General features: G+C 37.0%; 2 protein-coding genes across 3 annotated transcripts; one reads left to right on the top strand and one right to left on the bottom strand.

Annotated features, from left to right (window-relative positions):
- The first annotated feature begins 5423 nt into the window (after nt 1-5423).
- Nucleotides 5424-8170, top strand: marcksl1a (MARCKS-like 1a). The gene is made up of 2 exons (XM_056760749.1): nt 5424-5669; nt 6812-8170. The coding sequence occupies exons 1-2, from the start codon at nt 5598-5600 to the stop codon at nt 7388-7390; spliced, it is 651 nt and encodes a 216-aa protein (XP_056616727.1). The 5' UTR covers nt 5424-5597; the 3' UTR covers nt 7391-8170.
- Nucleotides 8171-9755: 1585 nt separating this feature from the next.
- On the bottom strand, nt 9756-22052 carry LOC130432272 (E3 ubiquitin/ISG15 ligase TRIM25-like). Of its 2 annotated transcripts, XM_056761580.1 has the most exons (10): nt 21716-22052; nt 21260-21460; nt 21008-21160; nt 13390-13994; nt 12764-12859; nt 12212-12445; nt 11966-12122; nt 11699-11726; nt 11488-11520; nt 9756-10050 (listed from the first exon to the last, which is right to left on the bottom strand). In XM_056761580.1, exons 4-8 carry the CDS (start codon nt 13942-13944, stop codon nt 11719-11721), a joined length of 1050 nt encoding a protein of 349 aa, XP_056617558.1. In that variant the 5' UTR covers nt 13945-13994; nt 21008-21160; nt 21260-21460; nt 21716-22052; the 3' UTR covers nt 9756-10050; nt 11488-11520; nt 11699-11718. The 2 variants fall into 2 exon arrangements, with proteins under 2 accessions (XP_056617558.1, XP_056617557.1); XM_056761579.1 differs by lacking the exons at nt 9756-10050; nt 11488-11520; nt 11699-11726; ... (1 more) ...; nt 21260-21460; nt 21716-22052 and adding an exon at nt 15208-15659 and having other exon boundaries at nt 11777-12122.
- Between the last annotated feature and the right edge of the window lie 38896 nt (nt 22053-60948).

Here is a 60948-nt window from a genome sequence, read left to right as displayed (position 1 = left end):
GCTTGAGACCCCCAATGCGTGCGTGTGTTACCCTGTTAAAACTCAGGATGTCTTTTGACTTCCTGCTTTGAAACTTTTTTAGTCATAAACACAAACACAACCAGATGCGTCTCAGCCGGACACACACACATTCACACACGTTACATAACTTTAGTTGTCATACATCCTTTTCTTTTTTTGCTCTGCATGCAGTCTGTGTTTTTACAGTCTGTCTTAAAAATGATATTGTTTATTTATAAATATCATACAGCCACAGAAAGAAATTAAGAAGCCATCCAAATGTTCAAGTTATTAGCATTTCTAGATGCATTGTGTTCGTTTCAGTCTGGTGTCTGTTGAATTTAAACAAAATCAAACCTCAGGAGTGACATAAAGTCTTCCAATGTGAAGGACTGACACCATGACAAGACACACTTGTTTATCTTTTTTTAATTTCATGTATAAATATGAGTGTTGCATTGCTTAAAAGTCAATCTGAACTTGTTTTCTTTTCAGCACTTGAGGTCTGAAAAAATACAGGGCATCTTTTCTGTCATTTTCACATGTTTCTCCGGTTTTCATTTTCTGCAAATAAATGCAAATAGATACAATATTTTTTAGTGGTGGGCATAGATTAATTTTTTTAATCTAGATTAATCTAGATTAATTCCAAGATTAATCTAGATTAATCTAGATTAAAATGGCTCATTTGAATTCTGCCGAAGGCATTCAGAATATGTGTGCTACCCAAATAATGACTAAAAGTAAGTCTTTGAGAACGGGTTTCTCAAGCCAGGTGGCGCATTAGACCAGGGGCTCATCTCCGGTTTCCAAAATGCATCACAAACTGCTTGAGAAAGCTGTTCTACTATGATAATTTGTGATGAAAATTAAATTATGTTCAATAAGATGTACTTGTGTTACTTCCGAAATAGCTAAGGGATGATTTCCGTTTAGGTGGTACTTGAGACTGGAAGAGCTCCTACAGTACATTTACATTTAGTCATTTAGCAGATGCTTTTATCCAAAGCAACTTACAAAGAGTGAGGGAGCAACAAGCGATATGTCATACAGGACCCATAATACATTTGATCTCAATACAAAGTTACTGGTTTCAACTAAAGCTAGACCACTACCTGTTGAGAGAAAGTGTTTTTTTTAAACCAATTCCGCATTGCACAAGGTGCAAACAACCTTAGTCTTGTCGATGTTTCTATTGGGAAGCTTCTTAAAAATTTATATTCCCTGAAGCAAACCCGGCGGCTTCATAGCTGCATCCATGTTAGCACGTCACGTTTGATGTGGTAATTTCACAGTAACGTTATGTTGTGTTCAGACCAAACGCGAATGGCGTGTCAAGCGCGAGTGATTTATATGTTAATGCAAAGAGCCAATAGACCTACTTGCGGCGCGAATCGCGCGAATTAAGCCCTGGTTATGAGATGATGAGGCGGCTTCTGCTTCCGCGAATGACGAAAAAATCTTGTTCTCGCCCCGTACAGTGCAGTTAAGCTGGTATACATCCGCGCTAAAATATCAAGGTGAAAGTCATCATAGCTTGCGTAGTATAGACCCAGCTGCCAACCCAACTTTGAGAATAGATTAACGGCGACATTTTTTTTATCGCGCGATAATAGTCTCACTGCGTTAACGGCGTTAACGCCGTTAACGGCCCACCACTAATATTTTTATTTGAAATTTGGTAGAAAATTTGTTAGTACTTCACTAAATGAAACAAAAATGACCATTTTACCTAAACACATATCCATAAAAAGTAACTTACAGAAAAACTAAAAATAGTATTGAAATGATCTCAAATGGAAATATTGTTTAAATGAGTGCTGAGAAAAGCTCCTAATTCAAACATCATTTATTATTACACTTTGAGGAAACCTATCCATTTAGCTTCAGAGGACTGAGAAGTATGTTTTAATAATACATTTTATGATTTGCATAATAAGCTTCAGTACAAGTAAGTCCATAGTAATGTAAGAACCGTAAAATCTTAGAACTCTGAAGAAAGGCATCCTTCCAGGCTCAGCAAAAAAAGCATGATGTGAACAGAAGAGCCAGTCAGTACAGTGAAATGACTAAAACAGGATTGTAGACGCTTTCAGCGAGAGAGAGAGAGAGAGAGAGAGAGAGAGAGAGAGGGGTTATTGAGGGCGGGGGATGTTGGGGGGTGGATGAAAAATGGGTCACGTCGTCGTACATGCTAACAGAAAGCCAGCGCTATGGCAACCTGACAGCAGCAGAAGATCCGTGAGCAGATGAAACTGGAACAGAATGCTAATGAGTCTGGAGACGAGAGAATTTCTCTCTCGCTCTTCTGATGACTACACAGATGTCATTGTGATCGTCTGAAAGAGACAGACATGTTATAAATCGCTAAATAAGAACATTTTTAAAGCAACTGTGTAGTCGCTTCAGTGGGGATTTATTTTCCGAACAAAACAAACACACACTGAATTCACCCGCAGTTATGCGCTTTTCACATTTGGCTTAAAAGATGTAGAAAACTCTCTGATATGAGTGTGAAATGAATGTTTTCATTTTCATAAATAGTACGTTATTAAAATATTGCAAATCTGTATTGCTTAAAGGCTTTAATCTGAAAAGCAGCCGTTTTGTGTTGTCTACTCTACGCACACACGTACAGCTATGTTTCATGTACAGCTGCAGATAAGTATCATACAGAATCTCTCTAAAGTATAAATGCTTATTTGTTTCTATCATTACACTATTGACCCAATAATATCAATGAAATGTTTTTTTAAATACTAGCATGAATTAATTACATTTATTTTTATTTCTAGGTTTTATATAAAGAAAAGATCCAGGATGATGTATCCCTCTGTACATAACATAAAAATGAGAGTAAAGCAAGTAAAGGTGTGAGAAATGTGTGTGTGTGCGAGAGAGATAGATAGATTGAGAGAGAGAGAGAGAAAGAGAGAGAGAGAGAGAGAGAGACAGAGAGAGAGAGAGAGAGAGAGAGAGAGACAGAGAGCTGATCATTAAACTGCACTTGGCACACTGACCCACTACTGCAGCTCCCCTCTCTCTCTGTTTCTCTGTCTCTCTCTCTCTCTCTCTCTCTCTCTCTCTCAGTCTCTCAATTTCAATATAAGTGTACTTTATTGACCGGACAAAATTTATATTTGCAGCTGGGCTGCGTACAAAAAGAAAGACAATTATATAAATAAATTAGAATAAAATAAAGAGTGTGATGTATAGTGCAACTTATTCTGAGTTGTGTTGAGATGACAGTGTGGTGCTGTGGCAGCCATATTTGTCTGTGTCTGCCCGTCTCTATGGTGAGTTAATATCCACTGAGTCTGTATCTTGTCAATGTGGCTTTTAGTTTTTTATCTTTCACTGTGTACAGATAGTCTGCCCTACTGGATTCTCTCTTTAGGGTCAAATAACATTGCATTTTACTTTGTTGTTTTGTTGGAGTGTCCCAATGAGTGATATTGTTTCATTTATGTTGTAATTTGGTTGAGTCTGATTTTGGCAGTATTGCTGTGGTTGAGAGCGTCAGTATTTTCTCACTTCTCTCTCTCTCTCTCTCTCTCTCTCTCTCTCTCTCACTCTTCTGTGCATTCAGCCATTTAAATCCAATACCATTTAACAACACTTTTGACCTTTGACTTTTATTTGGGAGGTCCTCTCTAAGCTGACCCCTTTAACTTTGTAGAATTATTTAAATTTATGACATTTACACCCTTGCATATGCTTCATACAAAGTGCATTCAAGTTTAAAAAATCAGGTTTTCCGTTCCCTGGGAATTGAAACTAATGCTCTACCAAATGAGCGACACCAAACACCATTTTTCGCTTTTTCTGTGGAAACGTATTTTATCTTGTGCATAGCTTCAATGTAATTCTGCCTGGATTTTGTTGACATTGTAATGTAGGTGTTTTCCTCATCTCTTCTGAGGAACGCTGAGCTCTTTCTGAAGGATTTTGTTCCTCTCCCTGCTCTTTTACCCCATCCACCCACGAGGTTGTGGTGTCACAGTTGGGGGTGAATTATCCATGGGCCCTGGGGCTCATTTCCCTGCGTGAAGACCATCGTGTGGTGAATGACAACAGAGATCTTTGGGTGGCGAAACACATTCCACACATACCGAGGGGGGGGGGGGCTGGGGGTTTGGACTAGATGTCATCTTTATCTCATTGGGCGGGGCATTAGAAATGTGTGTAGTTTGGCTCATATGCTGATAAATTAAACCAATACTGCCGAACAAAAATAGGATAATTATTGTTGAAGCACTTAAGTCTTATATGTGTCTCAAATGTTTCTCCTGAGAAAAAAAGAGTAAACGATCTTACAGATATCTCCATTAGAGGTTCAAAAGAGATCTCAACAATGTCAGCTCAGATTTGTCAAGTCAACAATCAAACGTCAATATTATTTAATATCTCAGTATAAACTCATTTGAACTCATGTTCATGAACATTTCTCATCCAATTGATTCAAAATCCACATTATTTGTCTTCTCCAATCCACATTCATTTTACACATCCATTCTTTTCAGTGATTTCAACAATTACAGTCTTATTTAATTCTGTTCTTTATTCTCTTAAGCAACTTTTAGAGAAATGTGTGAGATTAAGTTAATCCTAAAATGAAACAACTGAGAACTCCATCAATTCTCCTGAGCTACGAAAGCTTTCTGCATCTAGGTGTCAGATTCAAGTTTTTTATTTATCAATTGATTTTAAATTTGATGTTATTAAATGAGTTTAAAAAACAGAGTGTAATGGCTCAAAGTAAAACAAAAGAACTTTTCCCACATGCACTAAAGGATACATAAAATCCATTGTTTAAACGTATTGATGTTTCTGATGTGGTTCACCCAACAAAAATGATGTCACTTCCTGGAAGGTGATGTCATTTGGGAACCTGTTAGTTCAAGACATGTTACAAAACTCTAGCAACGTAGAAACGTGATACGGAGGCCAGGAAAACCTTTCAATTTCCACTTAAATCATATTCTCAAGAAAGCATGTTTTGTTTGAACCATTTTGAAAGAAGAACTAACATTGAATATTTTGTTGAAGAAGTTTCTCAGGGGACATGGAAAAAAGCCACAAAGTATTAAAATGACATAAAATTCTCCGCTCTGTGATCTTACACCCTTTTCATCTTCGAGCTCGGCCGTTTATGAGGAATTCAACAGTTCCTCAACATATACATCCATTAAGACGTCTATGAAATGTAGCGCAGGAAAAATCAAAACTCAATGAAATGGATAACAATAATAAACTCACAACCCCAGCCTTAAAGCTGTAGAGCTGAAGATACATTATAACTGAGTGTGTAGCGCTATGGCTGAATGGGGGAGATGAAATCCAGCCCTCTGGTGCAGATTGGGCGGCTTAGCTCATGGGTGGAGTCAAGCTCACAAATACTCACACTTGTAGCTGTGAAACTCTTAGTTTGCTCACCCCGCAGAGGCGTGTGGATTTACTGCCTGAAAGCAGCCTTTATTTCTGCCTGCTAAGCATTTTGAGGGAAAACAGACCAGGAATCATCACATTTTCTGAGGAACTCTCAGGTTTTTCTGCAGTTCTTCTCATTTTGATCTCTTCGAAGACACACAGGAATAATGGGTGCTCAGTTGTCTAAAGGTGAAGCTACGGTGGACGGAAACGCCGTGGCTGAGAAAGCCAATGGTCAGGTGAGGATCCATTTAGATGTGCCCTCTGGCTGGCAAGATCTTTCTACTCTGATCAACCACCCTTTAATAATCAGGTTTATCTCACTATTCATTGACAAGTCTTTTGTTGGCAGTTTTACTGCTTTTGCATTTGGTTCCATTCATTTCTAAAGGATTGGGCTTTGTCTAATTTTCTGGGTTCGGGGTAAAATAATAGATTTGTATATAAGGCAAAGTACTCCATGAGAACATTTATTCTCAAGTCGTTTTAGATGGTTTAGGTAGTTGCCACAATGACTGTGGTTGTGAGTTGGCGCTGAAACTGGCAGTAACACGATTGGGGAACAAAAGGTTTCAAAGCTGCATGCAAATGATGCACCGCGCTTCTGCTGATCTGCAAACAAAGCAATGCATGCATGTGTATGTGTGTGTGTGTGTGTGTGTGTGTGTTTGAATGCCCATTCCTTTGGTGCTTCATTAATAACCATTCTGAAAAAAAAAAAACTCTAAACCATATGTGCACTAACCCCTCCCAAATCTCACCATTTTCATTTTAAAGCACAAAATAATGTATTTTACATCATTTGTTTTAGAAGACTATGTCACAATTGGCCGTGAATCAAAACTGGTGTCTGGATTTTATGAGATGACCCGCTTGTATGGTTCTCTAAATGCTGAAAAGGGAAGCGTGATTTTGGAGGAAGAGTTGCTTTTAAATGCCGTTGTGAGATCGATGTCCCGTTTTCCTTTGTTCATGTGGTTTTCTATGCTACGCGTTCTAGTTGGTGGATCCACAGCGCCCCCTTGTGCATGCATTAAGTACTCGCTTCATCCTTTAGTTTAATGCAAATTCGCCGTTTGGACGTTTAGTATATTTACAATTATTATATCTATGAATCAGGAAATTTCACTTTTATTCCAGTCATCCGGGCGATGCCTATTTATCATAACGTTTGGTTGCATGTTGCATAATGGTGTAAAATATGTGGACATTAATATTATTAATTCAGTTTAGCTATACGTTGGCTAACAGGCTGTATTAGGTGTCGTCTATTAATTGTAGTTTTTTATTCTGTCCGTGAATGTGTCATTTTACATTTTTAGGTCTGTGTTGATCCATTTTATGTTTTATTGAAAGCTTACCTACTTTCTTTTATGTTTAGGAAAACGGCCATGTAAAGATCAACGGCGATGTTTCCGGCAAGCCGGAGGGAGACGAAGTGGCAGCGGACGGCAACGGTACCGCGGAGGTTGTCAAGGAGACGGAGGCGGGAGATGCCATCGAAGCGGCGCCCGCCACTGATGGAGACGCCGCCAAACCCGAAGGCGAAGAGGCCAAAGAAACCAAAAAGAAGAAGAGGTTCTCCCTGAAGAACTCCTTCAAATTCAAGGGCATTTCCCTGAAGAAGAACAAGAAACGTGAGGAGGGAGCCGAGAACGCTGCCACGCCCGTTGCCGAAGAGAAAGCAGAAGACAAGCCCGAGGAGAACGGCGAGGCTGCCACAGAAACCAAAGAGGAGCCAGCTGAGAATACCGAGACCAATGAGACGCCAGCACCCGAGGCAGAGGCGGAGCCAAAGGCAGAAGACCCCGCCCAGGAGGCGGAAGCCGCGCCCACAGAGGAGACCCCTAAATCTGAGGAGCCCCCTAAACCTGAGGAGCCCACAAAATCTGAGGAGACCCCTGACACCGCCGAGACCACGCCCACCACTGCTTCAGACCCCGAGCCGGCCACGGAGTGACCACGCTTTTGAGTGGCAACCGGACTGTTTTTCTTTTTCGTTTTGTCTTTTTGAGATTGAAATATATAAATATATATATAAAATATATATAAATATATGAGACTTGAGCCACAGTGGTAAAGTTCCAGCAATACTACCGTGAAACAGAGTTCTTTAAATGCACCACATTTGCTGATACCTAGTTCATGACTTGTCTGGTTTTGTTCCTGACCCGTGTCGGAGAGGAGAGCTCTGTGGTGTCGCTCTGTAAGAACTGGGATGGAAATGTTCTGTGTGTGGATTACAACAACCAATGGACTTTCGGCAGAAAAGCAACGTTTGGAAGAGTGTGGCTGGCTCTTCGCAGTTTTCAGTCTTTTTTCGTTTAAACGTTATCTGATTTTCAGGGCTGATGAGTGAAATTGAGACAAATCGTCATTTCAAGATTTGGTGAAATGACAATGTGAAGCCTCTAAAAGGGGTTTTGTTTTCTTTTCTTACATAGCTCTACATTCCAATTTTGTTAGCCCTGAAAACTGTCAGGAGTGGATAGCTTTTAGTCTTTTAGTCAGTTTATAATGATGTTTTTACAGTTTTAATCGGATCAGAGAGGTCGGTCGCATACATGTACACATCTCAACGTCTACGACAAAGGGGAATTAAACCACTGCTTTTTTCAAATATATATTTTTGTTCGGTTCTGTCTCTGTACATACATTTTCTGACTCTTTATTTTGCTAACATTTCCAGATGTTATTAAAAAGATGTTGTAATTTTAGGCCAAATAAATGTTTGACCCTCTCTTTGGTTTCATGACTGCAGCCCTGTTTTTTTTCTGGGATCTACGGATTAAGTATTTCAATCAATAATTTAACACGGTAATTATCATCCTTTAGACATCGTTTGACATAATATAACACTGGTTGTCATTGCTGATGTTCTATTATCTTTAAGCTTCAAGATCTCTAAAATTCAGATAAAAATAACAAATGGTCCAGTTTGATGAATCGGAGGAATCTGATCATGCAGTTCTGTGATGAAAAACACAGCCAAGAACCTCATGTCCTGTGCATTATGTTGACACAAAACTGTGTCTCATCTTCCCTGCCCTGTCCAATAAAAATCATAAAAGGATTGGACAGCAGTATTATTGATAGGTTTCAAGGGTTCACTTATGTAATAAGTGCACTGTAAGTCGCTTTGGATAAAAGCGTCTGCCAAATGACTAAATGTAAATGTAAGGGTTGCATTTCCTCATGAACGGATTTAAAAAGGTACTATATTCAGGAATAAAACAAACAGATCATGAAAGCAATTTCATGATGATCAGCAATTCACAGTTAAACTTTTGGCTGCTACTGTAGTTTTGTTCGGTTGTCGACAACAAATTTTGTTACCGTCTGCACCTAAATGAAGACACAAAATTTCAGATTCCTACATTTACATTTAGGCATTTAGCAGACGCTTTTATCCAAAGCGACTTATAGGTGGGACCTAGACCTAAAGGAGGAAGAATGAGGCATAGGTGCAGGTAAGACAATGTGATGTGGATTCATGTTGAAAAACACTTATTTTAATAGCAAATTGCGTCACTTTATTTACTAAATTTGACAAATCTAAACAAAACACACAACGATATATGTATTACCGTATAGTTCTGCTACAACAAAAAAAAACACATTAAACTATGTTTCGGTGCAACCAAATGTGTAATTATAAATTAAAAAATCGTAGTGTTTAGTGTGAATTGTTTTGACCAGGTTTAAAAACAAGAACCCAGGTTTAAAAGCAGTAATAATAATGTAATCGTAATGCAAAGTCAAGTACTTACATTTCAAATTACATAGTGTGGCGAACAGCGCCATCTGCTGGACCAGATAAGTCAACCTACTAGAGACCACCGCATAGGCATACTAAATACCCACACTCGGGGTCACTTGTATACTTTTGTGACGTATTTCCTGTATTTGGCACAAGCGTTGAAGTGTGTCCGATTGGGTAAGGTAACATTTGACATGTAAATTCCCTTAAATAAAAATTGTGATGTTTCTAATTAAGTTGCAAACGTTTTACAAAATACACATCTGGACCTGTAGTGTAGTCGAGGCAATGCGCTCAAACCTACACGAGTGTACTTTTTTCCCATAGCGCTGAATATCTATTAGCGTATACCCACTTGTTTTGCTGCTTATAACGCCTCAAAACTGTTTTTGTGTTTGCTTTCCCTTAAACTTAAACATATTTTTTTTAATTTTGTTTCTAAAAACGTGATTCTTTCATTCAGTAGGTGGATTTCTTAAAGAAATACACGATATTTCCCGCGGCCCCGCCTCCGACAACCGCGTCATCATCAGCGTTGATTCCATTTCCTGGTTTGGGAATTCCCTGTTTTACTACAGATCTTTATTTATTATTAAATACACATTTTTACAATCTTCTAAGCTGCCACTTTCACACTAACAAAAACCTTAACCAAATATGCCTATGTCGATCTTATCCTGCAATTCCAATGTATCATTAATATTAAAATTTACTAGCTACAGGGACTAGTAAGTTACTGTTTTATCATTAATATGTGATAACTCTCTATTCATTTAATATACATTTTGGGCACACCAACACTGGGCAATCCAGTCCTTCATATAGATCAGTGGTTGAAGCAGTCTTTTAAATCTGGGCACCTTAAAAACAGAGAAAGAACAAATAAGTTTATTAAAATATGGTTAAAAAGTATGTTTTGATTAGCTTATTCAAGCTCCTTATTAAACAGTAAGTTTTTCTTCTGGTGATCTCTGGAATTCATTCAAGCTGGAAGCTATACGATATACTCACATGTGAGTGTTTCTGTAGTTTAATTCAATGCATGTCGCTTTTAGATAAAACGTCAAATGTATAACTCGTGTTACTCATATGGTCTGCACAGTCTAGGTCATTAGGTGGAGATAATTAGTTGAGCTGCAGATATTAGAATTTGTAACTACAGGTAAGCAATTGAGTAAAGCGTGTTTCTGTAGCTCAATTGGTAAAGGATTGCAATGGAAGCACAAATGTAGGGCCCTATGATTTCCGTGGAAAACGAGGAAAAAATCTCAGAGATTTCAGTGATGGATGTTTGTTTTATAAACTTTGGATATAACGCTGGATTTAGAAATGGTTTGAAACTGATAGATGGCACAGTCCTGGTGCTAAAAGATCCCGGACATCTACTGATCGCGGTAAGTCAAGCTAAGTCATATATCTGTGTTTTGTTGACAATGGGCGTGAACGTGCATTATGTAAAAAAACAGCGAAGGGACTAATGTGATGATGTGTTGCTTGCTCGTGCTGTATTTCCATCCCACTCTCCCCACTACTCCCACCTCTAGCAACTCGTCTTTTCCAGAAATAATCGTACAGCTGTACCTCTCTTTTATAAATTACATCAAACTAAATAGTAAATACTGATAGAAGATACAACCTATGCTTTGCAATAATACTGTATAGGTACTAAAGATGAATATAAGATTGGCAGAAAGTGATACGCGATCTTTAAATTCTGTTATTTGGAGTTGGGAATAGGCTTGTGATGAAGGATTTTGTTTCAAAGATCTGCCAACCCTGCAAGATGATTGTGTATGATTATTAAAACATATTTATTGTGTAACATAACTGTAAGTGTAGTCAGTGGACCATTCGACGGTGGCGGACGCGTCCATGTGCCTTGGCCCTTGAATGGGGCATCTAGTTATTTATATCTATGCTACTGTCAAACAACCTTTGCGGCGACCCGTCAAAATAAAAGTCTGCTTAACTTGTTGAATAAGTTATAAACTCTCCATTTTCCATCCCCCTTACTTTTTTATAATAAGTATTATATTTTACTTCATTTAATGGAAGTTTATCTGCTAGTAAAGTTATAATAATATATATATATAAATATAGTTAAATTTAAGTAGAATTTTGGGAAAAAATAAAACCGATATTACAGGGCCCTACAAAGGTCTTGTGTTTTATGAATACTGACTGAAATACTGGTCAAATGCATACTTGCTTAAATGCACAGTATATTGCTTTGGACAAAAGCATCTGCATGGTTTTTCTAAATGTAATCTTTTCCTGATACAAAACAGAATACTTACAGCTGGATTACTGAGTGGTTTCAGCATCAGCAACTATAAAGGCAATATTCAAGACACATTATTTTGTTGTTGTAAATATTTTAGTATTTCATGAGAATATAAATGTATAGCTTGAATGAACTTTAAATTTCTTTGGAAACATTTCTGCCAAATAGGTCAGATGGTTGAATAATGATTTTCATGTATTTCTGATACAAAATAGAGTACTTACAGATTAATGGCGAAGTGGCTTTACAATTCTGGACATCAAAAAAATAGAAAAGCAATATTCAATAGAAACATTATTTTGGCATGCAAATATTTTAGTATTTCATGAGAATTCATTGAATAAATATTACCCAAGTGTTGAATGAAATTGTACAGCTCAAATTGAAACATCTTTTCATGCGCTTTTTATATGCACTTTATTATGGTAGGATCTGCATATACGCAGCATACTTGGTACAAAAGTCTCAATTGTTCTTGTGTAATATTTCACCTGTCTGTGATATCATGTCCTTATGCTTTACACATGCTTCTTCCAGTTGCGTTTTTAGCTCCGAAACTGATTTCCTTACATTTTCAAATGTCACGACTTTTCTAACATCCTTAGATGGGCTTGTGTGCAAAGACAGTCCAGAAGTGAAAGAGTTATTCTGATATTGGGATGACAAACACAATTTATTAAAAACCATCAAGCTCTGTCAGTATAATGCCCCCTCTGGATTATTGTCATTTTTTGTACCTGGAAGAAATAATTGTAATCCTCTGTCTGTAGAAGAGGCTCCAATTGATCATCTTCCTCCTGCATTTGATGGATCTCTGTATTTAGCGTCTGTATGTGCTTCTTAGCCTGAGCCACTTCTTGCTTCATGCGAGTTGTGACCATTGCTCGTACCACAGCTTGTCTTTCCTTGATTGTGTTGATCATCTCTGTAAAAATTTTGTCAGTTTCCTTGACTGTTTCTAATGCAAAGAACTGTTAGAAGACAAACAGGGAATTTTAAAATCATAGTCACTATAACTGATTATGATGATCATGACTATAATCATCATGTAGTCATCTCTGTCAAGGTTTGATTTTCAGTCATTTCGGTGCAGAAACGCATGTCTTGCATGTGCGTTTGCAACTGTCAATACGTCCAGTGCTCAGTTTTGACTGCAGTTTGGAATTCAGATCCTTATACTGTCAATAAAACATGTGAAATTTCTAGGAAATTGATCAATGTAGTAAATAGATCAATTTGATTTCAGTTTGACAAATCAGTCTATAATGACAGGTGTCAGTTCCACTGACCTTATGTTGGTTCATAGCTATCCCGAACTCCTCCATTTTCTTCCGTCTGTTCGTCATGTTATCTTTGATATTCCTCCGTCTTATTTTGAGCTCTTTCTGTAGATGAATGTGCAAAACAAACTCAAACAAACTTGTTTACAAACGGGTCCTCACAGTGATTCCATAGACAGAGGACCCATTTTGGGTTACCCAAAAACTATTTACACAAAGAAAGGTAAGAACTATTTCTTTGTGCTTTTGGCTAATCTAAAGAACCCTTTCCCATTCATGCATTTTACTTTCCCACTACAGAGAACCTTTTGGGAAAGGCTCTTATGATGTTAAAGCTTCTTAATTAGAATATATTCATGCCAAAATTGGTTCTTCTATGCCATAGTGAAGTAGGACTGCACAATATATCGAAGTTATCGAAATACCGCAAAAATGCATTTTGCTATAGTGTGCAATAAATGAATCGTTATATTTTTTTGGGTAGGTGTTGCACATTATATGATAATCATGCACTATACTCTATATGTTGCATAAGTTCCTGTTATGCACAGCAATCAAAAGCAACATACATTAAGAAAAAAGAATTCTCTTTTTAAAAATAGGAATAAGCAACTTGCACACATTCAGAATGTTACCTGTCTTTCTACCATTTCAGTAGCAGCTGATATTGTTCTATGCCCCCTGTGCTTTTCTCCGGTACAAAGCACACAGATGCACTTCCGGTCATCTTGACAATAAATCTCCAGAGCTCTGTGATGTTGAGAGCAGATCTGCTGCTGTAAACCAGGTTCCACCAGCTTGTGTTTCTTGAATGTTTCAGACGCATAATGAGGCTTGACGTGAATTTGACAGTAAGAAGCCAAACACACCAAACAAGACTTGATGGCTTTTCGTTTTCGTACCCTGCAAACATCACACCCCTCATCTCCAGGCCCAGCTATTGGGGCATTTTTCACTCCCTTGACAATATCAGCCAGTACTGTACTTTTGTTAAGAGTTGGTCTTTGATTAAAGGTTTGCCTGCAGTTGGGGCAGCTGCAAACTCCGCTCTGAATTTCCCGATCCCAGACCTTCTTAATACAGTTCATACAGAAACTGTGCCCACAAGATGTGGTGACTGGGTCATGAAGTATATCCAGACAGATTGGACAGTTTAAAGGATTTTGAGCATCAAACAATGATTCCTCCATTTTGATCCGTGCAGTTCAGACTTCTGGTTTGGCCAAACTTTTCTTTTGGTCTGGTTTGAAACAAAGAATAATGAAACAATACAGTACACTCTTAAAAATAAGGTGCTTAATGATGTCATCCCTTATAAAAAGAAGTTTATTCAAGTGTGCTATAAGTATACTTCTTTTAAACTTTAAAATAGTAAAGTATATTTCAGTCTACTAAGTATATTTGGCCTCCACTTGTTCTTAATCTTTTGACTTCTAAGTACACTTGGCATGTACTTGTGTCTTCTCTTTTCCTTGAGTAGCCTTTTAAATACATTTTTCTCAAAGTCAGTGGTGCTCTTCTTATTATTCTGTTTTTTCTGGACAAAACTTTGGTGCATAACTTGTCCCGCACCGCACTGTATGTCGTAGACCCATAAATGTGGTGTAGAATTGAGCGGCTTATTGAGGAGTGGTGTACATTTTTAAGAGATCGTGCATATGATGGCGGTGAAGCTATGAAGCCATGCCCCAGCAATTATTAAGAGCATCCCAGAAACCACCTTAAAACATCAGTAAAATTAAGTAAAGTCAAACTAATTAACTAATAGTTTTCTGGGTGTAAACTTAAAAGTGTACTTTGATGAATGACAACTGTGCTACAAGACTACAAAAACTAGCAAACTACCTGTTCACCTAAAGATAACCTATACAAGTACACTTGCAGTATAAAAACTACTTAACTAGTTTACTGGTAGTAAACTTCAAATTGTCCTTTCATTTACTAAACATAAAGTATTGAACTAGTAAACTATAAGAATACTAACAAGTTTACATGGGGTACAGTTGTAGTACAAATGAATTAATTGTAAACTTGTTGTGTACTCTAAACTTTACTACTGTTACACTTTAAGTACACTTAAAAGGATACTTTTATAATAATAATAATTTGGTCCCAAGCGGTACTCACTTTCAAGCATACTACTTGTCCATCGATATTAGTATACTTAATACATACAGTGTACTTAAAAATATACTTCAACTTAAGTACACTTGAAAAAATAAACTTCAAGTAAACTTCTTTATGATAAGAGATAGAATAACGTTTTGTCTAGATGGTTCCATAAAGGTGCTTCAACGTCTAAAGAACATTTCTGTTCAAAATGGTTCTTGAATGGCATTGCTCAGAGTGTATACTTCGTTTGAGAAAAAGCAACTAGTTCCATATGAATCTGAAGTCCCTCAAACCCCTAGATACCGGTTAAGTTTATAATTCTTGTAAAAGAACATACTCACATTTACAGTAGAGAGAAGGGAGGTCCACTTTCAGTTTTGTTTTAACAAAACAAGTTGACGGTGGGTCATGCGTCAGAGTTTCAGCAATGCATCAACATTTCTTTAAACAAGGAAGAGGGTTTGTTGGTAGGATCATAGCCTTTGAAAAACAGAGTTGTGACACTTGCACGTCCATTTGAGGAATGAAACGTGGATGTAGCTCTATAGTTCCAAACATTAGATTGAAGCCCTGTTTCACTGTTTCCTAAACACCTTTGCAGGTAAGTTGATAAAAAAACATATTTTGTGTAAAGTTTATCCTGTCTGACTAGCGCACGTATTATGTCCAAAGGCTGAAAGCGGTCTTTGTGGCTGTTTAAACACATGCGCGCCTAAACAGGGCTGTACAGTGCGACATATAACTTTATGTATTTACCAATGTAGCCTGCATGCGATACAGTTTGGCAGGTGCATTAAACAGAGCCGCTTGTTTGTTTGAAGTACGTTTGTCGTTGTGCTTGTTTCTGTGTAACGTTATGGCGCACCGCTATTTACTAAGTTTTACTCTATTTTCTGGCTGTATTGAGACCTTATAGATGCGGACTTGTGGACGCCGAATCCTGTTATTTACACATGCCATCTGGCTGTTCTGAGTGATGAACAGCACAGTTTAACGTGCTACACGTGTGATTCTCATGAATTAAGAAATGAGGACATGAACACATGAACGTCATCTCCCGAGTTGCTCGGAGAGCTTATTTCAGCAAATAAATAATATATTAAAAATATAAATAAAATATAAAATAAGCGTCTTCAGACGACCTGCCAAAACAAATGCCGGTTAACTGCAGTTTTATGTGGACAAATGTATTACTATTTAATTAAAAAAATAAAACAACAGAACTGTTAAAAATGAAAACTTATTTAGAAAAAGTGCTAGATCAAAGTGTGTCGCAACTCTGTTTTTCAACGGCTCTGGGTAGGATGATTGTTGCGTGTACACCATTGTGTCATTGTTTACAGATACTAATAATACCATAAGATAGTGATATGATATGTAATGTTTTCTGTCCTCCAGGTTTTATGTCCTCCGTGCTGTTAAAGATCTATAACTATGATTTGTTTCCACACAGCTTCTGGTGCGTCAGTGTCTTCATGCACACTTCATATTTTCAATGTGACAAGTCTCCCTCACTTTCACAGTTTTTCTATACAATAACTGTGACACATTTCTAATTTAGGCCACTTTTGCACACCTTTTAACTCGGCGAGCACAACAGTAGTAACTGTGGATCATTCGTTTGTTCTGGCGCAAAATTCATTTTCACTCATATTCTTTTGTCTTCCGAAGAAGAAATACAGGTTTTCAATGGCACGAGTGTGGATGAGCTTGGGATCACATCCGAATTGTCCACTAGATGGCAACAGAGTCCAGATATTAAAGTGTGTCTCCATCATTTCTTGTCTAGCTCTTCTGTATTAAACAGACCACTGCACTGCACATGACCTCTTTCATGAATGCAAATCACCAGTAAATGACACATTTAATGCCTGTCTCTAGCTCCCACAACTCTGAGTTGCCAGATTTTTGCACTAAATCAGACCCATAAAGTGGAGCGCATCTGGTAGATCAGACTTCAAGTTTGCACAGTAGCACATATTCTATTTGTTCTTCTTTATTATTATTGAACAAGAAACCTAACTAATATGTTTCTGTGTGATAGACCTGGCAACATGGCCCTTTCTTTTAGAAGCTTTGAAATGAATGAGCTGGTCCAGCGATCGTGTGGAATCCTGATCCGATTCATCCATATCAAAACAGACTGGTGCCGGTGGGACATGGCGCCGTTTTCAGTCTATCAGCGTGCAGATCTATCACGACACCTTCTGTCCTGTGCTTTATCTATGAATCAGTGCGAGCTTGAACGGGTGATCTTCAACAACATGAAAGCTGTATTACGCACATTGATTCACAACACTGAGCAACTTTATGAAAGCCCATATTTTCTCATGCTCTGTTAATCTGAAGTCATTCAAAGGCTGTAAGTATAAACCTTTCGGAGGTGTAAGTGTAAAATTGCCTATTCAAAATGCTATATATTTTCATAAATGACGGAGAAGCTCGGGAATGAAAATCTAGATGGCGCAGTCCTAAAGTCTAAACCAATCTGACATAATAACTTTACTACACCTCGCGGCTGATTGGTTCCTTCCTTATCAGCAGCCAAAGAGCTTGATGCTCTATGTTTAAATGTTAGCTAGTGATTGTTAGCAGTGTTTCAGAATCCCTCCTCCTTCCCCAGCTCCACCTGTATAGATCTGCTACAAGGTGATCACATATGAAGAAACCCGGCATAGCTTACATGTCATGTCTTCATTGTTTTTGAAGTATTATTTTAAATTATATTCATCTTTAAAAAGAATTAAGATGGTTTTCTTTCTTTTTTATTTTTATAAAAAATATTGATATTAGGAAAATGTTTTTACCGGGTAAAATGTTTTCTATTAGTTATTTATTTTTATTTCTATTTTATTTGGTAAATAAATGTATTATAATTGTAGTTGAAGTGTCTGAGCTTCACCAGAGCACTAAAAGTCTTAATAAAAAAACACAAAGTATTTAAATATAAAGTTACCTTGTTTTTATTTTCAGATTCAGCATACGGTTAAAGTATGCATACTACACAGACTGTAGTAAGTTTTACCACACTATGAGAATAGTCAGAAAAACTGTATTGCGTAGCATCTCTAGGAAAAGAAAGCCATTCGCACAGCTGCTTTAAGTAACTTAAACCCTTCATTTAAGATTAACTATTAAAAATGTGATTCATTGTGACTCAGTGTTGTTTCAGATGTGGACATCCGCCAGAAGCAGTGAATGGGAGCAGTCATTACCAAACACTCGTAAAAACCACCTCAATGTAAATCAACTATGGGCCCCATTTCGGGAAAAAAAAGAACGTCTACTTGCTTTTTTATTTAGAAGGCTGTATAAATTCCCAGCCGACTATATAAGTGCCAGGGTGGGCTGTGTATGTGTGTGTGCATGCTTGTTTTGATACAGTAAAACCTTTAAAATTACAATTATCAAGATGGTCCTCATTAGTCAAAATAGTTTCATAAATCGGCCAAACAATGTTTTAAATAAAATCTTTAAAAAAATGCCAAAAGGTGTCTTTATGAGTATATAGTCATTTGAGTCATTAACTAAGGGTGCATTTCTAAATAAATAAATCAGATAAGTGGTGCTTGCCTGTCCAAACCTCATTTTGTGATGCCAGAGTGTTGCTAAGGGGGTTGCTAAGGTGTTCTAGGCAGCATCGACTTGATGTTTGTCATAACATTGCTTGAAATGAAAACAAACTTTCTAAGATGTCTTTAATACAGGAGACTTCAGAAAAAATTAGCTTCTTAATTTCATTAATGTCTTATAAATGAGATATCTTATCTGTCATTTTTATTTCTTAAGCAGTCATTCGTTGCAGTTCTGGGGTTTTTGTAGCATGTTTTCTCTTCCATCAGGGTGAAATCAATCATCCTCTAAGTACTTTGAGGAGTCAAAGCAAGCCTCTCCAACAAGCTGTCGATAAGAGATATGAGTCATGTCTGTTTCATAAACATCATGAGGTGAAGTTGAATATTCAAGGTTAGGAGTTTGTTCACATAATTGCGGTGAATAATGAAAGTGAGCGTGTGCATCACCTTCTGTCCAAAGTTTGTCATCAAGGTCAAATTAGTTTCATGCCTGAAGCAATAAAACAGCCCTCATCTGTCAGGCTTCTTCATCACGCCACATATATTTCATAAAGAAACCGTGGCCTTCGAAATGCACACGGGTCAGATTTCAGACCTTTTGAAGGTTTTTACAGGCAGTGAATCAGAAGATCAGGCAGATTAATTTAGTGTGTTTTGGAAAATGGTAAGCATGCAGTCAAATATTACCGGGACCACTTCTGTTTTTACACGGGCCTGTGTGCCGCTGTGAATTTCACATGAATGTTTTGAGTTCTGAAATCTCAAACAACCACTAAAGCAATATCAGATTTTGTGTTTTCATTGACCTCACCCGATGTTGGCAGGACAAGCTATTTTAATCATAGAATCCATCAAATACACAATCTTTGTTCTCTTCATGAATGTGGTCTTAAGAATGATTTTATATGATTGCTATAGCTTTACCTAATGAAACTTCTATCATTTCAGTATGTGAACTTCAAACCCAAAACGTCTATTATAGCATAATAAAGTATTACTCTACATAATAACTTATTTTGGTCTGTCATGTACACTCTTAAAAATAAAAGTTCTTAAAAGGTTCTTTACACTGATGCTATGGAAGAACCTTTTTATGGTTCCACAAAGAACCCTTCTGTCAAAAGTTCCACATCTTTTATTGTCTAAAGGACCTTTTTTAACCCCAAATAACTTTGTGTGAGACAGAAAGGTTCTTGGGATGTCAAAGGTTCTTTATGGAACCAAAAAAGATTCTTCTCTGGCATTGTGAAGCATCTTTATTTTTAAGAGTTACAATATATTTTGACAACGTTTATTAATCCTTGCTAATGGCTATTGTTTATATTAGTTCATTGTTCATTAACTAATGTTAACAGATGCAACTTTTGATTTAAAATGTATTATTAAAAATTTATATTAATAAAAATTATATGAAAATAAATGATAACTTTTTTATAGTACTATGTTTACCATTTACTTCTGTTGAAAATTATTGTTTCGTTTTTCATATTTTTAACATTGTGTATCAAATAATCACTCAAATTGTAGTAATAAAAATCATCTTGGTACTTATATAACTATAACTTGTAAATAAAAAAACAACAACTTTTGCTTCGTATACTGTGGTAGGCTAGATGAGACCAGTTTCACTGCACTTATGCTTTTTCCTTATGTTAGATGTGTCTTGATCGAATAAAACGTACACTGACATATCTTAAAATATATAAGTGTGATTGTTTTGTCAAGTTGAACATCGGTAATGTTTTTCTCAGTAGTTGCTCAGCAGTGCCACACTGTGGCGGTAGATGTTCATTACACAACTCAAGCATATGAACCAAGAAGGGTGTTTTCAAATAGATCTGTTTGTTTAGAAAAGCCCGGACAATCTTAGCATTATTCTCATCACTTCCTGCACTATAGCAGGATGATATAAAGATATATAACATTTCTCATACTTTATAATAACACTGTTGATTTAGGAGCAGATTTAAGAAAGCACAACTTCATGACTTTACAAATCAACTGATGTATTAAACACGGTGTCTTTTAACCTCTCAAGGCCTAAGTATTTAGACTTCACCCACACCAGACTAAAAGCTTCTTTATCAGCATCTAGAACAGAGGCGCTGGGCAGCTGATAACCTCAATATATCAGAGAGATCCTGACACATGCACACAGCAGGGATGAGCGCTCTTTATGAAGATCACATACCGACTCAATATGCTACATTAAGAAATGCAAATGTCTTAAGAGAACTTGTGACATTCACACTTTGAAAACCAGAAATCTGAATTTGAAACACAGTATGGCATGCTTTTATGTTGGACATATCTACTTGTTTGTATGTAGGCTTATAAGATGGACATGTGTCATTTCAATCATAAGAAACTTGTGTGCTTTATACTATACATTTGAAACATATATATGTCAGTGTTTGGCACGTGAATAGCCTCAAATTTACCAGCCGTTGACCGAAAGCCACAAAACTCCAGGTCTGTTTTCCTAAGGATATTGAAGGGAGGTGGAAAAGATTGCGAGAACATGATATGGGCTTCAAGTTCCTGGCAATTTTGTAGCATTGTTCACCTGGTTATTAGGGAGGACCGTCTGCTTTTCCTGGAATCCCATTTAAGCTCCTTTTTGTGCCAGTTCAGATGACTTCAGAACGTCCTTCACAGAGACCTGACCTGACTGTTAGCTACCAGCAAACCAGCGTTAGGCTTGCCCTGACAAATCTTACTGGAACATTTCAATATGGTTTAAAAAAAAGACACAAATAGAAAATATGAGTATGTAAAAATATTTACATTTAAAGTATATGCAATTGAAATAACTTACCAGAATATTTCCAATATTTAAGTATTCAGTATCTGAATCACAGAAGCCATATTAGATTCAAAAAGTGTAAAACACAATTGCCCTGTTACGGACCCGACTGCTTTAGAATTGGTCTCTCTTGTGAATCATTAAAATGATTACAACTTTTTCAGACTCGTACAGCTAATGTATCATCATCGGCGTTGTGAATCTGAAGGGCAGCTGAGAAAATCCAGAATAAAGAGATGTTAGGAATGTTAGGAATCTCAGGAATTTGAAGAAAAGATACAGAAAAATATCCAAGTGTTCAGATAGCAATACAAATAACATGTGTGAGAGTATCAACTGTACATCTTGTCCAAATATTTATTTGAGTTTAGTAAAAAACAGTTTCCAATATAAAACAGTCACGTGGAAATAATTGTCAGTGGTTAAAATAAAAACATTTTTGAGGAAGATGATAGGATCTGGTCTCACCTGAAGCACGTGTAGTTATAGCTGAATGGAGACCGGGCAGGGACAGGAGGCGGTCCTCAAGGTAATGCAAGCCAGGTGCTGACATGACAGATAGCACATTTCAGTGCTGGGAAAAGAGGACTAATGTAATGAGAAGCAGTCCCAGATTCCCTCACAGCTGGCCTGACTTACACATGTGAGGAACCATGTCAAAAACTTACGGCCACCTTTGCACACACAATGGAAAATCCACTTTATTTTGAAACCGAAGACCAGTGGTGTCTTAAAGGAGCAGTTTAGCCCAAAATATAACGTCTGTCATTATTTATTTACCCTCATGTCTGTCCAAGCCTGTATGACTTTCTTTCCAGTGCGACAGATAATGATCGTTTGCTGACTATGTGCAATAGTTAAAAAGAACCTTGAATATGTACATATTGTTCCTTTTGCTCAACGGATAGAATATACACAAAGATTCTGTTTAAGGTTCAGGGATCACATACTGATAAAGTATCAAGGTTGAATGCACTGCAAGTTGCTTTGGATGAAAGGATGTTTCTCAAAATATCATTTTGTTTGTTTTGTTTACCAGTTTCTGGGTATTTTCTGGTTCTCTGTTGATCGTTAATTAAAGGAAAATTGTCACAAAGCTAGTATTTGTATTACTATATTAATATTTACTATATATTATTATTTTTTCATGAAATATTCCACTGTTTGGTCTGACCTGAAACTATATTTATTTTGGTTTTTGTTTCATACCAATTTTGTAATTTCATCAGTTGCCATCAGTTCACTATACACTGACTCAAACATGCGAGTGTGTGCACATGTTCAAAGTAAAACTTCAGTATTCATAAATAAAAGTTTGGTCATTTATCGTCCAATTACCAACAAATGTAATGGCAAACTTATAAAAATATGTTTGGCTAGACAGGTGCCACCATGAACAGGTTTTGTGTTTCATGCCTTCATTCTCACAATTCATTAACCAAACTAAACAAATATATCCCAGACTACATTTGCAATAAGGATAAATGTAGTTTGTGCTCCCAAACCCATTATTATAATGACCACATTACTTTACAGCGTCTCTGAATTGTTTTACAGTCCCCAAAAAAATTAAACTTGACGTCTGTCATATGCATTCACAAGGTCACATGTGCCCTGGCCTGCACTCTTTGTTCTTAAAACAGCAACAATTGCCGTCTATAAACGCTGCTTCTCCCTCATACACCAGCTGCTGTTGTGTATATTTGTGGTTGTGCGGTACATTTGGCCTCCCTCCTTTATAATAGACAACGATGGAATAAAACATCATGTGGGATATGTAGTTAAACATCACCACATGTATCAGAATCAACATTTATTTCCAGTCTCAAGACCAAACCATAAATCACATAATATAAGAGTGTCATACAAGTGTTTGATCGAGATATTGAGAAGATGATCAAATCAGTTAAAGGTGCAGTTTGTAACCTTTCTGCAGGAATATATCCAATAGGCTAGTGTTATATATTTTGTTCAGTTGAGAACTCACAATACCTCAAATGTTTCCAACTATTTGTAAATCTTGTGACAGGACCGCGTGTGGCGTCAATGGCATAATTTCCGCGTTTCCAAAGACATTAGAAGGAAAGGAGACTGGAGGCTGTCATATGATTGGCCGAGGTGAGTCATGTGATTCATGTTCTCCGTTACGGCTTTCTCCAGCTCTTGCATCTACTTAATAACACATTCATTGTATGAATTCATTGTATTAAAATAAAATCATGTCATCAAACGCAAAATTTATCAAACTGTATTACTTTAAATTAACCGTGGTGGAATAATTATCAGTGGTGGAGTTGAAGACGGCAGTTTCCATTATTCCACGCTCCTTCACGTGTTTTGAGTGTGCGCCCTCTAGCGGCGGATACTACAAACTACATCTTTAAAGCATCATTGTTTTGTCGTGTTACATGGATTTTTGATGAAGTGCAAATCATGCACCTGAAATTTTATCTGTGCATTTTATTATTTTGCATACTTCATGCACGCTCAAAGAAATTATAAACACCCAGAAATAATAAATAAATGAAATTATCTGTATATTGTGAGGTATTGTTGTTGTAATCAACATTGGAAGTAAATAAATGCATATAGCTGTGTATTACAATGTGGCATGTTTTTTTAATTATTATATCCAGACTAAGTTTGTTTATTTACCACAGGCAAAACAATGAAAGTGTGTTTATTGTTTTGAGGGATACAACAAAAAAGGTTGGCAAAGGGTGCTTTATATCTTTTAAATCTGTATCATTGAGGTACTGCAACAACGTGAATTGTTTGTTTATAGGACTAAAACGAAAATAAATCCTTTTGCTGTGTTTCTTGAACTATTCCATTTTTTAATTACCTCTCTTATTTCTCCTTTCGACATTTTTAATCTTCCATCTCAGGTTCCTGTTTTCCTGATCAGGAAGTTGGCGTGTCTTAAACTGACAGTCTCATTATTCCCTCATTATTCCGGCATACCTCCATAAGACCTCCAGCGGAGAATCTACAGGCTCTGTGTGACCTCGGCCCGCCCTACATCCACCCTGCGGGAGAAAACAAATGAAGCTGGGATGCTCAGTGACACGGCCAGCGCTTGGGCGAGGTGAGCTGCTTCAGGTTGAGACCGAATTCAAGTGTCAAGATTCCAAACATTCAAATCTGAACATGTTTAGACATCAATTAATGCTCAACGTGGGCCAAAAGGCGGTCGAGCGCATTAAAGGATTAAGTGTCTGTGGTAATTATGAGAACGTCGTCCTTGTAAATTGTTTTCGTTTCCAAATCCCGCCGGCACAGCTGGGTTCACGGTATTGAGATCCAAGGACATAAAGTCAAAGATTAAACGTTTGGTTTGACATCATAATGCATGGTAGTGTATTGAGATTCTGTTTCTATAATATTATACCTCTCAAACGTTTAAGAATCCGCATGTGCCAAAAAAAATCTAGTATTTGGTGCGAATCATTCTCCTCCGGCAGGTTGAAATATCCGTCTGAGGCATGGGTTTGTGTTCATGGTGATGAATGGGGTGCTTATTGAAACGGTCTGGGTTCGGTCCTCGGAGCCAGAGAAATCTGTCCAAACACTTCAAGGAAGGGCTTTATGAATTATGGTGAGTGTGTGCAAATATTGTATTAGGTACAGTAAACCCTTCTCCTCTACTGATCCCGGTTTTTCACACATCATTGTACTTTCAGGTTTAGACCAAATGGTTTGTAATAGTAGCCGTCTCACATCATGTTTCACATCAAGCGTGGAAATAAAAAAGGAAAAGATAAGATAAAACAGAGATTTATTTCGTTACCTGTTGCCAGTATTTGCAGGGGCTGCAGACGCTTCACTACACATGTGAATACACTTTACATTTATGAATTTTGTTTGGCACATCTTGAGGCTCATTTATATGACTAAAACGTATATTTCGCCCAAAAATGAAAATCGTTCATCATTTCACACCTTCGTGGGCTTCTTTTGAATTTCACACTCGTTTACAGGTTTTGAACCACACAGAATGATTATTTGGAGCTGAAATATCCCTCGAGAAAAGTCCTGAAGGAGTTTATACTTCTATTCATGTTCTGAGACATTTCTCAAAGTATCTTCTTTTGAATTTCACACTCGTTTACAGGTTTTGAACCACACAGAATGATTATTTTGGGGTGAAATATCCGTCGAGGAAAGTCCTGAAGGAGTTCATACTTCTATTCATGTTCTGAGACATTTCTCAAAGTATCTTCTTTTGAATTTCACACTCGTTTACAGGTTTTGAACCACACAGAATGATTATTTGGAGCTGAAATATCCCTCGAGAAAAGTCCTGAAGGAGTTAATACTTCCATACATGTTCCGAGTAACCACTCAACTCGTTCAGTTTGAAATTTATCATCATCGTGGGATATCATCAGTGTTTCCTGTCGGTAACCACACGCAGCAAAAACTAAGAAAAAAACGTTTAAAAACAACCAAGCAAAATGACATTTAAATTCTCTGTATCATCCTGTCAAAATATAGTGATGGTGATTATTCTGTGAAATGTGCTTTCTGTACGGAGAGGCTGTAATAGCAGCAGTAACCGCTGAGTTCCTCTGTAAAAGCGTTCAGAAAGCAAATGACTCAATGAAGATGAGAGATGATGTTTAGAATGTAAAGTGTACACTGTGTTCAGTAATGTGGTGTTTCTAACCTGTCTTTATCGTTTATCTGAGCTGGGAAGATGCTGAACAGGTTTATGATGTTCTGATGGGTCGGAGGAGAGAGATTTATTCATTTCCTTGTCCTTTTTTATACTGGTGGGGTAATGTTTAGTGTCACTGTGAAAGTGCCATCTCTCTCCTCCAACACTAAACCAGAAGTTTCTCATATATCTATGTCTGTTTTTTTATCTCTAGGTGTTTTTATGCTCAAAAATGATAGAAGACGATGTAAAGTTAACTGTCTGTTTCTAGCGTCTATCACCATGTGGTTCGGTGCGGGCGAGGTGAGGCAGGGCATTAAAATTGAGTCATAAACTGGCATTGTGGTATCTGTGACCCGAGCCAGGTTTTATTGAGCAAATGTTATGAAGAGGAAAATAGAAGAGGAATATGTGCGTTAGTATGAGTGCGCTCCAAGTTTGTGTCATTTCCTGTGGGGCCGAGGTTGGGTAATTCGTGGGCTGCGGATCATCACCGGGACGATAGCGAAGCTCTGGACCTGATGGGTCATCTGGTCCAAGAGCAACACAGTGAATGTGTTTGCGTCTGCGTGTGTGTTTTTTTGTGTGTCTGTGTGTGTGATACTGAGGTCAGGGACAGATGTTAATTGAAACACTCCCTCCCTGATCTATAAACCTTTCAAATATTAATACATAAGTAACAAATAATTGAAAGTATAACTTGTGAAGCAAGTAAAGGTCTTCTAATATCAGTGCACTACACGTGTACTTCAGTCTTTGGGACTACATTTGTTTTATTTAGTTAAAGTAACACTTTGGGCCCTATCGTACACAAATGAAGGTTTACTTTAATACCTGAAGCAATTTTTTTAGTTGCTGAAAGTATACTTTGATGTGTGTAGTCATTTATTAGTTTTGTCATTTTTATACTGCAATTGAAGAGTTTATTTGCAAAACAGAACTGAGTTTATTTGCAAAATGATTATTTAATTATGTTTTGTTATGTTATCATGTTTGATCATGTTTTATTGTGTTATTTTTAGTTATGATTACTTTGAAAAATATTATTACTGCAGTTTGATTGATGTTATTTGGAAAGGATAATACAAATTGTGATTCTTTTTTCAATAAAGACTTATCTAATTTTGCAAATGTACTCTTCAATTGTACTTGCCAGTATTATTGTAGTATACTTTTCATACTTATAGTTTGATATTTACATATTATTTTGCAAGTATATTAATGTGTTAAATATTGTGGTCAACTATTAGGCAGTTTTATTTGAGATGTAACTTTATCTGTACCTTAAGTGAAGTGTATATCAATCAAATGATAAGATTTTGTGAAATCAAATAGATTGGACCAATCAACTGGATTAAGATTTAAATAAAGTTTAGTCGGCTACAATCAAAAACATTTTTACAGTACACAGTAAATGTCTGATGCTCACATTTGTAAATGTGTAATGCATGTGTTTACAGAACTAGAACTATCTGCATTTGTTGTCTTCAAAGTTGTCTGTGCAGAACCTGAAAAAGATTGTGTCTTGAATACTTAAAACAGGCACTAACTCAAGCTACAGTAAATCACGGGACTATCACAGGTCATTTGAAAGAAATACTCTCGATACGAGCCAAACATAGATAACACGTTCGCTTGCCAAATCTCTAGCGATAGTATTGTGAAAGGGCTCCGTCGCATTATCTGGGTGACCTCCCTCCCGCCAAAACACAGAGCGGGTGTGGCAGCGCTCGGTATCTCAGGTACGCCTCCAATGACCTTCCTGTGAACCCTCCCATCAGCAAACACACCTTAAACTACCATCTGTATCCTTTTCTTTTCATACGTAAACTATTAGATCACAACACACTTCAAGTGTTGTTCAATGCAAAGTAAACACACTTTGGATCTGGCTCGCTCATTGTGATAAATGGCTTTACTGTTTGACTTCAGCTTCCCCTTGAGTCCATAGCTCCTCCCCCTCCTGGCGATGAGAAAAGCACTAGCAATTATTTTGATTTCACAAATGATACGTAATGTAAACATTTGGCTCCTGATAACTGGCCTGGGTTCGACAAAGAGCCGCGAGCGTGTTAATATTCCTAGACCTAGACCTTGGCAAGTGTCGGCTCCATGGCAGCAATAGCTTCCAGAAGGCAATGGGTCCATTGTGAAGAATTTAAACAAACACAACTTGCTTCACGTTTGAAAAAGTGCCATGCGTTATGAACAGTGATTAAATCTGAAAAAAGTAGTGGTTTGAGTCACCTTGACCTTAATATCGTTTTACAGAAACAATCAACATATCTATAGATCGCTTCCTTGTTGGATAAGTGACCAACACAGGAAGGAAACATGTATACATAAAATCAAATTACTAAGGATAAGTAGACCTGCATCGTGTGTGTATTCACCCTGTCATCTTTACTCGCCATCATGTCTATTTAAGTTGGAGAACAAGAGGAGCATCCGGGGTTTATTTTGTTCAATATTTCATGCATTTGATAAGATAAAAGTTTAGAAGTGATGCCACTAGAATAATTGATCATTTAATATGATATGGTCATGTGTCAAAAATGGTGCTAAACATTTCTTGATTCACATTCTCTTTTAAAAGCTTTGCATCATGGGATAACCTTTTTATGCTGGAGAGATATTGCGAGTTAACCCTACCAGATGACCGGAGAGATCCGAGCCTCTTTTATCTTTAGAGACTCTTTGGTATTTCCAGTGAACGCCATGTGTTGTGTCAGAAAGCTGCTTAATCTTCTTAAAGCCGCTATTCACATTCCTTCACATTTCTTGAGGACAGCACGGAGAGGCTATCGTGTCTTTTTGGTGGTGGTTTGTTTATTTTTTGCAGGGACCTTATCCGCATCTGCTTCTGTGCGGTTTTGTCGTGCCCAAGAGAACTCGGTTAAAGGTTTCTGGGTATTTGTTGCTCTGGTTTGGGTGGCATTGGCACATCAAGCTGTGGTTTAATGGTGAAAAGAGCCAGTGTTGTGGAGCTCACCTGCCTGTGGTCTTGAAAATGTGAATTTTTTTTAGAATAAGCTTCTATTTGTAAAATGTGAATTAGCTAACAATATGTATGTTGCTGTGTGTTCACACCGCCGCCGTCGAGAGCACCAAAGTGGCCGGAAGTCATTCATTTTCAATGTGAGCCGGCAGTGAGCAGTGGCGCGTCTTGGCCGTTGAGGGCGACAAGGAAGGTTGAAATAAGGTCAACTTTTCACATAATCTTTGGTCTACTTCAGAGCGCCAGAGTGTCAACGAATCTTTCTACAGCATTGTAGGCCGGGGGGCCAGAGCGATTTTTGATGCCCTCGACGGCGGCGGTGTGAACGTTCAGTTAGTTCATGCATTTTAAGGGATAGTTCATTCAAACATGAAAGTTCTGTGATCGTTTACTCACCCTCTTGTCGTTTTGAACCTTTTTGACTTTCGTTCTTCTGCAGAACAAAAAATAAGATATTTTGAAGAATGTTGATAACTGACCAGAGTTGCCACCCATTGACTTTATTGTTTGGACACAAAACCAATGCAAGTGAATGGCTGCCATCACTGTTCGGTCAACAACATTTTTCAAAATATCTTCTTTAAAGAGTAAGAAGGGTTGCACAGAAAGTCTCCCATAAAGATTGCAGGCTTGTTATTAAAGATAAATGTTTTGCTTTTTATGTCAATTTACTTCCGGTCTGTTTTAAACAACTTTTTTACATTTAATTTATTCCATTCCATTTTCTACCGCTTATCCGAACTACCTCGGGTCACGGAGAGCCTGTGCCTATCTCAGGAGTCATCGGGCATCAAGGCAGGATACACCTTGGATGGAGTGCCACATTTAATTTATATCAATGATAATTCATATTAATCTTTAATTATATTCGTTGTATTAAATTAATATATATATATATACATATATTATCATTTATTTTTATATTAGTTAATAATTATTTGCAGAGGTCTACATGAAGTTAAGTTTGGGCAAGAAAACCATTTATATTTTGATATTAAAACCAAAGCAAGCACATTTTGGTGCTATATTCAGATATGCCAACACATCATTAACTTCAAACCTCATTTCAAGTTTAATGTGACTAGTTTTATATTGTTATATAATTGAATAAAGTCGGCTTATGTTTTGTCACATGACATGCAAGATCCAATGAGAAGTTATGATCTGGGATGGCATGAGTACATTGAAAGAATTTTCATTAAAGTTTCATTAAAAAAATTCATTCATTATTTTCCTGTAATGGCACATTCGCAAAAGCAGGCAGTATTATTGTAAGGGTCAGAGAGAACGTGGAAAATGGGCATGAAGTCTTAAATTTGACTGATTCGTGAGTGGACATTTGGGAAAAATGCAACTCTAAAAATGTATTATTGCATTTGCAGAACGTGTCTCTTTTAATATGCCAGTATGACTATTGCTTCATCAGAAACCTTTTCAAAAGTGTTCTCGTAAAACTGTGATGGTTGGCTCTCTGTACTTTGAGAAAGGTACACCATCTTCTAACATCCAGTACTAGCTTTAGTCACAGGCATCTTTGTCATCGTCTTTGAATAGGCGTCGCATAGAAGACCTCCACAGGACGGATGCCAGGAACAGTGAAAAAGGGCAGATGGAAAGTCACCACGATCCTGCCAGCATTTAAACGACGTCTGCCAGTGAGAAAGTTACCCAAAGGGCAAGAACAGAAAAAGTGTTGGAAAATGCAATGCGCACTCCAACTTCTCTCTTCATCTCTGACGCTCGGCAGACTGTTGGGATGAGTCACAGAGGTCTGCAGTATCTCTTATTCAGGCCTACACGCTCTCATCTCTGTGTACACTTTCCATTTCATCTCTCTCCATCACTTTCCAAACCCTATAATGTTCTTTAATTTGGTACTTTTTACTTTCATGAAAATAGATCATCCATTTTACAATTTGATTTAACTTTCAAGTTTGGAAGGTTATTCAAGTCAAGGTTATTTTAGTTTACAAAAGCAAAACATTTTTGTATATCGAATAAAATATAGTCCAAAAATATTTTACTACACAAAAATGAAATGTTAGGAATAAACTAAAATAAGTTTAAGGCAATACAATTACAATTATAAATAAAATCTTATATAGCAACATTAGAAATAAACAAATAAATAATAAAAGGACAAAAGCATATAAAGAAATTGCTAAAAACTACAAAAATTAACATCTAGAAATGAACAAATCTAAAGGCTTAAACTAACTAAAAAAAACCATAAAAACCAAGATGACGCAGTAAGTTCCAGTGACGAATGCTGCATTTTTCGACTCCGACGGGAGCTTCCGTCACCGTCATTTGCCGGAAAAACAAGCCTCTGGTTCATGCGCATCTAGAAGCTAGAAGCTATACATCAACATTAATAGCCCTGTCAATATGGATATTCCACTTAAACAAATACATCGATTCACTTCAGAAGACCTTTGTTAAGAGCCTTGTCGAGCACTTTTTGGAGCTTCAAAATATCAACACTCATTCACTCCCATTCTACTAATTGGAAGCAAAATGATACGTGGTATTATAACTACGACTGTATTATTCTTCAAGAAGAAAACCATATTCAGTTAGGATACCTTGAGGGTGAGTAAAACATGGGGAAACGTTTATTTGCACGTAAAGTATTAATATGTGCTACAAGTAAATAATCTATCAGAATGAACGTAAATTCACTCTTAGTGAGTATAGTTGCAGTAAAAATGAAAAACATACTTTTATAAACTAAAAAGTGGTCTTCGGTGGTATTGCAATAGTACCCTTGCAGTTTATTGATATAAGTATAGTTAATATTTAAAGTACACTCAAAATCCACTTGATAAAATGAAGTATACAGTAGCATTTTCCTGTTAGTATTATAGCTTTAATTTGATTTAACAGTCTTAAGGTATTTGTACATACAGTCGAAATCTTCATATGCATTTTCCGTATTTAGCTCTCGTTTGTATGTTGTCTCTGAATTGTTAAAAAAGGCCACTCAAAATGCTTGCTACGGATGCGAAAAACGCAGAAAATCAAACTCGGTCAGAATTGTTTTATGACGGACGTAAATATCGGAGGCAGTGTGTAAATGACACAATGTGAGGTCGTATTTATTATTTCGGCATGCATATTTCGGACTCAAGTGCAATGGACTTTTGTTAAAGGTCCAGTGTATGAAATGTTGCAGCATCGTGTGATGAGGATGCGAATTGCACTACGGTGGCTGACACAGAACTAAGATGTCGTCACATTTTTGCTTCTTAGCCGAATGGGATGACTCATTTTATGAAACGTGCTCTGTATTGCAAGTTTGTCCCTTTAGGGCTACTGTAGAAACAACATGGTGAATTCCATGTAAGGGGACCCGTGTTGTGCATAGATTGAAATTGTTCATTCTAATACCATAAAAACATAATGCTTCATCATGTAAGGTCTTTATGCACCTCTGAAGACACAGTTATATATATTATATTGCATTTCTGTCAATAGGTCCTCCAAAAAACTACACAGTTGACCTTTAATACAAGGTTCTGTCTTTAAGACTAGCTGTGCACAAAGTGCACAAACTGTAGTGTGATTGCTTACAGGCCCCTCCTTGTGTTCTGTCCCGGTATCAGACGCTGTCATTCTCTGTTCTTTTGAGGTATGTTTGCTGTGGTTGTGTACACAGAAAGAGCCGTGTTATAGCGAGGTGGCTGGTGTTGGCCCGGGTGAGAGAGTCTGTGATAAGACAGGCATTAACCAGCTGCGACCTGGGCCCCAGAGAGCACAAACATTACGCCACTGAGTAAACTCAACAGGGCCTCGGGAGGCTCGGCATTGTTGTTCGGACCCGAGCCGAGCAGAGTTCATGTTTGCAGAAGGGGAACAAAACTCATATGGCCCGGCTTATCACAAGATCCGACCTCTCGTCGGAGAGTCACAGCTTTGTTTTGCGGGTATGTCCAACAAGTACTTGGATACTTAAGCAGCTTTAAAATGTTGAAAAGGGAATGTTCATCCAAAATTAAAATGCTTGTATTATTTACTCACCCTCATGTCATTTCAAGTTTTGAGATTCTTTCTTCTGCATAGCGCAAAAGAAGATATTTTGAAGAACGTTGATAACCAAAAAACACCGAACCCCATTGACTTCCACAGTGTGAACAACCACTGAGACATGCCTCAAAATATCTTCTTTTGTGTTTGCTGAAGAAAGACTCACACGCGGATTTTACAGGACGTGAGGTTGATTGATTTTGGTCCTTTTAACAAACACCATCAACTAAAACCCTACACAGAGATGTTTATACCTTCGTAATGCATGGAAAAACATTTGGGGATCTGAACACAATAGCTCAGAGGATCTGCGAGCTGTTACTGGAGGCCAAAGAGTTTAATGTCGGAGTTTAATAGAGCTCCTCTGTGTCTGATGAGTTACAGTGGGAAGCGGGAACTGTAAACACATCTAAACAGCTGTCAGACACTTCCTGTGCTTAGCCCGGCTCTCGCTGTTAGCGCGGCCAATTGTACACATGGCACCGTTGCCAAGGCGATGTCAGCGTGCTCTGGGTCCTGTCACAATAGGTTATGCTCAATCTCCACGGCAACTGAGAGCCAATCAAGAGTAATGGGGTGGCGGACCCAAAACGGATGGGCTTCCTCGCCGGAGCCCCCTGGACGGATAATTGAAACAGGAGAGCGGCCCAGAATCAGAACAAGGTTTTTTTTTCCAAAGCCGAGTCTCGGTTTCAGGGCACGTATTGTGATTGAATGTGTTGCAAACTGTTGTGAGAACGCTTGGGTTGTAGGTGAATACAAATGCAGAGGTGTTTTGACGCGATTTGCCTCTAAGATGTTGACATCGAATGGAAGTGATGCTCTTTGGGGAATATTCGTTTTTGGGTGGATGTTGTCAATATTGAACATTAAGGGTGTATGTTTGATTATTAGCCTTGATGTAAATTATAAATGGTCTCTTACTTGTTCATAGATATTCATTAAAGGTTGTAAGTTTTTTTTTGTTTAATAACTAACTGCTTTGGTTTAGACCAAATTTATTATAAAATCAAATCCAGATAGAGTAAAAATGTCTGTTTGACAAGATACTCCTCTTACTTTTAATACAGTAGTGGCCAAAAGTGATGTTCATCTCCGGAAAATGTATGTCTTTGCCCTTTATTCAAACTTATAATGTTCAAATGTGAAAGATGCATAAAAGATTTTAAGCCCGCGATCAGCTTTGAGAAGAATTTAAGGAGGCTTGGCAAAAATGAAATAAAACAACAAGCTATGATTGCTTTATTTCCCATGAGATTTTTGTTTTTCTATGCATTTTATACAGTATATTAGATTTAAACCCATTTTATACTCCCTGAAATAATCTGGTCAAATACATACTTGAACCAAGTTCAAAAAAACTAATTCTTTTATTAAATATTCTGTAAGTGGGTGGTCCATAAACAAACCATTCCATGTATCCTACGGTCTGATAGCAAACATTTAGAAAAAAAGTGGTTAACAATATAATACTCATATTAGTAATGTTTATATTTATAATGTTAAATAATAATATCTTCATTCTTTTTTGTAAATGTTGCTGTCACACCACATGACACATGGGATGGTTTATCTGTCAACGGTTCATTTGCAGAATACGTTCAATAAAAGGTTTGCTTTTATGCTTTGAGATTTAAATTACTGTAAAAAAAAATGTAGAACAAAACTTGGTTCAATGCATGACCTGCAGTTGCATCTTCAAACCACTAGAGGCTCTTGAACTCTGCTTGGCAAACCTTAAAGAGGCATGTGAAAAATTCCTGCTACCTGATCCCTGTCACTGTACTCCCGTGCACAAACCTATAGTAGCGATAAAGCGACGTGAAGCATTTTCCCAAGCTGTCAAAATACATTTCCATCATGCATTAGGATGAGAGATAGCATCAGAGTGCAGGAGTTTTCCTCCATCTAATCGAACACTGCTATAACTTTAACTCTCTTAAACCTAATGGACACTGTCCGTTTATATTTCAGCCAGCGTGGGTTGATATGTAAACATGTCTTTTCTTTTAAAAAAAGAAGAGATCTGTTTAACATCTCAGTTATTCCTCCTATGTTAAAAGGAGAGCAAATGGAAATGTTTGCTTGAGATTATTTTTGCTGCGTCTCAGATAATTATCCTAAGAGTCAGAAATCTCACAAGTGTGTCTGTCATTAGTGTTCCAGAAGAGATGTCAACCATGTGTCAAACTGAGCTCAGATTTGTTAATTCTGTAATCAATATTATCAAAGATCTCAATGTGAACTTTTAAAAATCCAGATGATTTGACCTCTACAATTTACATTAATCTAACACCTCGAAACTCTTCATGCGTTTCAACAATTACACCCTCATTTTATTTCTCCTGAGAAATTTTGGCAGAAACATCCTCTAAACACTTATTCATGGCATCTGTTGGCACAACTTAATTTAACAAATTGGTGCAAGTCAAAAATGGAAATTCTCGGTTTAATTAAAACTTTTAAGTGTCTATTTTGATGAGTTGTGCTGATTTAATAATGTTGATAATTACTTAAGCTTAAAATTGTGTGTAATTTGAACCCCAAAATTTGTATTTATGTGTTTACGACACTATTTAAGTTGCAGTAACTCAAAGTAATTGTCTAGATTACTTAATTCTCCAATTGAATTCCGGATTTCAAGACTCCTCCCAAACCATGTAACACATGTAAACAAGTTCAAAATTCATTTTTTCATTCAATCATTTAACTTATTCTATAACAGTTGATTGATGGTTGTTGTATCAAAGTATAGCATTGCTGAGGATCTCCATTTCCATGCTATACATGATACTGGACAATGAAATTCCTTCAGTTATTTTATGGAATTTTATCAAGATAAGAACAGCATGAGACTTAATGTTTAATATTTTGTTCTCTTGGCATTTAAAAGAGTTTTGGTCCTGAAGGATACAGCATTTGCTTAGGATGTGGCAACGCTCAAAGAAAATTATCACAAATGCTATTTTCCTCAAAAGGCATATCATTGGAGATGCTAGGTACAATCTGCTCTTGCTTTTAATTTTTATAGATTTTTTTGTGAATTAAGATATTAAATAAAAAAGTGTATTTGCAATCAGTGTCTTTGATTTAATCATTATAAAAGAAGTTGGAACAATTTAATAATTTCATTAATTTTGAAGTTGGTTTTACTTAAAAATACATTTCATCTAAGAGAAAAAAGTTATCTGACTGACCCATTTTGTTAGAATTTGTCAACTTTTTTTGTTGAGTCTACACAATATTTTTTAGAAGTGTACTTTTAATAAAAATGTGACACAAGTGAGAACGCCATCATTTTCTGAGATGTGTAATATCAAACTATGAGCGATAAAAATCTTCACTGGGTTTTGATAAGACGCTGCACACTTCAAACAAACAGTCTTTTGACAACAAACAAAACGTGGCACAGAAGTAAACTTCCTTATGCAGCAGAATAAATCTCTTTCCCTTTGGCCTCTTTTCTCTCTCTCTCTCTCTCTCTCTCTCTGGCACACCTGGCTTGTTGTTTACCCACAGAGGCATTGGTGTTTGGTTGCTGAGCTGTGAGATGTTGGGTTGGGTTAAATGTGGCCTTGGGCCAGCGTGTAGGAGTTTACCTGATGTGTGATCGACAGCGCTGTGAGCTTCACGTCCTGAAGCACAAGCAGGTGTGAGATCAGGACGACACCTGAGGATGAGAGATCAGGACTGCCGTGACCTGCTTAAAGTCCCAGTGAAATTAAAAATGTCAATTTTTTTTCATTAAGTATTGCAGCGTTTATTGTAAGTAGTTGATCGCTCGCTCATTCTCTTTTTAAAATTCGTATCCCTCATAAGTAAATATCTGAAAATGCTCATCCGTCCTGTAATGACTATCCATCTTAGATGACGTATGTTAGACGGCTTGGGCGGAGCATCTATTAACTCCTCCCCTTCAACTGTCAGTCTGCTGCCATATCCATATTAAAATGCAACAGCTGTTTTAATACATCCAATCAAATTACAGAGAAAGACTAAAGCCACGCCCTCTATAGACTGCATCCAAATATCTGGTTCAAAACAGTTTATTTTTTAATCAAGTTTTATGGGCGGTATTTAATGTTTCTACATATTATTCTATCACTTGTTCATTCCTCTTTCATATTCTTTAGACTGTAGAAGTAAAAACTCATCAAAGCAAGTATTTGATGATGTAAATTGATGATGTTGCGAATAAATAGAAACTTCACCAAAATGAATCCATGGTATATTTTAGTGTCTTTAGAGTTGCTTTGAATTTGCAGAATTTACATTTTATCATCGAGTTTCACCCTGGAATGATTTTTAATATTATTAAAGTTGTAAAGTTGCATTTTCCTCAATATTTAGTCCAAATCAACAATTTCAAAACTTTTTTAATTAAAATACACTTTTAGTTTTCAAATGAAAGGTCGTTTTGGATTAAAGCGTCTGCTAAATGATTTATTTTAAATGTAAATGTTGTCACAATACAAACATGATTTCAAAGATATAAACAAATGCCTTCACATCAAATGATTTTTAAGATCACAAAATACAATTCACTTAACAGATCATTTCAATAGGAGACCACTTATAAACTATTATTTATTTTTTATGATTTTCTTGCTTTTTTTTGCGAGACAGTACAGTGTAGAGAGACATGAAACGGGCACAGAGATGGCACAGTCCACCAGTCTGACATTAATAGATTTTTATTCATTTTTGCACTTCAAATATACTTCTGATCCTAATTTTAGTTACAATTATTGCATTCAATTAGCTTCCCGACGCTCATGAGGTATGATCTGAGAATATGAGAGATCCTCTTGAGCGCTCAGAAACGTTCATCCCTCACACACAGAGACACAGAGCAGTGTGTGACGTGTGACTCTCTTCACTGGCTTCTGACACGAGATGTTAACAAACTTTTCTGAATTTATCACTTCACTGAAAACATGGAAGTGTTGTCCAGTTGGGTCAAACATTGCTAGACTTTTGTTATTTCATTGGAGTGTAAGAGGGTAAATGTGACGTGTTGTATATTACACACTGCATTAACAAAGTTGCACAATGGTCAAGCTCTCATTCAGCGCGTGACATGCAAAGTCTTACACCGATTATGCTTAATAAGCTGATAACAAGTAAGGTCATGTGAACGCGTAAAACGTTTTTCTTTTATAGGGTAAGCTCAGAAACGGCGTAAGCAAAAAACGATCGGCAGAGGGGTTTTGCCCTTTACGGTTTTCTCTCAGTTTAGTTTTTATGTGCACGTCTGAAAGCGCAGTATAAAAAGTCCCAAATGGAAGTAATAGTAAAATAACATATAAAAGTCTGCTCTGGAATCAAGCAATTGATGTAGAAACGTCAAAATGAAGAACTATTGTTACATATGCAAGTACTCCGGACATCAGAAGAGATATAAAAATACAGCTTATGTCTGTTTTCCCGCTGCATTTTTAATTACTAAACATACTATCGACTATGACGTCACTGCACACGAAAAATCCGTCAAGCTCAAACTTCCATGTAAACACGGTTTTCTGCATATCCGGTTTATTACTATGCACATAAATACGTGAAAACAGCTTTCTTTTTAAGCTGATTTAGCTGATAGATATCCGTTTATTATGTGCATGTAAATGCACTCACTGTGTCTGTGATATATCGTACATAGGCCTACTGTATGTGAATCAGAAATTTGCCTACTCTGCTGTGCGTCTTTGATCAGGAAGTGAGTTACGATGTGTCTTAAAACATTTAGTCAGAATGTTTCAGAACACGAGTGTGTGTTTCATGTTTTATTTTGGAAAACGAAATAAGCACAAAATAGCACGAAGCCGAACAATAGTCAATTCTTACAATTCAATCATCTGACTTGCAAGTCTGTATTCATTTGTATAAACTCTCCAAAGTCAATGAAGCCAACACACTTAAATTAAATACTGTTTGTGTATTCATGGGGGCTGTTTGGATCTTGTCGATACATTAGGGCCATTTGTGGGTCAGTTTTGAAGGTTTTGATGTAAACAGAGATTGCATCTGTGTTTTTTTACAAACCTTTCCCCATTAGCACACAACTTTGTTTGTCATTTGGCTTCGTGTACGAATCGCATGACTCTTTGCCCAAATTCTGCATTTGTGAAAAATGCTCAAAGGAAATGTTTATTGCTCATATAGTTTGCTCTTTCATAGCTCAAAAGATTAATGGAGCATTTCACGTGGGCCAAAAATGATGTATTTAATTGTAAGTTTTCAAAAAGTTCTGAATGTAATATTTAAAAAAATCATTTTAGTTGACTGTACTTATAGTTTGCAATAAGTATTCTACACTAAAGTAAGTTTCTTCTTTATTTTCATGTCAAGGCCTGCGTCTTACTGTCAAGAAGATTCTCTCCAGAGGAACTAAACCCTTTGTTTCTGTTATTCAACAGAATTATTATCAAAAACCTAAAACCCTTTATAAATAAGAACCCAACATCCCTTCATTCGGTTGTTTTCTCTTTCGAACAGCCCTCAGCCCCTTTCTAGAAACACTGGGACATTGTGGATCAAGATTGAAGCCTTATGTAAGTTCTAGTATTCTTCACAGTTTCTTTCTTAATGTTCTTTTGTGTGCCCCCCAGCTCACATTTTATTCATCTGGGGTTTTATTTATATGAAATCTTTGTGCGGGTGGGATGTTGGCTAATTCGGCAGGCAGGAGCATGTATGTGTATGCGTCTGACCTGCAGGCCACCCCAGCACAGTGGGCCCTTTGTGTATGGCACAGGTTTATAACACCTCCTCACGCACCCTCGTCCGGCTCGCTCTCTTTTTACAATATCTATTTTCCGTGTCCCGGCTGCGGCACATGGCCCTGCATCACCCTCAAACACACATCAACATTTTGTGAGTTCTGTACGGTATGGTGGGATTTTCCACTGAATTGAAACCGTTATGGCGTTATGACTCTGTCGACTGCTAATGATCATTCACTTCGCCCATAAGAAAGAAAACGTGGTTACTTTTCATTAGGAATAGTTTTTGCACATGTGCCGTGTTTATACCGTGGTATTCCTTGAAGTACTGTAGACTATTATGTCAATAAAAACAATATAATTTGTATCTAGCTGTATTTAACGCAGAAATGTTTTAGAAAAAGATCCTAATGGTGCTTATTTCCTTGAAGGTCCTTTACAATTTATGCATTTGGCAGACACTTTTATCTGAAGTAGCTAGCATTGCATTGTACTGTACATTCGTGATTTCTTTACTGAATGATTTCGTCACGTCATTTTTCTATTTCCCGCTCAGCAAAGAGTCTTATCAATACAAACCACATCTTCTCTAGAAAAGCTGAAAGCACGCGGTGAAAAACGACAAGATGATCCATCAGTTAGAAAACAGAGACGGTCAGTCTGGAGGTTATTGCCAAGCTACTTGTGGTTTTGCCTCCAGCGCTGAGGAAACGTTTTCACCCGCTGAGGTGCCCGCAAATAACGGCGTAATTGACTCGTACAAACCATTCGTGCTTCAGAAATGATAAAATATTACAGATATAATTGAACCTTATCCGGATCCAAAAGGGAAACATCACGTCTGTGGTTTGGTGATACGACACAGGCGTCTCGAGTCCAACTCAATGTCAAATGTTTCCAAAGGTCCGGTTTCACCGACTCCACTATCTGTACAGCAAAACGCAACCAGATTCACTTCAAGCCTACACAACCACAGAAATCTGTCCACACAACCCGCCATCGTGAAACCATCTCATTCCTACAGCAAAGAAAAACAATGAAAGTCGTTCCATCAATTGTTTTTTTTTAGACAGAACTAAGATCAGACGGTAAACAAATGGAGAGATTTTTACTCTCACGCTGTCTCTGGCGTTTCAGAAGACACTAAAGTTTACGATCAAAATTTTGATATGAAATTTATTTCATTTTGTTCCACATAAATGAGACACAAACGAGACCCCAACATACATCTTTTGAGCTGTGAGAGAGCAATAAAAGATCTTCTCTCCACGGCTTTTCACATCGATACCCAACCTTCAGACTTCACCACCTCTGGCCCCTGGTGTTTATTTTCTGCCTGTTTCCAAACACTTTAGCCGACAACGTTTTTCAATTTAAATCTTACGCAGTTTGAGGCCGAGCTCTGTAAGGATACTGGAGGAATGTAAAGAAGGGGGAGCGTAAAGAAAGAGAGCTGAAGATTTATAGCGCTCTCCCTTAAAGTCAATATGAGTTTCGGATTTCATCAGCGGGGCTGCCCAGATTTATGTTTAATAAGTTTCAGGTGCTGGGGACGGGGGGAGTTTTGTCTGTTGAGCCGAACGCTGTCAGAACTCACAGCAATGCTTCAATTTACACGCCGGCGCTGAGTCTGGAACAACAGAGCTACCTTTGTCCTGCAGACGCCGGAATGTGACGGCGAAGCACGCGAGACGCAAACGCACGCCTGCCGTGAGCTCAGTGTTGGCTGACGGCAGAAAGACGGAGGGCCAGATAAATAGCTACTTATACAAGACTCAAAGACGTTTGATGTAAACTGAACAAATGCAAGAACTCTGAGTAAACCATACAGTCGAGAAAAGTTTCAAAATCAAAGGGACACTGTTGTTGACTTTAACGTAAACTTTATGTTTTTGCATTTAGTTTTATTGTAGTCTCTTGTGTCTCGGAAAACACATTTCGGCGTTTCAGAAGAGATGTCACCAATGTGTCAAACTGAGTCAAAATTATTGTAAATCTCATATTATGAACTCATCAAATGTATCCAGATACAGATTATTTGACCTCTACAATCTACATTCGTCTTGCATTCTCCACGCTGATCGTGGATTTCTCATTTGTTTCTGTTTTCATTCCCAACATCTAAGGCCAAATGAAACTCTACTGAGCACTCCATCAGATCTCCCGAGCTTTAAAAAGAGTAACCTGTGAGCAATAACGCTCTCAGCTGGGTTTGTGTAAGGTGCAAGTGCACATGATCGTGGTAATACAAACACCTCATTTTCAGTCACCCTGTGTTCACTTTCTCTTTTCTCTCTCGCTCTGTTTTGACTTTCTGTGTTTTATTTTCCTGTCTTTGTGTTTCTCGCCCTCTGACAGACGGGTCGGCCTCTGTTCAGGTAGAGAGAACAATGCTTTCTCTGTCTGTGGGAGCGGCGGGCGGGCGGGACCCCCTCAGGCTCAGGAAGGGAAGCGTGGTGGGCCGGGCAGGACGGGACGTGTGAGAGTAGTGTACAGTAAACACAGAAATCGCTCTGTTAGTCTTGACTGTGCTGTGAGAATCAGTGCTGTGCAAAGATACTGTAAAACTCAAGCTTCACTACTACAAATCCCAAGTAGGTTGAAAATGGAAGAAAAGTTGCTTGCTAGATATGGCAGATGTTTAATGTCACTACTTTACTTCTGAAACTCCATATTTTGTGATTTTTATATTTTGTCATAAATCATTTTTATGAGTCATCCTTTATGTTTATTGCTGGGTTTTGCAAATATCTAACCAATAAAACGTATTAAAAAAGTGCACGTCACAACATAATTAAAAAAGCACAGTGTTTCTTCCAATCGAATTTGGTCATCGAAGGTTTCGGATGGACAACGACGACATTTATATTTTACGCATTTAACAGATGCACTAAACCCCACTCGCTCTGATATTTTGTCATTTAATGTGGTGATGTTGATGAATTAATATAAACATGGCTTCACAAATGTTTAAAAGTGCTGTTTTGGTTGGGTCAGACTGTTAAAACTCACCTAGAAATATCCTTATTAGACAAAACTGGTTTAAAAATAACCGGTCTTTTTTTTAAGTGCAGGGACCAGAATATCATTGAGGCATTTTGATCATGCTCATAACATACCAGCGACCTTACTGTATGGCTGCTACATTGGCCAGGTCTCCATTGTAAAAGAGATTTTAAATCTCAATGAGACTGGATAAATAAAGGTTAAAAAAATGTAATAATTATAATAATAAACTCCTAGCAATGCCCTAGCAACCGCCAACCTCCTAGCACTGCCCTAGCAACCGCCAGAGTATCTTAGTAACTGCGTAATGCCCTAGCAACCACCCACATCTCAGCACCACATTTCCCTGAAGAAATGTAAAATTCAGTTTCTCTGGTTTCTTTTTGATTTTTCTACAGATTGTTCTAGAATATGCAATCCGCAGGCACTGACATCATATGGACGAAGTGTGCTCACATATATGCCATTATGAGTTTCGATGCCAAAAAGTGCCAAATGAAGGTACTGTTTTTGACCTTTGGGACATACAAGTCTTAAGTTTCAAGGCTCTGACCGTTCCAGGAGAAGATCAAACGGCACCTGAAGTGAGACATAATCTGTAGAAAAGAAAAATACAGTGTTTCCGACATTCTTCTGTGAGTCATTACCTTAATCTTCTATCTTACAGCAGTGAAAGAATAAGAGAACTGCTCTTACTCTCAAATATATTTAACCCACATGTTAGGAGCACATCATCATTTTTGTACTATAATGACATATAAAAACATTTTCTTTCAGCAAAACGTGTTATATTTTACATTGATTTCACCACCTTATTTGCGTCTCTTGCATCTGTCACCTTATATTCATTTGGATAAAAGCATCAGCCAAATACCATTCCATTCCATTCCATTTTCTACCGCTTATCCGAACTACCTCGGGTCACGGGGAGCCTGTGCCTATCTCAGGAGTCATCAGCCAAATACATCAATGTAAATCATAATAATCGAGAAAGAACTTACTCTTTCGATGTGACGGAAAGAACAATACTTGTATATATGCTGCATATTTTATATATATCTGCTGACAGAAGGCCGAGGAGAAATTTCTCGACTTTTATTTCTTTATTTGGGCGTATAGCAACTGCACTTAACTTCTTTTCAGTCGACAATCTGAAGCGAAATTGTGTTTTTCTGATTCTCTGAAAGCATCAGGATTTGATACGGTTTTCCGTGAGGCATGTTGGTTTGTTTTGTGTGTTGTGTAAAACCATACACCTTCCTTTCAGTCAGCACACGCTCTGACCCCCCAACTCTCTTCTGGACACAAAAGAGCATCTCTCCCAGCGGGCTTCTCAGCTGTATCGCTTTCCCAAAGTGAGCCTGACCCCATATGAAACCGTGAAGAACACACAATCTGCCCGATGAAACGAAACTCGCTTCCCATAATCCTGTAATTACAGACGGGTCAGACTTTTATTTCCATCAGGTGCTCGTACGATCTCCAGGAAGCCTGTTGTCAAATATATTTGATATAATTCTTCAGAAAGTTTCAGTGATTTACACACAATTAAACATTATTTACACATGTGAGATAAAGTGCGGTGAATCATTTGTTGGTTATTCAAAATACGATTATATTCATCATGTATTATATTCATGGTTTTAATGTTCCTGTTTGTTTATTACGCGGTTTAGCTGTCAAGAAGTGTAAATATTTTCTTAAATGAAAATTTCTCCAACACGTGCCCAAAAAGTGGGTCAGGTCATACAGAGAAGATATAGCACACGAGTAAACGTGATAAGGTTTCAGGTCTGTCATGTAATTCCTCCGACAATAGCGGAGAAGTTTCTCACCCCACAAGACAAACAGGGTTTCCCTCGGTATTCAATATCTGCTGATAAGAGACACTGTCAAACAGAGAGGATAGATTGTAACCTGAACTGATCCAAGGTCAGTATTGCAACCCAGCACCAGCAATAACTCGATGTATCTGCTTTCAGCTTTTCATTCAGTCAATGGTGACACAGATTGCTCTAAAGCAGGAGAAGAGTTACACCTGCAATCAGAATCCAGGTATCAATGTTCAATTCTGATCATTTTCAGAAAATAAGAACAAAACTTTTGCAGTCACTCTACACACTGGCCCCGTTTACAGCCGTATCAACATCCATCTCAAGTGTGTCTTTAGTACTCAGATTTCTGCTGAGAAGGGTCTCAGATTTATGTCCACGTGTTTTGTTTATTTGTTGTGTTTTTATTTAAGACTTTTAAAATTTGATACATTAAATTCATAGTGTTTGCTCCAAATTCATTGAAGAGATTGTTTCAGAGGTGACGTCTGAGCCTGCATATGAGGTGTGTGCTTTAAGCATAATATCATTTATCAGTTATTCCAAACTAACACTCATCTGCCAGAAAAGTTTGTGTTTTTTATTTAAACACATCCAAGAAACTATTGTTTGTCATTTACAGAGATTAACCAGCACTGATTTTTACACGGATTTGGAGACGACCCTCTTCTCATCCGACAAAACCCAGCAGTGAATCATTTGGTGCCCAGATTATATAAACATCATTTAATCTTGTAACGTTGTAAATTTAAAGGGATACTTCACCCAACAATGAAAATTCTGTATAAATGTCTTTGTTCTGATGAACACAGAGAAATATATTTGGAAGAATGCTTATAACCAAACAGATCTTGGACCCCTTTGACTCCCATAGTAGGAAAAAGAATGTAGGACAACAAACAGTTTTGGGGCACTTAGTATTTTTTCCTACTATGGGAGTCAATGGGTTCAAAATCTGTCTGGTTATAAGCATTCTAACAAATATATTTCTCTGTGTTCATCAGAAGAAAGAAATGTATACAGATTTTGAACAACTCGAAGATGATGACAGAATTTTCATTTTTGGCTGAAGTATCCCTTAAGCTGTAATCGCTCAGGTTAACATGTAGAACTTTGTGGAGAAATTGAAGAAGTGTTTTTCTGACATAATAAAATATGAAAATTAGATGAGAAAACAGCTGGGTTCAATTCTTCTCATCACTATTCATTTTTATTGCTCATATGATATTGTTTGACTCCACATTGATAAAATGCGTCTGATTTAAAAATGAAAAAGCACAGAAGAGATTTTTTTGCTTCTATGTAATACTCCCAAATTATACAGGGATAACACGGATCAGGTTTTGTATAAACCTGGAGCGTCGTTAGCTTGTGTGCATGCTTAATTTTCCTCTGCTCTTATACAAATTATACCAAAATGCATTATTATAGGAATAAATACCGATTTTTTTGGTCTTTTGTTAGAAATTACATTTATGGTAGATCATGGGTTTGTAGATGTACAAGTTGCTCTGACTAAAATTTCTTTAAATGCTTAAAGTCCTAGTGAAATAAAAAATGAAAATGCTTATTTTTTCATGAAATATTGCAGCGTTTTTGTAAATAGTTGATCAATGTGGGTCATTCTATTTTTAAAATTATTGTAGCCTCATAATCTTTAGTTAAAATCTGAAAATGCACTTCCGTCCTGTCATGACTATCCATCTCAAATGACGTAAATTAGACGGCTTGGGCGGAGCATCCGTTAACTCCTCCCCTTCAACCGTCAGTGTGCAACCAGTTTCATGTCAAAACGCATCTGCTGAAATTCCATTTCACTCGGAAATGTGTCAAAACACAGAAGTACATAAAAAATGATCGCAACTTCCGTTTCACGGGGACTTTATTAATATAACTTTATCTCATGTGGTGTTATATAATGTTTTATTAGCCTCTTGAATATCGGAAGTTGCGTCACTACACCAGAAACATGTACCTACAGGCTCGGAGAAAGAAGAAATATGTATAAGGGTCAAGACATCTAAATTACTTACAAGGAAGAATGACTCAAGCATCTCTGCTCATCATTCAATAGAAATACATTCCAAGAGCTTAATATTCTGAATGGTGCTTTGACACGGTGCTCCGCGCAACCTTTCACATTTCAAACAAATCAGTCTGACTAAATAACTGTTAGATCATTCATGAACTGTAAAAAAAGAAAAATCTATTCTTCATATGTACTGTGGTGTTTGGGTGTTGAGATTTATACACCGCAAAGCTTCTCACAGCTGTACACATACATTCCTTTAAATTATATAAGTATGTCGTGTACATGTTAAAAACAGATGAAGGCTCATTAGTAAAGTTATGTCCGTCTGGAGGCGTTTCATTCTGTTGACAGATGTCTTAAGCTCTTAAATTCATACTTGCTCATGTGTTCAAATGTGTCAGAACTTGAGCTCTTCGGTCATCCACTTCTTTTTTCTACAGTACCTTCCATAACCCGTTCAATGATTGATTATTGTCAGTTCCAACCTGAAAACAGACAATGTAAAAAAAATTGTGACTTCAAAGTTTATAGACATTTCTCTGGTAAGTGATTTGTCCGGTTATACTTTGGTGTGCAGAATTTCGGACAACATAAAGGAGTTGTGTTGTGTGAACATAATATTGTTACAATTGGGCAGAGGACTTATATTTCCCAGCATGCTTTGCGTATAACTGCATTTTGAGAGTTTTTTAACTTGTTAGTGTTTAATGTTAATTTATCTTTGAGGTTTTGAAGAGTTTGTTTTCCTTTTGAGCTTTGTGGCTACCATTATTCAGAAAAGCATTGCGTTTGGTTAGGTAGTGAGTGGTTACCTTTTAAACTTTGAACTTCTGTTGAATCTTCTTATTGATGACAAAAAAAGGTTTAGTGTTATTATTATAAAAAAACATATTAAACACAAAAATGTTCTTAGATGCCTTTATTGAACAAACTTATCAATAAAATTGGGTTTTTATATTGGATAAATGTAAAATATACATTTTAGCATTACTGAAAATCATGAAGTTAATGATTTAAAACAAAAACAAGACTCAACTTCAACTAAACAACATTGCATTAAGTTTAAGTATCTTAAATTGACTGAAATAGAATGTGTTACTTAAATTCAACGTAATCCAGTTATGTGGAACCTGTTGACATAAAAAAGTGAATTAATTGAACATATGGTTTTCGTAATGATACTTAAGCCTTTTTGTGTAAAGTTGTTTAAATGGTGAGCTTTTGAAACACAGGTGGAATAAAACAGGGCAGGTTGAGGATGGATGTGTCTTCATCTGTCAGGGGTGGAAACTTTAACCCCCTGCCGCCCACAGGGGGGAGACTCATCAACACATGTGCCGTCGGGCGGCGAGACTGGTAGAAACCCAATACATCCACGATGCCCTTCATTCATCACATTCCTCCTGTATTCTTCTCTCTTAAACTGATTTTTTTTACTACTATAGTCTGAGATATACGTGTGCTTGTCTTTCAAATACTTTAGAAGTTATCACAATAGTTTAGGCTAAAATTTAATAATTTACATATTTTTCACAACTTCACACCTTAGAACATTAGAAATCAAAGTGCTTTGGAATAAATATCTAAGTTGTGGACTTGTTATGTCTGATGGATTCTTGTCTCTTGATTTCCACTCACTGGGAACTGTTAGAAAATGTAAAAAAGAAAAGAAAAGAAATCAGACAAGGGAAGTCAAATTAAGCTAAAATGAAGTGAATAAATGTTTGGCAGAATGTAGTTTGTGAATAAAGTTGGTTTTGGATGCGTGTCCTCTTTTATGGGTTGCTTTGGCTGTAGAGTCACTCGTGGCTGTCATCACATAGTCATGAGTGTGTAAGTCAAGTAAACTCAAGGGTATAAAGGACCCATATAACCTGAAGATTAACTGAAACATACAGCACATAAGCCCCTAACCTCAAAAAATGTCTGAATCTGACTGAATTCAATATGAAAATATAAAAACATTTGGCTTTTATTTTCACATATAGCACACGCATGTTTCAGCGTAAAGCATATAATGTTAAGGGTAGTTTGTTAGAGCTGAGATTTAACCACAGCTGTAGTGTAAAAATAAAGACAAAGAAAAATCTACTATGAACTTCATACAGCCAACACTTTGACTCCAGTGTCCTGTGATATTTTTTGAAAAAATAAAAAGATAAAAAAAGATCAGAAACTTAGAGCGACAGTTCACCCCCAAAATAAATTCTGTCACCGTTTACTTATCATTGAGTTGTTCTAAATCTGACAAACACAGAGAAAGATATTTTGAAGAATGTCAGTAACCGAACGGTTCTTGGCCACCATTGACTACCACAGTGTAAAAATGACAATGGTAGTCAAAGGTCTCCAAACTGTTTGCTTTCCTACATTCTTCAAAATATCTTCTTTTGTATTCAACAGAACAAAAATATATATATATATATAAAGCAGTTTTTCCTACTATGGGGTCCAAGAACTGTTTTGTTACAAGCAAAAAAAGTATACAGATCTTATTTTTAGTGAACTGTTCCTTTAAGGGAAAAAACTGTAAAAACAAATTTTGAAGCAAACTTGGCTCAGACAGTGGGAACCTTTTGCTTTACCTCCAGTAGAATGCCTTTAGAAGTAAAAACATTGCATTTTTATGGTATATAATAAAACATTCACAAAAGTGATCAAATAATCCACATGCAATCACAGAGATTTGATAAAGTAGAATTAAAATCTAGTCAAAAATTGTTGGTTGTCAAGTTTACCAGAATTCACTACATATGACAGTGGTGACATCAACGTCAGGGTTAGAATTAGCTTTTCATGATATGAAATGTATTGTGGTGTAATGTGACTCATCTGTGATTTCCATGCTCAGACATATTTGTTTAAGATCGCATCACGTGGGCGTAAACCTCATGCAAGCAGTTTTTGTCTTTAGATTTATATGTGCACATTACATTTTTTTTTAAATGTAAATGTTACACTTATTTGCTTTACCGCAGTAAGACAATACATTATGAAAATCCACTCGCAGTGTTTCAGGCTGGCAGTAGGAATGCACTGACATGTTGATACAACCCGGCAGAGGAAAGCCCCTTATTTACACAGAATCAAATGTGTGATGGGTTGACAGTGGGTATTACCATCAACACAGATAAAGCTTTTATATTTCCTCATGGTCTCAGATTTCCCTTATTTTAGGAAGTCTTCTGCACTTTAAAGATGCTGGGCTCCTGGTTCAATGTCAGGGCCTCGCCAAATGATTGTTGACTGCCCAAAGTCAAATGAGTCAGAGTTGTTCTGCTGATACAGGTGCTGAAAGTTGCCTTAAGTTATGGAAACCTTACTTCGCATTTCTGCTTACCTATATAATTTACTCTCAAGAAAAAGAATGCTGTTTCTCTGAATTCAGGATGTGAGGTTTTTAATAGGACATCCTCCATAAGGATCCTGCTGTACTTGCTGTTCTCTGTTGTTGCACGTCCTATGGCACGAGAAAAGAGAATCAGAAACACTTGAGATGAGATCCGATGTCTTAAATAATTATTTTACAAGCGACCCTGAGGTGGGCATTTCTCCATACATCACAGTTAATGTGCGACTCAGCTACTAAACACCATCAACAGAATGACCGGCTCTAGTTAAAGAAGCTGCATCAGTGTGTTTGTGAAGAGGATTTTTACCTTTGAAGTCCTGTGAAGTCCATAAAAAGTTATCTTGTTTTAAAAGACAATGTTCTGTATCTGTTGCTGATATTCCGTATTCCTGTAACTTAATTGGTAGATCGTTGTGTTAGGAAACAATAATCAATTATCAAACACATAGAATAATCTACCACAATACAATGCAATATTTTTTGCCCACATATGACAAAGTTACACAGTCTATGACTCCTGTCTTGTTCCTGACGGAAAACCAGCCTGAAGTCCGTCTTATTTTACATTTTTGAATGCACTTTGTATAAAATGTCATCTTTTGATATTATAATCAAATTAATAAAACGTTGATGTTAGACGCTTATTGAAATTTAGAGCAATGCATTGTGGGATGCAGTGCACAAATGTGGTAGTTTAATTGAATGCATACTTAATGTTTGCATACTACATTTGTACAAAGTATACTGTATGGGACTACAAAGCACATCCTAGATTTAAAACCCTAAGATATGGAAGCAATAATAGAACAATGTTCGTACTCTTACTTTCTTATTCAACACTCACACACGTATACTGAAGGTCAGGTGTGTTATTATGATCGTCTGCTGTACAGCTCGTGTATAAATACTGCACACACTTCTTAACTTTCTCTTGAGATAGTCAAAGGCGCAGGTAATGGATATGGTATCGCATACGGTCTCGACCCAACCCGAGCTAAGATTTCACTGTAAAAGATCCCTGTATGTGTGTGCACAGTCGCTAACCCACTTTCACTACATGCATTTGAATATTCAACGTATTATTTTCTCTCGCCAACAATTGCAGCTCCAGCAATGCATTTATCAGACATAAAATGCGCCAACTTGGTTTCACAAAAATCTGCTTGAGATCTATTACATGTTCTTTTTGTTTCAGTCATTCTGTAATATGGAAAAGCTTTAGCTTTGAATGTGGTCGACAGTTTAATGCTCATCTCATTCTGGTAGTACAGAATGAACAAAACAATAGCAAAGTGATCCGCCAGATATTTTGCAATTCGTTTTTTATTTATCACGGTTGTGCAAAGACTGCTGGCTTCAACATTCTCTGCAGGGGTCAAACATTCTTATGAATTCAACTCTCACCCCACCATCTGTACTACACATCTAAACTACAGTAAAACCTCTTTAATGCACGAACAAATACACTAAACATGAAGTATTACAGAGTATAAACAGAATATTTCCTAAATTTCCTCAAATAAAGAACGTTTATTAAATATTTTTAATGAAAAATGGATGCTTTATATGTTTTCCAGAGCAGAGTTTCTCAACTGGTGGGTTGCAAGACCGTTCTAAGTGGGTCGCGGAGTGTACAGTCTAAGAAAAAACATGTAACAACAAAAAAACGTAATTCAAAATGTTTTTCTGATGTGAGACTTTTATCTTGAAAGATGTGCGTGAAAGCTGTTGGCAGATGCTTGAGCGTGTAAGCGCTCGCTTTTAAATTCAATATCTGCGTTTAGATGAGATGTTGTTAGGCTGAATGACATTTATTTTCTTAACTTGTTACGAAATTAAAAGTCTTTCACCTCTGAAAAACGAACTATCCGGTCCTTTCAGACGTCATACAGAGCAAATACGCATATGCTAATGTGACGGCTCGCACTTTATTCACAAAGTAAACTACGAGCATGGCATGCAACGTGTGAAATAAAATTGAAGTTATGTGAAGGTATGATATTTATATTTATATATCAGTATTAGTCGTCAAATTTTGTTAGTATTTTATTATTAGTCACTAGTTTTTTTTAACAAACTACATATGACGTCATATATCCTTAAAAGAGGGTCGGAGCTTGATGACCGTAGGTTAATGTGGGTCCCATGGCCAAAACAGTTGAGAACCACTTTTCTAGAGTATACTCTCTAATACATTTCGGTACATTTGAATATATTTAATTGAATCGTTCACCAGTGTTCTTGATTTGACTATATTGATTTTAAACAAAAACAAGTCATGGACTTCCCAACATCCTATAGCAAACAGTATCATCTGAACTAAAAATTTTACATTTAATAAGGGCTTTTAAGTTCCCAACATGCATGACTTTCTAGGTACGCAGAAGTCAAGATTTCAAAAAATCTATAAATGTGATCTGTAATTATATATCTAATGAGTTCTGAAAACTGTTTTAGTTTCACTCCCCATCATTCTCTAATTGAATTACTCATATTTTTCCTGCAATCGGAGAGTCAAACTCATGAGCTTTCCAATGTACTTGTTAGAAATGGCTAATAAAAGTACAGTCTCTGCCAAACCTTTCTGCAACGAGCACACAGACACACATAAGCCTTTTGATGAAGAGTGATGACAGGTTAACAACCATAAATGATATCAACATTCCGGTGAGTGAAAAAGGTTTCATCGCAAACAAAAATAAAACACAAAGAGAATCCCTCCAGACAAAAGAAATGGGTTGTGCAGGTCTGTGCCCAGGTGTAAGAGGTTTAATTGCAGACATGAAGTAAATGAAACAGCAGCTTGTGTGATCTCACACCATGAGATCACGAGTCCGGTGCAAATGAGAAGTGGTTGGAACCAAATTAATTGAAAATGAAAAATAAAAGTAAAAAAGATAAACTTGAGTGCTACAATGCAACATTACCTGATTTTTTTTTTTAAGTGATGTGAGGCAGATTTATTTTGCCTCAAAGTGAAATATAAGAATCATTTGTTAAACACGTTTTTGTCACTTGCATATCAGTATAGATTTTTAATCTTTCTTGATTTGTTTCTCTGTATGTGCCCACATGATTAGAAATGGGAAAGAAAGTGACTTGAAACTCTTTAATGACACTGTCGGCATCTGAAATAAGCCGTCTGTATGTTTGCTATGGCACCGATTGAGCTGAATGGAGGAAATCTTAAGTAAAAGACTTAAAATAAAGCATTACCCACCGAGCAGAAATGTTCATATAACAGTCGCTCTGTCTGAGAGCTTTAACTCGACACTGCAAGTTCCAACATGAAGAGATTTCCTCACTTTCAGTGGCTTCCATTGAAACTATGGCTAATATAAGAGACGCTTTTTTCCCATCCGAAAAGACCCAGCCTACTTCCGCAAAACCATATAAACGATTGCTTTTGTTGCAATTTTGTGCAAATTGCATGTGGACTTCCTGCAGACATTCCAGCTAAAAGCATCTGTAAGGTTCACGGAGCGCCGCATCTGATAGGAATATTTAAGTGTCCCTCAACCCAGAGCTATTTCCTGTAATCAGAACCATTTACAAGAGATTTCAGACCAGTTCAGGCCAAACGTCAGTGTATTTCTAGACTGACAAACCTCTACATTTACAATCTACACATACAGGTTATAAAAGGCTTCTTTGCAGTGATGTCATATAAGACTTTTTTAGTCAAAAAGCCAAAGGTTATTAAGAAACTTGTTCTTTTTAAACTTTTTACTGTGAAGTCCTATAATGTTTATTTTTACTGTACCTCAGTAGTAAGAGCATGGTGCTAACAATGCAAAAAATCTATGAACATTGTGTTGTTCAGAACATCTTATCTCTGTATCTCCGTTAAATATGATTTACCGACCGCTCTGTACATTTTGGATTAAACTTAAACAAACGTTTCAGCCCTTTACTGGTCATCGTGCACTTTTATCTTAACTTCAAGCTCTGGAAATCTCGCTTGTCAGTAGGTGATACGTATCGCATGTTTCTCTCAAACTCTCCCCCTGCTCGGCTGCCCAGCGAACTCTTCGGAGACCAGAGGTTACGGCTTTAACTTGAGCCAACCAGATAAATATTGTACTTGCTCAATTAAGAACCATGCTCATTCCTGGCCTCCATTTATGTTGGTGGTCAGTTTAAAAGCTGGATTGTGGCAGGCGTCCCCGGATGACACTGGGTTTCATTGTGCATCGCTGCATCCTGGAAGTCCAGTCTGCCAAAGCACCTCTGTTTCAATCTGATGGGATGGAACGTTGATCAAGCTTACACCGCTCACTCTTTTTCTTGGCTTGCTGGTTCTTTATTTGGTCATCTGATAGCTAAACTTGATAGCAGTGTGGCCTTGAGGTTAAGAAACTTATTGACATATCATCACAGAAGCCTGACCAGGTGCTTTGAACAAGTGATGTGGTTTAACAATGTCAAGCATTTCCAAAGCATCTGCACAACCATCTTGAAAAGTATTAGCGCTGTCTGTTTTTTTCCAGCATAAATACACATAGAGAATAAGTCGATTGTGCGAGCATTATTACGTAAATATGACGTCTTGCAGATGTGGAAGGTACCAGAGCTTCGTGAAACCAAAGAGCAAATGTCACAGTGAAAAATACACACAATGGTATCATCGCAGAGATAAATGCAATGAGACTCAACTTTTGTGATTTTTCCTGCGAGATCTGGTTTACGAAATCAGTGTTGTTTACTGTTGGCAGAGCGGCTGTTGGTGTTGCTCATTCTTGACATGGTGGCCAGTGTGATTTATTTTCCGTCTCTGTGGCCATAAACATTTATTCAGAGCTATTAAACAAGTCAAAATTCCATTAGCGAGATAAACAGACATATCTATGCATTCTCTTAACAGACATGAGAAATTAAACAAAAGCCATCTTACAATGGGTTCAACCAAACGGCACCATATGGTCAATGCTCTCGGACGAAATTCAGGCGTCAGGGATTCGTCTGCGAGCGACCGCCGTTTAGTTTATTCCCAAATTCACACACAAACACGGCACGCATGCAAACGCAACCTTAAAGATAGAGAGGGAAGAATAATATTTAAGCATGCCTGTTAATTATTTGACTTGTTGTTTAGATTATTATCATTAAATGCAGTAATTCTTATTTTAATTATGGATTTTTATATTGCAAGATTGAAAGGTTGGATAAAAAATAATTGTATTGTTTTAAAAGCAACAAACAAAAAATGACGAAGTCTTTGTTTAAGAAGTAAAGATGTTGAAAGATTAAATAAGATGTAATACAGATAATATGATTACATAAACTTTTAATGAAATTTTATTTCAAGACGTAATAAAAATCAACCTCAGAGGCATAAACATGCCCAAATGTGAAGAAACACCCATGCATGATTCAAACCCTTATCTTAGATGTAGTTAAATTCATTTTTTTCATTTGGATGAAATGAGTTTATTTTTGGTTAATGTCACCACAAATGTTGATAGCTATTGTCCTCATTTGGCTTGACTAAAATAAACTCAACAAATTTCTTTTTCCGCAGTGGAAAACTACAGTGGCTGGTAGCCAGGGTGTTGCTATAGGGTTGTTAACACGGTGGTACTAGTTACCAGCAATTTTCTAATCCCAAGAAAGAGCTGAAATTAACAGTGACTAATAACAAACCGCACAGAAATATTCATAAAGAAGCTAGATGTTAAGAATACATCCGGCAGCCCGCAACCGCCACTAGTTTAAGACACGAGGGGCGGTATTAGTAACAATTGGACATATTACTAGTTCCGGAGCCATGGCACCATCCTGTCTGTAAAGAATGAGCTCAAGAGGCCATGAAGATACAATCACAGTAGGAGAAATGAAACACAACCTCCCTCCGGATAATCACCCCAGAATTCCAAGCGCACAGGAGCCGGGAACGATACCGAGAGATATTCCCCCCACTGTAAAGAAAGAGAGAGAGAGAGAGAGAGAGAGAGAGAGAGAGAGAGATGCAGTAATGGGCCGTGAGATGTAGTAAGTCATGTTTGGTTTTCAACCAAAACAGGCAAAAAAAATCACAAACTTCCTGAGTATTAAAATCTCACAAGAGAAAAGTAATATAGACCCACATTATAGGGACAGACAAAGACCTCTTACATTCCTTCAGTTAAAAACTATTTATAGTTATAATGAGTAATTATAATGTAGTTTAACGAAAACATCATGTATTTAATCTAGGGCTTTTAAGCGATTTGTTAATTAATCATATCCAGAATAAGAGTTTGTGTTTACATAATATATGTCTGCAGACTGTGCATATTGATTTTGTATTAATAAACACATGCACAGACTCCTGAGATAGGCGCAGGCTCCCCGTGACCCGAGGTAGTTCGGATAAGCGGTAGAAAATGGATGGATGGAAACACATGCACATGTATGTTTAGTAAATATTTAAATGTGTTTTTATTGATGTTTGCCAATAGTTGTACTTATATATAAATGTTTATTCAAATTTTGAAAAAAATATTATTCACAGTGCACAGACATATATTATGTAAACACTTATATTATGCAAACTTTTATTCTGGATGCGATTAATCGTTTGACATCCCTAATTTAATATATACAGTATATAATAAAAAATGTAAAACACAAAAATGTATTGACACTTAACAGACAGAGAAGAGATTTTAACAGGCCAGTGTGATTGAAGAAACAAGGAAACGGTGAAATGAGTTCAGTCTGCGGTCAAACAAACTGACCTGTTAATGACTTTCAACTTTCTGAACTTGTGAATGGAAATTCAACAGCCGCTGTGTGCATTGCCAAAATGACCAAGTGCAATATGTCGATATATTCCATACCCTAATCCTCATTAAAAACCATTAGCATTTTTGCATTGAAAAATATGTTTCATTTATAAATGTCAGGTTAGGTCAAAAGTACTAGTACTATTGACATCGGGTTTACATTGAATCATTCACCAGATGCTTCCATCCAAAGTGCCATACGAAAGTGAGGAGACAATACTAAACACATAACATTGCGAAATGTTGCACATTTAATCTTGATGTTATGAACGAATGCTTTTGTCGCGTGCAAAAGTGTGATTGAGCTTGTGTGTAAAGAGAGTGTATGGAGTCCAGATGTGTATTTCTTCTGTGTGAAAATGTGGGGCACTTTTCTCTGTTTGTGTTGGCTATTTGGAAGCAGAGAAAAATAACAGTTCTTTTAAAGCAAACACATATTTCACACGTCCTGCCACAGCCACCAAACATCCTCTGTCATAAATCACGCACACGGGCCAAGTTACCTCTACTTTTACTACATTTTATTAAATCTATTCCTTTTTTAACTGTCAAGTGTGAACATTCTGCATCACATTTTGAATTCGGTGAAAAAATAACGTCACGATAAGCGACATAAGGATGAGTTTTATCACGTCTGTTCCCCCCTCACATATTTCTATTTACCTGAATGATTTACACCGGCCATTATTTGAGATTAAATATGTGTTACATGTGTTTGCTTGACTCTTGCCTCATGCTTCTCAAAGGTTCCAGTCTTTCACTCTTTGGCTGAGCGCTGTGTGTGTGTTTGGATAAGGTGATGAGATTTTGAGAGGCGGTCCACCCGCGGCCGCCGAAACGGTTCAATAACAACAAAAAGTTGAGTCTGACACTAAAGCGTGCGGCTGTGTGCCCATTGTGCTGGGTTGTCATTCAGTTCTGGGTGTGTTCAGTTGTGTGTTTGCATTCATGCGTGTTCAGTGATGGGCTCTGTGTGGTCTCTGGATGATGGTTTGGCACTTGTAGTGAGTGAAGACCGCACTTTTACAGCAACACAGCAGGCGTGTCTCGAGGGCCAGCGTCTCATGCCAGCCCTTCATTCACATGAATCTCCACAGACCACAAAACAAGACACTCGTCTTTTGTTTAAAATCACGCAATCTCTTTAGTTTAGATCATTTCTAACATTTCAAAGCCTAGAATTACTCTATTGTGTTTTATAAACACAATTTTTGAACAATGTTTTAATAGCTCCATCATAATTGACTTGGCACATTAAACTGGAAAAGATGAAAAAACTTCAACATATGGAGTTTCTTTTAAAAAGTTTGTAGTCTGAAGAACCTTTTTCCACACAAAAAACATTTGCACAACAGACAGGTCTTGATGTTGTGTATCTACCTAAACAGCCTGAAAAGAACATTTGAAGAACATTAATCTTAAGAATAAACTAAATGACACACATCCAAAGGTAAGGCCTGTGTTTTTGCTGATCTTAGAAATCTTATTTTTACACATTCCAGTTTGATGTTTAGACATCTACAAACAAGCCATTTATTGTCCACTTCCTGAAGAATGAACACGTTGAATAACATCATTCTTTACCAATGGCATGAGTTTTTGGTGGGACACTGTTAAAGGTGCTTCAAAAGGTTCTTTGATTACATAGAACCTTTTTAGTCTAAATGGTTCCATAAATAACCCTTAAAATCTGAAGAAACTTTCTGTTCCACAAGGTTCTTTGTGGCAAAAGAAGGTTCTTCATATTATGAAATGGTAAGAAAGAGATGGTTCTTTAGAGAACCTTTGACTAAACAGTTCTTTGGGGACCCAAATATGGTTCTTCTATGGCATCGCAGTGAAGAAACTTTCATGCAAATTTATTTTTAAGAATGTACCTACTTGTTCTTGCTTTGAATTATGTAATTATATAAATGTAATGCGATGGGAAGCATGCAGCCTCTTTAAACTCGTATGTATATGTATTGTGCAAAGCGCTATAGACATGCACGTGAATTTAATGTCTTATACCCTACTACAACTTTTCTTTTTAAAAGTTTCATCTCAGTTTAGCAGTCCTCATGATGTAATGTGAAGTCCGGCTGTTGTGAGGTTATGAACTGTAGTGGGTTGTTGTGAATGTTCAGTGTGTTTGGTCTCTGGCGTCTGTAGATCCACAGGAAGTCCACAGCCCTGACACAGTGATAAAAATCATTTTCCTCTGACCTGAGAACTGACCTGCTTTCTCCCAAACACACGGCCTAAATTTATGACATGCCCTACATGACAGCACAAAGTAGACCCCAAATCCCACCGTCCAGCCCACAGCGGAGGACCACGAATGAGAGTTCATTCATAACATCATCCTTACACAAATGCTCAAATCCTCAGCTCACCGTCCATCCAGTTTGTCGTATTTGATATTTGTGCTTATGCTATATTGTATTTTGATACAAATGTATTTTTAATTCACTTCCTACAAATTTGAATTGTTTCAAAGCAGCGGAAAATATTGTGTGAGATATATATATATATATGTTAATATATTTATACACATACATATACATAATTAATGAGTTTAGTTCCAAAATGAGATTAAATTATTAAAAAATCTTGTTTTTTACTAACACAATTAAACACAACAAGAACATGATAACATATTAAATTTTTTTTTTTTTTTTTAAACTGAGTTGTCTCATTTTGGAACCAAACTCTTCATATACATTCATTTTATTTATTTGTCGAACATTTATATGATTATATCTGCAATATTGCCCTATATCCACAGGGGGCGCTGTAAGAGGTCATAAACCTTGTCGTTTTGCCATGATATGCGTAAAAAGGTTTGAAAGATTTAGGGTGAACTATTCCTTTAAATATCCTTTAAAATGTTCTTTATGTGACTCTAAAACACTGCTTATCTTTGTCAATGAAAGGTCAGCTCTAATAAGAGCCACGTGGAGCAAACTAGAAGTGAAATGAGCCCAAAAGATAGAGAAATGACATTATCTATAGTGCGCTTATCTACAGACGGGAAACAGTCGGGACTGACATCAGTCAGGGAGAGCTGAAGGTGGGAGGGTACATACAAACACAAATCCCAACACACACGTATGCCTACACAAACACACACAGAGAAACTCACTACGCAGAACCTCGTCTGGAGTATTTCTCCGACTCAGCGGGGTAAGGTTTTAAAGGATTTACTGTGTCCTAACTCATATTCAACTGATATTAAATCATGAAGAAGAATTCCTCTGAGCCCTTAAGAACATACGGTTGTTAATCGAATGAAATGTTGTATAGAATAAAATAAACATATGTAAACTCAGTTCTCGCACTGGTCAGACATAAAACATTCATTATTTGTCTTGTTTCCTTATTTGATGGAGAATTCATTTGAGTGCACATTTCCTTTTTCTATAACTGAATATTCTGAATATTCTTCATCAAAACTCATATTATATTGTCATATTATCTTCAGTATTTGCCTTTATAAATGCTTCTGTCTGGTTTGTAATATCGAGTTCATGTTTTGCCGTCCTTCCAAGACACATGTGACCTCAGTCTCCAGTCCCGCCGTCTATTAAAGTCTCATGGGGATGCGTTTGATATATGTAGATAGAGAAAGGTCAAGTACTTATCAGACCGATCTAACTGCATTGTAAGTGAACTGATAGAACTGATAAATGAGATTTGTTCTCGGGAGAGCGGGTTTGTGGTGGAGTTAAACAACAGCAAATGAGTTAAAGCACCGGGCTCTCAGATGTGAAACTGCCTTCTTCAATTGCATTCAATGTGGATTTAATGTAAATAAATTATTTCTTAAAGAGAGTAATGAGTACATATTCATGTAGACATCATTGCTTTGTGTCTCAAGGCAGTGTCAAGGCATATCGTGACATAGGCACGGAGTTTGGAATCTATATTTTTGCGTGTTCATGAACACGAGTTTTAATTACAACTATCATTGTACCTATATTACATTTGTTTTAAGAAGTTTTATTTAGTAAATGTATGACTTTTAGGTCCAAATAATGATGTAAAAACAGCCATTAAGAGCTCAGAATACTTGTGAAATCCCTGAATGTGGTTTGAAAAGCATCTTAGGGTGAGACCTTAAACTGTGTGATAAAATGCCTTGAGTAACTTTTTGACGTTTCAGATAAAGAAGAGTCTAGCATAAGCAGATCTTCAGAATAAACAGATAAAGCAGCTTTCAATGGCCCAAGAGACCTTCTATTAACATGTTAAGCAACCAATTACAGCGTCAGGTTTAATTTCTTGAATCGAGATGTATTTTCTTGATGAGCAAAATGACCTAAGAAAA

The sequence above is a fragment of the Triplophysa dalaica genome, chromosome 11 (genome assembly GCF_015846415.1).
Source record: "Triplophysa dalaica isolate WHDGS20190420 chromosome 11, ASM1584641v1, whole genome shotgun sequence".
NCBI lineage: Eukaryota > Metazoa > Chordata > Actinopteri > Cypriniformes > Nemacheilidae > Triplophysa > Triplophysa dalaica.
This window is presented reverse-complemented; position numbering and strand designations above follow the sequence as displayed.

Coding starts and splice junctions, on each gene's coding strand:
- LOC130432272 (XM_056761579.1), bottom strand. CDS start 13,944: ATGGAGGAATCATTGTTTGATGCTCAAAATCCTTTAAACTGTCCAATC. Junction 12,860..13,389: donor CTGAAATGGTAGAAAGACAG/GTAACATTCTGA, acceptor ATTCATCTACAG/AAAGAGCTCAAAATAAGACG. Junction 12,446..12,763: donor TAGCTATGAACCAACATAAG/GTCAGTGGAACT, acceptor GTCTTCTAACAG/TTCTTTGCATTAGAAACAGT.
- marcksl1a (XM_056760749.1), top strand. CDS start 5,598: ATGGGTGCTCAGTTGTCTAAAGGTGAAGCTACGGTGGACGGAAACGCC. Junction 5,670..6,811: donor CTGAGAAAGCCAATGGTCAG/GTGAGGATCCAT, acceptor TTTTATGTTTAG/GAAAACGGCCATGTAAAGAT.